We start from the raw sequence: 66,617 nt of genomic DNA, 5'->3' as shown, positions 1-66,617 counted from the left end.
GGGAGAGGATATATGGGTATTGAGTCCCCAAGCATATTTCTCTAGTTCTTTTTTTTTAATTAATTAATTAATTTATTTATTTATTTATTGTTTATTTATTTGACAGAGATCACAAGTAGGCAGAGAGGCAGGCAGAGAGAGAGAGGAAGGGAAGCAGGCTCCCCGCTGAGCAGAGAGCCCGATGTGGGGCTCAATCCCAGGACCCTGGGATCATTACCTGAGCCAAAAGCAGAGGCTTTAACCCACTGAGCCACCTTCTTTACAAAGATTCTGGAAGTTACCCCGAGTCTGTTCAGTGAAGTCCTTTTCTATTTCATTAGCTAGAGATTGTTTTTGTCACTTGCTGCTAAGAACAACCTGAGGGATAGGATACCTGAGAGGGCACGAAGGTTTGGGGAAGAGATCTGAAGATGGGCACTGAGGCAGCCACCCATGGTTACCTCATGAATGGATGGGGCGGGCAATGTGAGTGCACTTAATGCAATTGAAGAAGCAGATAAAGTGGTCAGCTCCAGAGTATGTGTGTTCTGGTGCCGTAAAGAGAGAGAGAGAGAGAGAATGTTGAGGGCGAGAGTCTGAAAGGGAAGGAGGAACCTAGGACCTAGCCTGAGGAACTTGAACATTTAAAGGCTAGGAGGACAGAAGATAGCCCTAGAAGAGAAAGAGAGGGAGATGCTTAATTGGAGTCTTTGCAGAGCAGCCGGCACTTGACAGTTTAGAACAAGGTTTGTTCAAATGGGAATGAATGAATGAATGAATGAATGAGCTTCACACCCAGCTTGAGAGCTGTGGAGGTTGCTGAGCCCTGATTGCTTATGCAAATACACATGGGTTATAAAAGTCGGTGCACAGCACGGTGGTGAAAAAGATTAGCAAATCGGTGTCGCAGCAACGAACAGCTCCTTTTATGACAGTGCAGAGTCCACAGGAACCCAAGGATGGGAGGAGATTCTCAGCCCCGTCCTGCTGACTCCGTGTGTCACAGAAGCCGGGCAGCACCTCTGAAATACTTTGGCTAACAGTCTTCCCTGAAAACACACACTCCCACTCAGTGTATTGTGTGTCCAGTAAGATTTATTCATGAATTTAGGTCATTATTAACAACCTTCATTACTACTGGACTACCACACCTTTATTTAATTAATAATGCCAGCTCCTTTATAGTGACCATAAAAATGATGTCCAAGTTAATTCTTATGTTTTCTTTTTCTCCTTAGCTGGATACATAGGGGGTGGCAGAAACAAGCATATTCAGATAAAGCGTAAGAAAGAGAGATGGTGGCATTTATGTTTGGACTTTCCGGTACCTTGAAATTTTTTTATTTGGAAGTATAACCAGTCATTTGAAGTGTCACCCGATCAAGGCACGGTCTGTTCCAGTACTGACTGTCTCCTACTGTGGTCAGAGAGAGGAGGTTCCCTGGCCTTTCGATCTTGTTCCACTCACTTCTCTGTATTTCAGTACCATTCTTATTGACTCTTTGGAGTTTGGAAATCTTTTAGTGCAAATCCTCAATATTTATTTTTTTTGAGAATTTTTGATGGTTCTAATTCATTTGCATTTCCCTAAACATATTGATATCAGCATGTTACTTTCTAAAAAGAAAAAACCTGCAAGTTGATGAACTGTTTATCAATTTGAGTCACATTAATATCCTGGCAATATTCATCTTTAGGCTTTAAGTTCTCTCAGCATCCTTTTTAAATTTATAATCTATCAGGGCACCTGGGTGGTTTAATTGGAGAAGCGTCTGCCCTCGGCTCAGGTCATGATCCTGGGGTCCTGGGATTGAGTCCCACATTGGGCTCCTTGCTCAGGGGGAGTCTGGTTCTCCTTCTGCCTGCTGCTCCCCCTGCTTGTGCTCTCTGACAAATAAATAAATAAGATCTTTAAAAAAAATTATTATTTATCTTCAAATAATACTTTCGTGTTTCTATCTCTTGCCTTTGTGCTATTTTTGTCATGTATTTTCCCTCTGTATAGCTTACACATTTTATAATTATTAGTCATCAGTTAATTATCTTCTTTCAGTGGCAAAAATCACTTAACAGAATTTATAATCTTAATCATTTTTAAGGGAGCAGTGAGTAGGGATAGGTACATATATCTTGTGCGTGGACTTCGAGAACATTTTTATCCTCCAGACCTGGAACTCTGTACCCAGTGAACAACTCTCCTCTTCCCCTCTCCCCAGCCCCTGACAATTGTCATTCTCCTTTTTGTTCCTATCAATTTGACTGCTTCAGATACCTCATACAAGCGGAAGCAGGCGTCTGATGTATTTCACTTTGTATAATGTCCTTGCAACTCCAGACAGACTTTCCTTCTATTTTGAAGCTGTGTTCCATTGTATGTGTATAACATATTGTCTTTATCCAGCCATCCGTCCTTGGCCATTCAGTTTCCACGATGTGGCTATCTTGAATAATGTTTCAGTGAACATAGGTGTGCAAATATCTCTTTGAGATTCCATTTCCCATCATACTGGGTATGTCTTGGAAGTGAGATTTGCTGGATCATATGGTACTTCGATTTTCAATTTTTTGAGGAACATTCATACTATTTTCCGTAGCAGCTACACTATTTTACATCCCCACCAGCAGAGCAGAAGGGAACCACTTTTCGCATATCGTTGCCAACACTTTATTTTCTGCTTTGTTTGTCATTATAGTGACCGTCCCAATATGTGTGAGGTGGTATCTCATTGTGGTTTTGATTTGTATATCCCTGATGATTAGCGATGTTGAAAATCTTTTTCACGTGCTCGTTAACCATCTGTGTATCTTCTTTGGAGAAATGTCTATTCAAGTGTTTTGCCCATTTCTAAGTCAGGTTATTTGGGGTTTGCTGCTGTTGTTGCTGAGTTGTTGTTCTTTATATACCCTGGATATTACTGCCTTATTGCATATGTAGTTTGCAGTATTTTCTCATTCACTAGGTTGCTTTTTCATTTTGCTGTTTCCTTGGCTGTGCATAAGTTTACAAGTTTGATGTAGTCCCCGTTGTCTATTTTTGCTTTTTATACCAGTTCCTTTGGTGCCCTGTCTAAGAAATCATTGTCAAATCCAACGTCACGAGATTTTTTTTCCCCAAATGCTTTCTTCTACAAGGGTATAATTTGAGGTCTTAAGTTTAGGTCTTTAGCCTATTTCGAGGTAGTTTTGTTTGTGGCGTTAATGTAAGGGTCCCACTTTATTCTGCTGCGTGTGGCTATCCCGTTTTCTAGGCACCATTTGTGGAAGAGAGACTCCTCTCTCCGTTGTTCAGCTCTGGCAGCTTTGTCCTTTGATCCCATACGTGGCCTTGCATTTATTTGTGTCTGTTCTCTTCTGTTGGTCTGCATATCTGTTTTCATACCAGAAACATGTTTTAATTACTGTGATTTTATATGATGTTTTAAAATTAAGAAGTGTGAAGGTTCTAGTTGTGTTTTGCTTTGTTTTTTTTCTGTTACGATTGTTAGGGCTATTTGGTGTCCTTTGAAATTCCATACAAATTTTACTACGATTCTTTCTATTTCTGCAAAGAATGCCACTGACATTTTGACAGGGATTGTGTTGAATCTGTAGTTCACTTTGAGCATATTATGGACATTTTAGCAATATTAAATCTTCCAATCCATGAACACAATATATTTCTATTTATCTGTGTCTTGTCTGATCACTTTCAGCAATGTTTTGTAGTTTTCAGTGTACAAGTCTTTTGCCTACTTGGTTAAGGTTATTACTGATTATTTTATTCTTTTTAAATGCTATTGTAGATGGGATTGTATTTGTGATTTCCTTCAGATTGTTCATTGTTATTATACAGATTTTCTGTTTATTTTTTATGTTACAACTTTGCTGAGTTTATTTATTTTTTAGTTCTAGTAGGTTTTTAATAAAATCTTATTGTTTTCTACATATAAGATCATGTCACCTATAAACAGAAACAGTTTTACCACTGCCTTTTCAGTTTGGACCATAAGAATTTAATTTTTAGTAAAATTATTGGAGCATGAGGACATTTCAGTATGGAGATGGTTGGAATAACAATTTAATTTGGTGTCAGTGTACAAACAATGAACTGCTTCATTTTTCAAGGTTAACAGGAACAAAATTTAAGTGGTTGATAAAGTCTTTAAATGGTTGTTAAGATCCTATGCCAACAAGGGTACAAGAAACTGTTGTTGCAGGATTATGAATTGTTACATTTTGGAGACCAAATTGCATCTATGTATTGAACATGAAGGTTTGTTTCATCACTTCTAGCCAGTGTGTTCACGTTGGAAGGTCTATCCCCAAAATATAATTAGATGAAGGCATGTGTAAAATTATATATTTTTTTAATGTAGCTTTTTTGGAGTAGCTAGAGAAAACAAGCAAGCAAACAACAACAACAACAAAAAAAACCCTACAAAACAGCTTGAAACTCCCTCAGTGGGAAATAACAAATTACAGAAAGAATTAACTTTTTTTTTTTGATCTGCAGAAATACTCATGATATATTTACTGAAGCAAATCCATTGCAGTGCGATGTGAATCATAAACATCTGTCAGGAACCCTGTAGATGTATAAAATCGGTGTGAATGCACACCGGCCCTTGGCCCAGGGACACACCAAACACACAGTGTTCTTGAGCTATATATGTTTTTCTCATTAAAGGTTCAAAACAAAAATACACACACAGAGGGGTTGGTATAGAATTTGTATGTGTTATCTGACTCATATGTAAATATACACAATAATACATTAAACTATTGATATTGATTACATGTAGAGAAAGCTTACTGTAGGTAGGAGAGAGAAGAAAGAGCATTAGTTGGTATAGAACTCAAAATTGTATTGACCTAAGGTATAAGTGGAATAATGTTTAATAAAAAAGATCTTTAGACAAAAATATGGGTTTTGTTTTACCTAACATTGAAAAGATAAAGCTGGGCGGTGGGGGGGTTGTGTGTGATTGCTTTAATAATTTTCCCCTCCCCTAGTTCATAGAAGTCTTTCTAGTAATATGGTGTTAAAAGTTGGGGTGTTGTGGCTGGTAAAATTGTCTGAAATAGAGAGGAGGTATTTTAAATATGTCAGTCATGAATTACCAAACAACAGTCATTATGTGTACACATATGTTTATGCAAACATACATCTCTATCTGTACCATATTCCGTATATCCCCTACCTCTCTATCTGCCTATTCACCCCCACTGACCTTTTCTTGGAGAAATGGTTGTATCTGTACATGATTTACTCCACTATGCGTTTGTCACTTAATATATTTAGGAATATTTTTAAAAATATAAGAGAAGCACTTTCATGTTGTTGAAATTTTAAGGATCTAAACATAATTGGAATATACAAAAGTTTATATTGAACTTCAAATTTTTTTTTAAGATTTTATTAATTTATTTATTTGACAGAAAGAGCACAAGTAGGAGGAACAGCAGAGGGAGAGGGAGAAACAGGCTCCCCGCTGAGCAGGGAGCCCAATGGAGGGCTCAATCCCAGGACCCTGTGATCATGACTGGAGCTGAAGGCAGAGGCTTAACCCACTGAGCCACCCAGGTGCCCCTGAACTTCAAATTTCAAGTCCCTTTAACAGAGTTTTGAAGTTTTTGTTAGCTCATCAGCTGTAGAGCACCATAGAGCTTCTATCTGTGAGTATCTATATTCTCTAGCTGTTAGAATCTGAAACCCATGAGCCCCGACCCCTTCACCTAGCAACCAGACAGGAGGTTAGATGAGAATGCCAGACTGAATTCTTCCAAGTGCACAGACTCCAATGATTAAGCAAGCTCGGCCACGTTGAATAGAGGAGTGAGGTGCCTTCCTCTGCCCTCTGGCACATCTAAAACCTCCACCAATGGGTCACTCTAGTGTTGTTTGATAATGTTTTTGAGACAGGATCAGCATGCTTTGTGGATCGGCAGCTCAGACAGCAGGATTTCCCTGGAAATGGGGAGATACAAGGTTAATAGGATCTATGCCTTCAGAGTATTATGATGCCTGGGCTGGTCGGCTTCTTATCCTTGTAGGTACAAAGGCAGTGTCTCCTGTCATTCCACAGGAGAAGGGTCACATATCTTGAAGCCCACTGGTTTTGCCAATTAAAGGTCATTTTTAAGAAGATCTTATTTATTTATCTGACAGAGCGAGCACAAGTAGATAGAGCAGCAGGCAGAGTCAGAGTGAGAAGCAGGCTCCCTGCTGAGTGGAGAGCCCAATGTGATGCTCGATCCCAGGACTCTGGGATCATGACCTGAGCCCAAGGCAGACGCTTGACCGACTGAGCCACCCAGGTGCCCACGTATCTGACAATCTTTATGTTTCTTACAAAACCTAAGATGTAACAAAGACAAGGACACTTTATATAATAACTAACCCGTCTTAATTCATTAAGTCTGTTTAACTGGTGTGCATCACAATTGGGTTGCTGAATTATAATAAATTACCAGTCGGGTTACCGGAAATCTAATACTGTCAATCTAAGGCATGGTGATAAGATTCTGATCTATAACTTTCCATAAATAGACAACTGTGCATTTAGATAAACCAGCCTAAGTTCTTGATGATATAGATATGGCCGTATGAAACACGTGTGGCCGCACAATGCAGACTGGCGATCGCATTTTTCTGTGAATGGAGCATCTGCGTACATCGGTCATTGTGCTAGATTTCGGTTCTGTAAAGGCAAGCAAAACAGGCAGCTCCTGCCTTCGTGGGGTTTGGGGAGGTAAACAGTTAGCAGGTAAATAAATAAATATATGCACACGCAGTACAAATACGCAGTAAGTGTTGCAATTGGAAAGCATAGTTTTCCCTGAAAAAGAATTGTCTCCCTTCCTCTTGGAGGCAGGGAACATTACATGTCCTTGTTTCTCTTTCTTTCTTCTTCTCTTTTTTAAGATTCTGTTTTTCGGTAATCTCGACCCCCAGCATGGGGCTCAAACCCACAACCACAGGTTCAAGAGTCACACGCTCTGTGGACTGAGCCAGCCAGGTGCTCCCTTGTTTACCTAAATCAGATTGACCTGCCTCAGGCCTCCCTGACCTGTAAAAATTGTCCATAGTTCTTGACTAATCGTGGAAATAGAAGTCAAAATGGCAGTGATCTATCACCGCACATCCGTTAGGATGGCCGCCACCAAGGAATAGAGAGTGGCAAGTGTTGGCAGGCCGTGGAGATGCTGGAACCACTTTGCCCTGTTGGTGGGAATGCAGACTGGGGCAGCCACGATGGGAAACAGGATGGAGGGTCCTCAAAAGACTAAAAATAGAACTACCCTCTGATTCAGCAATTCTGCTTCTGTGTATCTCTCCAAAAGGACTGAAAACGGGACATCCAGGAAGTAATTGCACAAGAACACTCTAGCAGCATTATCGACAATAGCTCAAATGTGGAAGCCATCCAAGCCGATCATCCTCCCTCCCCAATGGGTGAGTGGATAAACAAAATGTGGTATTGCATTGGCCAGGGTTCCCCAGAGACAAAGAAACAATGGAATATGCATACGTATGCACATATTCTAGTACAAATACGAAAGCTGAGAACCTGTAGAGCTGCTGCTGTAAGTTCCAATCTGAAAAGTAGCCAGCTCCAGACCCCAGAAGAGCCCATGTTCCAGTTCCAGTTTGAAGGCAGGAAAAGACCTGTGTCCCAGCTCAGCAGGGAGGCAGAAGGAGTTCCCTTTTCTTTGAGGGAAGGTCACACTCCGTTTTATTCGGGCCATCAACGGAGTGGGTAAGGGCCACCTACATTAGTTACAGACATACATACGATGGAATATTATCCAGCTTTGAAAAGGAAGGAAACTCCGATACAAGCCCTGACATGGATGAACCTTGAGGACATCACGCTCCGTGAAGTGAGCCAGTCACAGGAAGACAGATACCATATGACTCCAATTATCTGAGGATCTAGAGTGTCCACACCATAGAGACCGACCGTAGAATGATGGTTATCAGGGGCTGGGGCAGGATACTTGTTAGTTTGATGAGAAGAGAGGTTCAGTTGTGCACATTGAAACAGTGCTGGACACAGACGGTGGTGATGGTTGCCCACCACTGAGAGACGGTAAATTTTATGTTGTATGTTTTTCATCACCGTAAAAAAAAAAAAAAAATCTAGGGCCAGAGGCGGCCTTACAGGCAAAGGACAGTCCTGGGAATCAAAACACGTTTCTCTATAGTAAGTACAGTGGAGTGGACCACACACGTTGCCATCTTCTGGAGCCCGAGATGATGTAGAAATCCTCTTTGTGTTGCAAAATCCATGACATGTGGAGCTTTCCCAAAGTGAAGAAGGTTTCCTTGTCTGAGTGAGGGTGAAAATTATAAATTCAAAAGTCAGCTATGTTAAAGAGAAATTAAAGAGTACCTTTATAAAGGGTAAGGTGGTAAATTTTAGGTTGTTTGTATATTAATGCAATTTTATAACCTAGAGTTAATGATTGAACATCAGTGTTCTGAAATGGTGAAGGAGTTTTTAAAAACTTTTATTTATTAAGTAATCTCTACCCCCAATGGGGGACTTGAACTCATCACCTCAAGATCGAGTCACCTACTCTACTGGCTGGTCCTGCCAGGTGCCCTGAAATGGGAAAGGATTTTAACAGTCACCTGCAGATACGGTTTGTACTTTATTCGATGTCACTTGTCATCCTTGGTTAATTATCCTGAGTCCTGCTGGTTGATAAGTGACAATGAGAATTTCACCAGAATTTTGCACGGCATCATGATTGCCTGTCCTGACCAACATGGGTCTGGATTGTGTTTAATTTTTGAAACAATTAGAAGCCCATTATTCAGTTTAAAATATGTAAACAGCTGAAGCCATGAGATAACAGATTATGATTTTGGTTAAAATTCTGGAAATCACCTTTTTTTTTTCACTCTAGTGGTAGAACAAAGAGACCTATTTTTAAGAGGAGCAGAGGAAAAAAAGCAGCCCATTTTAAATGCAGAAAATTCAGAAGTAACCAACAATAAGATGAATTTTTACTAACGTCTTAGATAAGTTTTATGATTGCCCACAATTATCTAATGCAGCTTTTACAAATCTTCTTATAAATATGTTGGACACTCAGACTTGGTAATAAAATGGTTTGAGAAATGAAGAGTCTTTAGCTTTGTATTTTAAGGATCAGGAAAACACAAGAAAAGAAGTTTCCAATTGCCAATAAAGGATTCAACATAATGAGATTTAATTTTCCTTGAGACCCTGTCTATATGTCCTTTTCTACTGTTTCCTCCTCCTGTGGATAAGTTCTCAGCAGCAGAATTGCTGAGTCAAAGTGAGAATGTGTTTTCAGTGTTACTAGGTAATTCCAGAGTGGTTTCTAAAACAATTTATTTTGCACGTTTGAAAGAGTTCTTTTCTCACATTCTAACTAACAATACCTAATTAACAACTAACTGTCAGTGCTTGTTACCTTCATTAACTTTCACTTCCTGGGTTATTTTGACTTATTTTATTCCTTTCCTGATTTCTGCAGAATACTCTTGTATTTTGGTGATAGCTTTGTTTTCAGTGCTCCTTTTTCATTAGTGATCAATGCCTTGCTGTTTTCATAGAAATCGTTTCCCTTCTCGGTGCTTTCCAGGTAGTTTCTAACTTCAGTTTTGCACATCTCTTTGATTCAGATTTTATCTGTGATTGTAGTTTTTAACATTTCCTTTTTCATTTTTTAAAGGCTCTTTTTTTTCTTTAACATATTATTTATATACTTGAGGGGGTTGGGGAGAGAAAGTGAGAGAGCACAGAGGAGAGGAAAAAGCCAATTCCCTGCGGAGCAGGGAGCCCGATGTGGGATCCTGGGATCCTGACCTGAGCTGAAGGCAGATGCTTAACCAACTGAACCACCCAGGTGCCCCTATATTTTTTACATTTTCAAGTAACAACTCTTTGATCAGCTTTTTTAATGATTTCAATTTTTATTACACTAAGAACAGTGAATGTGGTATTTCAGTTATCTATTGCTAAGCGACAAACTACCCTAATTCAGTGGCGTATAAAGATGATGGTTTATTACTTTTGTGAATCCATGGCTTTCTGGCAGACGCATCTTCTGGTCCCACCTTAGCCCATTATCATGGCTGGTGAATTTGGGCTACTAGGCTCAAGCTGGCCTCCCTCACACATTTGACACTAATGCTGGCTCTTGGCTGGGGCACTTGGGTGCTTCTCCATCCCCCACTGGATACACTGACTCTCACACTGGGACACTGGGGTGCTTCTCTATGTGTCTGCCCATCCCCCAGTGGATACACTGGGATACTGAGTGCTTCTCCATGTGTGTGCCCATCTCCCAGTGGATACACGGTCTCTCACACTGGGACACTGGGGTGCTTCTCTATGTGTCTGCCCATCCCACAGTGGATACAATGGGTCTATGACACTGGGGTGCTTCCCTATTTGTCTTCCCATCTCCCTGTGGATATCCTGTCTTTCTTACATGGTAGTCTCAGGAAAGCAGCCCAAGAGAGGGTGAACTAGAACTGGGTTGCATCTGCCGTAGTCTCCTGATCACAAATCAACTCACAAGGTCAGCTCACATTCAGGCGGTGAGGAAATAGAGAAACCTTTAGGTAGGAAGAGCTACGGAGTCTCACAGCAAAGGGACTTTCACCAGAGGGTTTATTCTCACTCTTCCAAAACCACACATCACAACAGCTTATAAAAAACTCTACCTTTTTGAGAGTTGTGAATGTTGAGTAAGTTTTGTGTTTCTTGTATGTTTTGAAAAAAAAATCTCTTTTTCATCGATATGAGTCATTATCTTCCTCTTTTTGATTATCTTTTCACTAATTATATATATATATAATGTTAAATAATACAGTGTTAAATATTATAGCATCAGTTCTCATGAACCTAAACCATCGGAGGAACAACTGGAAATACACAAGTAAAACACTGGTTGTAGGAGACTTTAATCCATCTCAATTAGTCTGTTACAGATTATATAAACAAAGGATATTGTGAACTTTAATAAAAGTATGTGTGTCATAGTCACAAATGAAAATATTAATCTACAAAGAAAATTTCATTAATTTTTATAAATAGAAATAGGAAGAGAAAATGGCCATAATGCATTATAGTAAGTGAGAAATTAGTAACAAAAATGAAAAACAAATGCCTGGAAATTGAGACAATTTAGCAAATATCTCTCAAATGATTTTTGAGTCCAAGTAGAAATCCAAACCAAATGATGAGATTTTCTTGAAAATATTAATAATAAAAACACTGCGTATCAAATATGATTGAAGTTTGCTAAGCAATGCTCTTAGGAAACTTAATAGCCTGTTTGTTTATATCAAATAACAAAGGAAATGAATGATTTAAGCATTCAGCTGAAGAAGTTGGAACAACAAAACAAACTTAAGAAAAGTAGAAGGAAGAAAATCCCAAAGATAACAAGTAAAACCATTTGCTGATTACTTAGATAACAGTAACCAAATAACTTTTAGCTATCTTTTCACAAAATAAAGGGAGAAGTCATAAATAAACAATTTTTAAAAAAATAGTAAAAGACCACCACAGGTACAAAATAAGTTGAAAACCAGATAGAAACTATTTTCTTTTTTTTATTTTTTATTTTTTCAGTGTAACAGTATTCATTATTTTTGCACCACACCCAGTGCTCCATGCAATCCGTGCCCTCTACGATACCCACCACCTGGATCCCCCAACCTCCCACCCCCCGCCCCTTCAAAACCCTCAGATCGTTTTTCAGAGTCCATAGTCTCTCATGGTTCACCTCCCCTTCCAATTTCCCCCAACTCCCTTCTCCTCTCTAACTCCCCTTGTCCTCCATGCTATTTGTTATGCTCCACAAATAAGTGAAACCATATGATAATTGACTCTCTCTGCTTGACTTATTTCACTCAGCATAATCTCTTCCAGTCCCGTCCATGTTGCTACAAAAGTTGGGTATTCATCCTTTCTGATGGAGGCATAATACTCCATAGTGTATATGGACCACATCTTCCTTATCCATTCGTCCGTTGAAGGGCATCTTGGTTCTTTCCACAGTTTGGTGACCATGGCCATTGCTGCTATAAATGTTGGGGTACAGATGGCCCTTCTTTTCACTACATCTGTATCTTTGGGGTAAATACCCAGTAGTGCAATGGCGGGGTCATAGGGAAGCTCTATTTTTAATTTCTTGAGGAATCTCCACACTGTTCTCCAAAGTGGCTGCACCAACTTGCATTCCCACCAACAGTGTAAGAGGGTTCCCCTTTCTCTGCATCCTCTCCAACACGTGTTGTTTCCTGTCTTGCTAATTTTGGCCATTCTGACTGGTGTAAGGTGGTATTTCAATGTGGTTTTAATTTGAAACTCCCTGATGGCTAGTGATGATGAACATTTTTTCATGTGTCTGATAGCCATTTGTATGTCTTCATTGGAGAAGTGTCTGTTCATATCTTCTGCCCATTTTTTGATATGATTGTCTGTTTTGTGTGTGTTGAGTTTCAGGAGTTCTTTATAGATCCTGGATATCAACCTTTTGTCTGTACTGTCATTTGCAAATATCTTCTCCCATTCCGTGGGTTGCCTCTTTGTTTTCTTGACTGTTTCCTCTGCTGTGCAGAAGCTTTTGATTTTGATGAAGTCCCAAAAGTTTATTTTTGCTTTTGTTTCCTTTGCCTTTGGAGACATATCTTGAAAGAAGTTGCTGTGGCTGATATCGAAGAGTTTACTGCCTATGTTCTCCTCTAAGATTCTGATGGATTCCTGTCTCACGTTGAGATCTTTTATCCATTTTGAGTTTATCTTTGTGTACGGTGTAAGAGAATGGTCGAGTCTCATTCTTCTGCATATAGCTGTCCAGTTTTCCCAGCACCATTTATTGATGAGACTGTCTTTTTCCCACTGTATATTTTTTCCTATTTTGTCGAAGATTAATTGACCATAGAGTTGAGGGTCCATATCTGGGCTCTCTACTCTGTTCCCCTGGTCTATGTGTCTATTTTTAATGCCAGTACCATGCTGTCTTGGTGATCACAGCTTTGTAGTAAAGCTTGAAATCAGGTAATGTGATGCCCCCAGTTTTATTTTTGTTTTTCAACATTTCCTTAGTGATTTGGGGTCTCTTCTGATTCCATACAAATTTTTGGATTATTTGCTCCAGCTCTTTGAAAAATACCGGTGGAATTTTGATTGGAGTGGCATTAAAAGTATAGATTGCTCTAGGCAGTATAGACATTTTAACAATGTTTATTCTTCTGATCCAAGAGTGATGAATATGGATGCTAAGATTCTAAACAAGATCCTAGCAAACAGGTTCCAACAGCACATTAAAAAGATTATCCACCATGACCAGGTGGGATTCATCCGTGGGCTACAAGGATGGTTCAGCCTTGCAAATCAATCAATGTGATAGAACAAATCAGTAAGAGAAGAGAGAAGAACCACATGGTCCTCTCAATTGAAGCAGAAAAAGCATTTGACAAAATCCAGCATCCGATCCTGATTAAAACGCTTCAAAGTATAGGGATAGAGGGAACATTCCTGAACTTCATAAAATCTATCTATGAAAGACCCACAGCAAATATCATCCTCAATGGGAAAAAGCTCGCAGCCTTCCTGTTGAGATCAGGAACACGACAAGATTGCCCACTCTCACCACTCTTGTTCAACATAGTATTAGAAGTCCTAGCAACAGCAGTCAGACAACAAAGAGTAATAAAAAGTATCCAAATTGGCAATGAAGAAGTCAAAGTCTCTCTCTTCGCAGATGACATGATTCTTTATATGGAAAACCCAAAAGACTCCACCCCCAAACTACTAGAACTCATACAGCAATTCAGTAACGTGGCAGGATACAAAGTCAATGTACAGAAATCAGTGGCTTTCTTATACACTAACAATGAAAATACAGAAAGGGAAATTAGAGAATCGATTCCATTTACTCTATCACCAAGAACCATAAGATACCTGGGAATAAACCTAACCAAAGAGGGAAAGGATCTGTACTCGAGGAACTACAGAACACTCATGAAAGAAATTGAAGAAGACACAAAAAGATGGAAGACCATTCCATTCTCTTGGATCGGAAGAATAGAAACTATTTTCTATAAATATATTATAATTTGAAATTATTTAAAATAGATGACCTCACACAGCAGAATTTAACCTCCAGAAAGCAGGAGTTTTCAAACTTTCTTTTAAAGTTTCTTTCTTTTCTTTTTTCTATCTTCTCTTTCTTTCTTTCCTTCTCATCCCTGGCACCTGGAGCATTAATGATGGACCAAATGGTAGTTCAGCCACCATGCTTTCCCTGGTTTATTATTTCATTTTTCTTGTACAGAAAAAAAAATATATGTATATAAACTCCCATTTTCCCTTATTAGTACTGCAAAAATTTGTTCATCAAACCCTCCTACTATCTTTCTGGCATCTGTAGTCTCTCTAGAAATGTCCCATTTGTCATTTTTGTTAATGATAATTTGTACTTTCTTTTTTTTTTGTCTTCCTAAAATTTACTCATTTTTTGTTTCAAATAACCAGATTCCTTTATCCTCTCTATTGTGTGGTTGCTTGCTATCGTTTCATTCATTTTTTTAAAAGATTTTATGTATTTATTTGTGAGAGAGAGATTGAGAGTACAAGCAGGAGGGAGGAGCAGAGGGAGACGCAGGCTCCCCCCTGAGCAGGGAGCCCGATGTGGGGCTCCATCCCAGGACCCTGGGATCCTGACTTGAACCAAGGCAGATGCTTAACCAACTGAGCCACCCAGCTGCCCCTATTTTGTTCATATTTTATCTTCTTTTTATCTCCTATCTTTAAGCTTAATTTGGTGTTACCTTTTTAATTTTTTAGGACTTTGTGAATTGTATGCTTAGCTCATTATTTGTCGTTCTGCTTTGCTACAGTGCTCAAATGAAATACTCTGCTTCCTCTTCAGATCACATAAATCTTCCACCTTTTAGTAAAATACACAATCGAAGCTGTCACGTCCCCTGTAAGAAGAGTTTGAAGTGCACCCCCGGGGTTTGGCGTATTTCCTGCGGGGCCCCTAGACTTTGTGCAGGGATTTCATCAGGTTTCCTTGGATCCATTTTTCTCGGAGCTACCACTTGGTACCCACTTTCAAACTAGTTTTAGGGATTTGTTGGATTAAGGCAGTTTTTCCCCCCTGTGTGTTTTCAAATCACTGTGTCTTTAATCACCATGTTCCGTCCCATCTTTTGTGCTCTGTGTTCCAAGGCTTGATGTCCCCTCAGGCCTGCAGGCCATAAGTCGGAGCTCCGAAGTGACCATCCTTGCTTTGGATTCATCTCTTAAACTCTTTAACTGGAAAATTATTGGGAGTCTTTCTCAGTTCATAAAAAAATTATCTGCAACTGAATCTTCTATCAATTTAAAAAAATTGTGTCATCTGCCCCCAGCTTTGTGCATATGCAGGGAGATTTCTGTGTTCTTTCTTTCTGGGACCACTCACCTTTCCTGAACATGTCCTTGGCATCCTTTAAAGGCATGACATGGCTGCAATCTCTTCGGCCCTGCTAGTGGGAAGCCAGTTGGCTCTGTGCCTGCAGAGGAAAGGCAGTCTGCCCCCTGAGGCCCGAGGGCAGGCGCCCCTTTCCTCCCATCTGGTTCCATTCTCCCAGCCCTGGGCCAGGATTACTAAGTCTCCCCGTCTAGTTCCTTCGTGCATTCTGGGGGTCCAGGAAACGTGGCCTGCTCCTGTGGCACTGATGACAGCACCCCACTCCCCCTTCTAGCACCGAGCCACTGAGCCTCCCATCTCACATCCAGACTGGAAGCTGCCCCTTGCCGGAAAACCTCACACCGTCTTTCTGTCCCAGACCAGTTCGAGTGCTGCACACTCCTCCTGTCCAGCTGCCTCTGGGCCTCCGAAAGACAGGTCACTGGGGAGCTGGTAGGAAGGACAGTGGGATGGATTCACACTGCATTTCCCCAAGAGTGCCCTGGGGTCCCCTTGGTGTGTCTGAGGTGCTTCCCTCCCTACACAGAGACCTACAGTCCTGATTTCATATTTTCCCTTCAGGAAGAGGTGACTGAACGTCCTCTGGTTCCACACAGAAAGACAATCCGTTACCTACCTCTCCACAAGGTAACTACCAGTTGTAAAGTTGTTGGTTTCTTAAGTTTCCTAACACTATGAAATAACTGAAGTTATTGAAAAGTAACTTTAAGTAAAACTGGGGAGAAGACTCTTAACGAGCGCATCCAGTTTTTTTCCAGCCGCAGATGCTGGCCTTTTCTGTTTATATTGTAGTTTTTAAAATGGGGACATGTGGAAAAAATTCTGAAAGAACATTCAAAACTGTTCTGTACAAAAAGTCTTTAATTGCAGGACTATAAATATCCTCAAGCTAGCAGGATTAGTTAGGACGCCTCTGGGTGGCTTAGCACCTAATCATGTAGCAAGTTGGCTTAAAGAAGAAGGCAAATATGTTACTTAGTATAAGAAGTTCAGAATGTGGAGCAGGAAGGTTGATTACTTCAGCACTCAGTAGTGGGGTTAGAGACCCCATGTCTTCCATGACCCCGCTCTTCTACCCTCAGCCTGTCAGCCTGGGCATCCCAGCAACTGGCAGATGGCTGGCACCGCTCTCTGTTGTCCCGTGAGGTCATGTGACAGAGCAAGTATTTCTTGTGTTTCTCTTTAAAGATGATGAACTCTTTCCCATCAGCAATCCCCCATCTGCTTGTTAGAAACCTCACGAGTCGGTCCACACTTAGCAACCAAAGGCAGAGCCACATTTCCGTGATTAGGATTGAAGGATTCCGTGATTGCGATTGGTCCCAGTCTCACAAAGACAGACGTCTAAACAAAATCAGCTTCTTCCCTACCACCCAGCAATTGCACTCCTAGGTATTTATCCAAAGGATACAAAAATCCTGATTCAAAGGGGCACATGCACCCCAATGTTTAGAACAGCACTATCAACAACAGCCAGATTGTGCAGTAACCTCTATGACAACAGCCATAGCAACTTCTTGCAAGACACGTCTCTAAAGACAAGGGGAACGAAAGCAAAAATGAGCTATTGGGACTTCATCAAGATTAAAAGCTTCTGCACAGCAAGGGAAACAGTCAACAAAACTAAAAGGCAACCCACGGAATGGGAGGAGATACTTGCAAATGACATATCAGATAAAGGGCTGGTATCTAGGATCTATAAAGAATTTATCAAACTCAACAGCCAAAAAACAAATAATCCAGTCAAGAAATGGGCAGAAGACATGACCAGACACTTCTCCAAAGAAGACCTACAAATGGCTAACAGACACAAGAAAAACTGTTCATCGTCATTAGCCATCAGGGTGCTCGCTTAGGCAGCGCATATACTAAAATATCACTAACCATCAGGGAGATTCAAATCAAAACCACATTGAGATACCACCTTACACCAGTTAGAAAGGCCAAAATTAACAAGACAGTAAACATCAAGTGTTGGAGGGGATGTGGAGAAAGGGGAACCCTCTTACACTGTTGGTGGGAATGCAAGTTGGTGCAGCCACTTTGGAGAACAGTGCGGAGATTCCTCAAGAAATTAAAAATAGAGCTTCCCTATGACCCTGCCATTGCACTACTGGGTATTTACCCCAAAGATACAGGTGTAGTGAAAAGAAGGGCCATCTGTACCTCAATGTTCATAGCAGCAATGGCCACAGTCGCCAAACTGTGGAAAGAGCCAAGATGCACTTCCACAGACAAATGGATAAGGAAGATGTGGTCCATATATACAATGGAATATTACACAGGCATCAGAAAGGATGAATACCCAAGTTTTGTATCAACATGGATGGGACTGGAGGAGTTGATGCTGGGTGAAATAAGTCAAGTAGAGAAAGTCAATTGTCATATGGTTTCACTTACTTGTAGAGCATAAGGAATATAAAGGAGGGCATTAGGAGAAGGAAAGGAAAAGAGAATTGGGGGAATCAGAAGGGGACATGAAACATGAGAGACTGTGGACTCTGAGAAACAAACTGAGGGTTTTGGAAGGAAGGGGGTGGGGGGATGGGTGTGCCTGGTGGTGGGTATTAAGGAGGGCATGTGTTGCATGGAGTACTGGGCGTGGTGCATAAACAATGAGTCAGGAACACTGGAACACTGAAAAAATAAAATTAAGATGTTAAAAATAAACAAGCAAACAAATAAATAAATGAAATAAAATAAATGAAGTAGTGCAGAATTTAGAAAGAAATCAGGTTCTAGATTTTGGGCAGGAGACAGTCTATTAAGGTCGTGGAGCAGCCTTGGGCATGCAGACAAGTCTGACCTCAGTGTCCACTTCCATCATTTTACTTCTAACATTTACTCAGCAAAATTTCAAGTAAGTTATTTTAAATGTTCGCAAGTTCTGCCTTATTAATTTTTCGAGGCAGAGAGTAGTGTTTCTAGTGTGGGTGGAATCACGCGGTCATTTCTCCCAGTGTTTCTGAGGTGGGTTGAATCAAGCCAGGTTTTATTCAAGTGTCCGTGGGTGTCCGTGTGTTGTCTGTGTCTGTGTCTGTGACAGGGACAGAGTCATTCATGTGTGTGGAATAGCAGATGAGGCCCTGACTGCCCATACCCATCTTAATACTAATTAGAATCATATTCGTGTTGGTATTATAAAGGTAAAGAAGAGCAAACTAAGCTGCACGGGCCTTGGAAATAGTGTCGAAGCCTACAGAAGTGTCTTGAAAGCTCACCCTTAAGCACTGTTCCTTCAGAGCATTACATCCGGAAGCAGTCCCACAACAAACTAGGACATATTTACAAATGAAAATGAATACTTAACAAACGTGCATATGTTTCCCAACAGTGACGCTAATTAAGCTCCAGTAAATGCACGTCCTCCTATGTTTAATAAAACGATTGAGTATTAGGGATCAGTATGGCCGACATTAATTTTTGTATATGGATCTACCATGACTTCACAGTTAAGTTACCAGGTGATTAGCACTAAGCCTTACAAATCCATTTCCCTGGCTGCATACATATTTCCAACAGGAGACGACGTGATTGTTGCCCAAATGTAATGGTGCCTTGTATCCAGCTGTTTACCGTATTTTGAGCCCTTTAGGAGGCTGGTTCTACCGAGATCTATTGCTAGGTCCATCCACATGTCTGGGAGAGGCATGCACATGCCCGAGCGGTACGGATCCTCGGGAAAGACAACTCGCCCTCGAAGAAGTGGTGTAAGAGAGGTGTCCTAAAGGTGCTGACTCTTCAAAATACTATTAAGCCAGAAGTTTCCAGTTAAGCTTTTTGCATATTTTTGAGGTCCTCTATGTAAGTAGCGGGCAGCCAAAGATTGTATGTTGGTTTTACTCTCTGGTTCACATTCTTGGATAAACTCCTCACTTAAGTTATTTTCACATATACTCTCACGTGTTCCTATCTGCCCAGTCCTGAGTGGAGGGACAGGAACATATATTCCATGTGGGGTAGCTACAGCTGTACTATACAGGGATGTTTTCTATCCCAAGTGAGAAAGAGAAGTGGGTAAAAATAGCTCCATCCTGGCCAAGAGCACGGTGCAGCTCAGGCACCCTGGCTTCCTTCCCTGAACACACTTGCGGTGTGGAGAGTTAGTCAATGAGCGGCATGCTATGTGTGGAACAGAATTTCAGTTAAATTATCATCAAACCATGTCCTCGGCAGGAAACAGATCCTTGATGTATGGGGTAATAACTTCCTTAGGTTCCTCTAATAAGAAACTCAGGAGCACATGAATGGCACTTAGTTTCTACCTGTCTTTAGAGAAGTTCGGTGGTGTGATTGTTGTGGCGACACTCACATGGTCATGGCTGCGAGTCTCACACTGCGTCAGGGGAAGCCGCCGCCTGCCTTCTTCTGTGGAAGAAGCACCATCCCTCTGCATGCTTAGGCTTGCCCACGGCTTGGTCCAAGATGAGACACGTGTTGTAAGTTGACCCGCACGTAGACTGGTCAGTGGTTTTCTCTGGAGATCATGGGCCGTGAAGGTCTGTGCCCAAAAGAGCAAGGAAGGCAGAGCTAATTCTCCAATGCGATCAAATTATTCCCTGTCTCTGGAATTTTTACAGCGGAATATGGACAGCTGTGGCCCACCGGAAGTGGAGGAAGGTCAGCTCACAGAAAGCAGTAGTGGCTGCGAGTGTCCTGAGTGGGAAAGGAGAGCCATCGCTTTCCAGCTCGGCCCTGAGTTCTTTTATTTCTGCGTGTATGTAGATAATGCAGATCCACACCCGTAACCTGAGTGAGTTTCCCTTACTTTCAGTCAGAAGGCTTTAATACAGTCCCCTGAATAATTATTCTATTTTCTGGAACATTATCTAGTGTGTGTCACCCTGACGGGCCTGGAGACAAGGGCTGTGACCGAAGACGTGATCACATAATGTTCGGCACTGGCAGAAGGCATCCTTCCACCTCAGAGACAGGGGTCTCCGCTGGCTGGTGTGGGGACCCCGATCGTCTTTGAAAGAACTTTGCGAAGTTTTTTTTTTTTTTTAACCTTCTTTAAAAGTCACTTTAAAAGGTTTTAAAATTCACAGACCCAAAGAAAAAAATAACCGTCCTAAAATGAGTGTCGGATGGTGTCCCCTGGCGACTGGGGAGGCAACGGGAACTCCTTGGGGGGAGCTCCATGACCCTGGGCAAGGTGGACGTGTGCCTCCACTCCGGCAGATGTCTGCCCGGCAGCTGGGCGGACGTCGCAGGGAGACACGTGCGAGGACGTCTGCGGAGGTGCTGCTTGTAAGACAGCTCACGGGGTGAGTGGGTCGGGAAGGGGCAGCTTGCGGTGGGGCTGGACGGAGGCACTGGGAGCCGGGAGGAGGCCGGGTTTCCCAGACCCCTTCCGACCGACACCTGCAGCTGGGGAGGTGGACCTCCCGGCGTGGCTGTCCTGGGGGCGTTGAGGCCCAGAAGGAAAAGCAGACATGGGTTCCTCTTGGAAATGCAGCCCCCGCAGAGCAAGCAGCCCTCCGGTGGAGCTGAGACACGTCTCCAAGATCTCGCTGCATTCTCTGTGTGGCATTGCTAAGGATAAAGCGAGTGTAGCCCGGTGGCCTCCCGTGCCTCCTCTGAGGACCGCCTGTTTCCTTCCTCGAGACCGTTCGTGTATCGTTCTCCAGCTGGGACCGTTCGTGGCCAGCACTGAGCTTATCTGACCTACACATTCTTTGACTCTGGCAGAACCTGAACTTTCCTTCCCTCCGGCGGGTCGAGCCCCGCGCCCCGAGGGCAGCAGCTCCGGCCGTGCCACCCAGAGCTCGTCCTGCACCTGCACGGCTGCGGGGCTCTCCCCAGGGGGCCAGCCCGCACCCCGGGTCCCGTCACACCAGGGGCCTGTGTGTGTGTGTGTGTGTGTGTCTTGAGATGCCATTAAAATTCTTACAAAAACTGAAAGTGAAATGAGGAAATGATTGGGCAATCGGATTGAAGCGCCGGTGCCGGGAAGACCTATCCTGCAGCGGGGCCAGGACGAGGCCGGGCGGACAGAGGGGAGCGCAGGAGAGCTGTCCTGAGGGCGACCGCAGGGCCAGGCCCCCGAGTCAGTGTAGGACACCAGCAAGCACAGCTCACAGGAAATGAGCCATTCCCTGCGCTTGCTTACTCGAAAGGCCCAAACCTTCAAAGTTCCAGGAGTGCCATGGATGGCTGCGCAGGCCGGCAGTCACGCCTTTCTCCCTGCCTGCAGAGGGGAGAAGAAATGAAACTGAAGGAGTGTGTCTCCATCCTCCCCCTGAAGGAAAGCCCCTCTGTCCCAGTCTCCAAAGATGGAACGCTGCTGGCCGTGACCTTGCTGCTGGCCGTGGTGGCCAGCTGCCTCTCGGTGCTGGCGTTCTGCAGGGTGGCCGCCCTTCAGGCCGAGCTGGGGAGCCTCCAGGCGGAGCTGCGGGAACTCCACCGGGCTGAGCAGCTGCCAGGCGCCCCCCAGGCCGGAGCCGCAGCCCCCAGGGCAGCCGTGCGGGAGGCCGCAGCTGTCCCCTCGGCTCTCAAAGTGAGTTTGCAGCAGCTGCCTCCCTCCCACCCCTGGGCGTGGGTGGGCTCGCCCCGCACAGCTGCCTCCCGCACCTCAGCTGTCTTTGCAGTAACTTGGGGTTTTTCTCTTCTTAGGGGATCTTTGCACCACCCGCTGCAGGAGGGGGCAACTCCAGCCAAAGCAGCAGGAACAAGCGTGCCCTTCAGGGTCCAGAAGAAGCAGGTAGGTTTCCGGCACAGGAGCATCTGGGAGTCAGGGAGCCTGGCGTCCACAGGTGTGGAGGACGGTCTTTGCTCGGGGGCCCGAGAGCCGACCAGGGCACGGAGACCGTGAAATTTGCATCTAAACCAGGGGAGGCTTTTAGGCACAACCGGTGCATAGCACATCGGTCCTCCAATGAGCAGTGTGAGGGCTGAGCTGTCCCGTGAGCAGAGAGGAGGAGGAATGAGCCACAGAGTCTTCCTCGTAGATCACGCCTGTGTCAGAAACTGGGTCCAGCCCTGCGGGGAGAAAGCACCGCGTGTTAGTGCAGATTCTGTCTACCTGAGTCTAGAAAGCCAGGGCAAGGGGAACACTTCCTGATGGCGTGTGGCTGCGGCCCAGGGAAGCACCTATCGCAACAGGTGTGTGTTTGTGATTTCTTTTGTTTATTGCCTTCGTTTAAAAAAAAAAAAAGTTCATTTTACACACACGCACACGCACACACACACACGCAGAGATTTTAAAGCGTCTCTTTAAGGCTTTTCCAGGAAATCCACAAGTTTATAATCTTGTAAGAGTTCTCCAGTGATTCCTGCCTTTGTCATGTCCCACTTATTCCCAGAGTCCCAGAGTCCCAAACCTCGGGAGGCAGGGCCTCCCAAAATGCTCGATTCTAGTTCCTGCACCTCAGAGATGAAAAAGAGCATTTGCATTACATTCAGTAGCATCACAACTGAAGAAATCTGTGGAATCGTTTCTCTTGTTTTGGAGGACCGTGTCTGGAGCACACAGAGTGTGTCGGGCAGGCACGTGCTACAATAGCTGTTGTCACGGCTACTGTGTCCTTAAACACTCACCCTGACCGTGAGGCGGCAGGACAGGTGTAGCTGTGTAGGTACAGGTGTGTGTTTGGGGAGGGAAGGGCCTGACTTCCCAGCCAAGTGCTTTTCCGTCAGACTACACACACGCGCACACTCACACAAACTCACACACACTCACACACATACATACATTAGATGCTCTGGCTGGAAACTATTTTCACTACCTGCCTTGTTTATGGACAAAATTCTTAACCTATAAAACCATGATTTTTATGTATTATCAAAAGCAGATGGGTTGAAACATGTATAAACTAGGAAACACTAATATTTTTATTATACTTTAATAAATGAATTACTTTCACTTTGCATTTTACCTGTGTTTCCTACATAATTGAAAAAATACAACATAAACTGTGGTATATTTTTGTGTTCACTTATCATACAATAAGCCTTTTCCCTACTTCTAAGTAATTCCGTATCAGTTTGCTATATCATACAGTTATTTAATGTGACCACTTCCAAAATTTTGTGCAGGTCTCTTGTTTCTGAATTATATGTTTCACTTAAATTCTGTAGATAGACTATCAGAGCTAAAAGAGGATGAACGTCTTTACCACCCTCGCTGCCTCTCGCCATTTAGCTTTCAAAATGAGTTATAAATGTACACGGTCAGAAATGCCGTGGATGGGTTCTCCACATTCTTACAGCATCTTATCTGTTAAATTTTATTTTGGCTAATTTAGTGGTTATAAAACTATCTCAAATGTAATTTGTTGCTTGCTTACAAAGAAGAATTTCTTTCTGCATATTTGGATAATTTCTAATTTTCTGTCCTGCTAATTTTTATTCATAACTTCCCTCATTTGTCCTAATTTTTCTTTGTAATTTTGAAGAAACTATGTTAGACATACTGCTTATCAAAATTTTGCTGTAAATATTTTCACAATATTTTACTTCTTTTTTAAAATTGTATGGAGATTTTATGTCGGTGTATTTAATATGATAAACTTTTCCTTTTCATCTTCTCTAATACATTAAAGCTAAATACATTAAAGCTAAAAATGTATTTATTCATAATCTCTTAAATAGCCTATTCTATTCGCTGCTACTTTGACTTTTTTATAACTTGGTGTTTTAGTTTGGTTTTTAACTCCTTAATCCTCCTGGCATTCATTTGGTAGATCATGTCTACTAGCTTTAACTTCCCCTTTTTTTCTTTTATTTTCTCCTTCCAACTTACTGCTAAATATCTCAACTAAATTTATTGGATGATTTTTTAACTTGTTTGCATTGGGCAGCTTACTGTTTTGTATTAAGTTTCTCATATATAGTTGAATCTATTTTGGACGGTCTTTTCATTGATTTATTATTCTATTTATCTGTATTAAATAAAATATTTAAGTATTTTATAATATAATGAGCTTTATATCTAGTACCTCAGTCTTCTTCAACCTCTATGCTAGTATTCCCAGCCTCCGCACATTAGTTTTACAAATAAACCTTAACTTGACCATCTCAAAGAGGGTATGGGCTCTTTATAGCAGATTTAAGAAGAAAGGATATTGAGTAAGAAATTAATTAACTCCCAGAGTTCCACTTCACCCAAATACCCTCTGTTCTATTCTAAAATTTCCTCCCATGTGCAGATTTTTACAAATTTGTGATTTTATGGCATCCAAAAATTATATACTGATTGAAAATTTCCCTAAATAATTTGTAATTGTTAGAAAGTTTGGAAAGTTACACAAAATTCTATCAAGTGAATGAAAATTTACCCAGTTTCCCAAGTCCAGATGGAATTGCTATTGTCATTATCGTGGTTTGCTCGAGATGTTTTTTAGACCTTTCATATAATGCATATATCTGCATGGTATATGTGTGTACAGTATGTGTAAGAATTCATCATATATTTGTATGGTTAATGTAGCAGTAAATAGTACATCTCTCTCTCTACACACACACACACATACACACAGACACACACTCAACATTCATAGATCTGAGACAGAAGGCTTGAAGAGGAAAACCTCGGTGACCGTCATATTTACTTTTCCTCATTCGTGACACTGGGTTGAATGTTGCTTTAGACACTATCGTTTTGTTCAGGGAAAATAAATTTTGTTTAGCACGACCAAATTAATGTATCTATAACCAAGAGGTTTATCCAAAACTGCTTGATTTTTTTTCCCTCTGTTCATTATGGTCCTTTTTTGGAATTGAGGAAATTCTGAATCTATGCCGCTTGCTTTGTTTTTTGTTTGTTTGTTTGTTTCTATTCTAGTTCTAATTAATTTTTTAAAGACACTTGTTAATTTATTTATTTGAGAGAGAGAGAAAGAGAGAGAGACCATAAGCTGGAAGGGGCAGAGGGAGAGGGACAAGCAGACTCACTGCTGAGCTGGGAGCCCAGCTCGGACTCTGGGCTCAATCCCAGGACCCTGAGGTCACGACCTGAGCTGAAACCAAGAGTTGGATGCTTAGCCCTGAGCCACCGATGTGCCCCTAGTTCTGCTTTTTTTTTAAGTAAGACTCAAAAACTTTAGGTTGTCCCTGTTACTTTCAAAGTATCCATTCATGTGCTTATTTATTAATTTTCTATATACATTCTAGAACTATTGACATTTTTTGTTGGAACTTTATAAAAATTGTAACTCTGAAGAAGAAAATGAATTTTCACACTGTTTAATTGTTTAGTATCTCTTTATTAAATATCAAATTTTAAATTTCCTAATTAGATAGAATTTTCCTTGTATAGGTTTTATTATTCTTTCATAGTTAATTATAAAAAAGGTTTTGTTGTGATTTCGAAGTCCTGGGATTTTCAAATAGGTTGTTAAACTCTTTGAGAAGGTAAAGGATTTCCAAGAAATAATGCAGCATCCGATCTCATGGTTAGTTTTAAGCCACATCCGCACACTTATTGGATTTATACTTAATAGAATTACAATATTGTTTCAGATTTTGTTTTTAGGATCCTCTGTTTTCTATACTCCTTAGTATCCCTGTGCTGTCACTTTGTGTCAGAAAGGTTCAGAGCTAAGTACTGCTCAGTAATATGCCAGAGTGTTGTGCATTTTTACTTCTCTGTAAATTCAACCTTGATTTCAGCAGGCACTACGGTTTTATCACGTGTCTATCTAACTTGTAAGTAAACTCCAGCGTGTTGGGCTAGAAAGCCGCAGGTCCTCAGCACACAGCACGCCTGGTGTCACGTATCACCTGCGGGAGGTTTGTACGTGTCCTGTCTGTCCAGCTAGAGACCAGAGGCTTCTGTGCTCTGGGTCCTGTGTCTCTGGCACATTTTTCATGATACTTGCACACAGAGGTGTTCTGTGAATATTTGCTGATGGATTTTGGGCTCGTGAAGCAGTAAGATGCAATGATTTGGCGTCACTGGAAGGGGGAGATTTTCCCATATTTCTTCATTTCTCAGGTTTTGATCAGAGGCTGTGTTATGCAATTTTTTAACTTGACATTTGAAACAGCCAATTCACCGAAGAATGAGTTTGACAGCAAGGCTGGAGTTGCAGGGAGAACCTGGGGGCCCCTTGTCCCCAAGACCTTCTTGGTTCACCAGATAGAGGCACAATTAGGGCTTGCTGAAGAAGCTTTCCTATTCAACAACCTGTGTGACTAATTTTGTGGATTTCTGTCCTTATTTAATGCTTTGGCTCTAATTGAAATATTATTTATGTACGGAAAAGGGCACAGATCCTAAGGGTACGTCCTGAGGAGAGTTCCCAGAATAAACATTAGGTGGAGGGGCGGACATCACTGTCAGCCCCCATGCCCACTGGGTGCTCCTCCAGGCCTCCCGAGGGCGATTTCTGCTTCGGTCGTTGAACTGTTTGGGTGCTTGGCTCTGGTTTTGTTTTCCTTAATCGTGTTGTGTTTCAAATGGAGGTCTTACTAGGTTTCTGTGTTTCATAAGATAATTCCTGATTGTAATATAACAAACAGAAATGCGGGGAAATCCAGGATCAAAGAATTGCCAAATGGCTCATATTAGCCCAAAGTTCACTTTTCCACCCCTAAGTGTATTTGGAGATATTCCCGATTAAAACTGTTAACTAAAGTGATCTGGCTTTGAAATATTCCTGTTAAAGTTTCTTCACAAATGGAATCATCACGATACCTGTAGTCAGCTCTCATCTAACGGTCCCGTCCATTCAGAGGACATGCAGATGACCATACTAGGAGCCCATCAAGAGAACGGGTTCTTGCCAATGGATTGCTACTGAGCTAAAACAATGTTTTATTAATAAAATCAGGTAACCTTTATAGTCCCCCTTGTTATTCAGGAGGGAATTTAAAAGTTATTAGAATCGCATGTGTTTTAGATCACAGAAATGCAGAATGTATTTCTATTGATTGTGTGTATCATACTCCTCTCAGGTTATAAGACTGAAATGGTGTTGAAAACATGAACAAAATATAAAAACAAGAATCGGGAAAAATTATCCGTATTTCATCTTTTAAATATCTGTTGTAAGATTTTGGCCAATCTACTTTCAGTTATTTTTCTCCATTTTTAAGTAAACAGTTCTTGGTTTGGAAGTATTTTAGGATGAAGGAAAGTTGCAGATAATACCAAGAGTATTACAGAGAGTTGCCATATACCCCCATCAAGAATCTCCTTTTATTTATATTACCATACTTTGTCACAACTAAGAAACCAACACTGGTATTTAACAAGTAACTGAACTGCATATTTGAGCGTTTTTTTCTTTAACCATAGTCCATCTCCTTTGCAAGGAAAGATGGGAGGTCTGATGGGTCTATAACATCCAGTCTTTGTTTCATTGACATTTCTGGGTTGGCCGGATCTTACAAGACTGTAGAAAGAAATTTGAAAGCATATTCAATATAGAACTCAATCATCCAGGCCACCTGGGTGGCTCAGTCATTAAGTGTCTGCCTTTAGCTCAGGTCATGATCCCATCGGGCTCCCTGTTTGGTGGGAAGCCTGTTTCTCCCTCTCCCACTCCCCCTGCTTGTGTGCCCTCTCTCACTGTCTCTCTCTCTCTGTCAAATAAGTAAATAAAATCTTAAAAAAAAAAAAAGAACTCAATCACCCACTTTGTACCAGAATCAGGTTAACTGGTGCCTCTTCCCCAGTAAGGGTGTGTTCCTTCCTAGAGCAGAAACAGCTGGCTGCTGTCATGGTGATCTTTGACCAGAATCTTCCCTGAGTGCTATTTTCCACCCCCCCTGCTTCAATAGTGACTTCTTTTTCAGTGTTGCAAGAGCTGGCTTCTGTTCAGTTTCCAAAAAAGTAATAAAATAAAATAGTGACCTCATAACCAAATCTCTGAACCCTGTTCTTGTCAAGTTTAAAGTTTTGGGAAACAGAAGAGCCAGGAAATGAGTCAATCAAAGCAGCCTGAAGCGATGTCTCGTATCTTCCATGCATGCCATAGGCCCGTTAGTTCTCAAGCACTGTTCTAGGTGTGGGTGTTGATCAGAAAAAACAACAGATAAAAGTTTCCTGTCCGCTGGAGATTACGTTATAGCGAGGTGGAAAGACACAGAAAATAGTCAATAGACACAATTAACGAATAGATTACTAGATACCAGAAAATGGCACAGATCATGGGAAAGTACAGGATCTTGGGCAGGGGTTCATGGAACGGGCAGCATGAAGGGTGGGGAAGAGGACGAGTGTGCGTCAGGGAGGCCGGGGTAATTCTTTCTGTTTCTCCTCGAAGGCTCATTAATTCTTTATGCTTTCAACTTTAAAAAAGAATTGCAAAAATGGGTTGATATTTTAAAAATAAATTCATAATGTTGGGGAATAAGTTCTCGTTAATAATTCTGTAGGAAAGGATAATATTAATTTCGATGTTTATTATTTTTATGAGTCAAGTCCTATTTAAAAGAACGGTAAACAGCTGCACTTTTTGTTGTGGTTGGATTTTCTTTTCAAAGGGATTCTTGGGGCTCCTCAGTGGCCGTCACTTAACTTTTGGCTTCAGCTCAGATCATGATCTCAGGGTCTTGAGATCTAGTCCCACTTCAGGCTCCACGTTCAGTGTGGAGTCTGCTTGAGATAATGTCTCTCCCTCTCTTTCTGCTTCTCCCTCCACTTGCATGCACACACTCTCTTTTTCTCTCTCAAATAAATAAAATCTTTTTTAAAATTTTAAAAGAAAACAAAAGATATTCTCATTTCTTAGAGAAGAAACAGGTTTTGCTCAAAACTAGAGGAAACATCCACTGTGCCAAGGTCTGAGGTAGGCACTCCAGAATTACAGAAAGGGGAGGGAGAAACTAAGTTATTGGGCATGTTGCACTCACAAAGTCTGGGTTGGGCTCTGTGGGTCTATGACACCATTTACCATTTACCTCCTCAGTAACCCCTGTTAGGTTGGCATTACTGTCTTCATTGTAGGTGAGAGAATTGAAGCCACGACATCACCAGTCCCTTACCTTCACAAGCTAAATACTGAGCTGGAGAAATTAAAGAAAATTAACATAAATTTTAAAATAATACAGTAATCAATAAGCTCTTTACCTTTTACAAAGCACATGTAAAGTATGACTCCCGTTGGTTCTCACAGCAACGCAATGAAGTAGATATTTTTATTCTTATTACACAGAGAAGAAAAAATATTTTAACATTAAGTGTTAAGCTCATGATTAAGGTGGTTTGAGAACTAACATTTGAATCCATTATATACTGACTACTAAGTCTGAGGTTTCTTTTTCCATTGTGCAAGCGGTATGTGCTTAACGTTCAAGTAACACACCAGATTTGACAAAAAACTATTGGGTCCCCAAGAGGCCTAGACTGTTACTAACATGAGTACCAACAGGAGGCCATTAAGCTATGGTATCCTAGGATGTGAGTTCAGACCACAGACTGACAGATGATGGACACCATGATGGAGAAGAGCTGAGCTCAGTTTTGAAGTGTGAGTCGATTTGGGGAAGGGGAGACAGTATCCCAGGGAAAGGGATCAGGGATGGCTCAGGCAGAATATCGGCCAGCATCTTGACATTGCTCCTTTGCTTGGATTTTTGCAAAGGAACACTGGATGGAAGTGTTTTCCTCCTCCTATGGCTGGACCTTTTGGGGTATACGGGGAGACTATCGTAAGTAACTACCCAGTGACAGCTTCTGACACTGGCTGAGAAGTCACACTTCACAGCTCATTCTGTTTGTCTTCTGTCTGCCACACTAGAACTTCTGGGAAATAGAGAATGGGAAATTTTAGAGAAATACTACACAACCATTTGCTTCAAAAAATAATATAGTGTACTATGATTCTACAAATGAAAATTCAAAATCCTTATTATTGAGGATTATTTGTTATGGAAAATGGTTTTCATATAACCCTGGGATTATAACCAAGGATTTATTGTTAGATGGTCCAGATGTCAGTGGTTGTTTCTCTTTTATGAAACCTATTTTCCCTAAGCATTAATTTAGTTTGATATAACGTGTATTATAAAGTTGGATGTAAGGATGAGGTTTCAAAGAACCATTTGGAAAAGGTGGATATTATTATAATGTCTATTTTTGTTCTAAATGGTTGCATGATACCCTGGCTTCTCTTCAGATAGTATAAATTTTTCGCCTTTTACTAAATTGCTGCATGTTTTTTTTTTCTTTTTTTCTAGTCTGATGTAAGCCAGACCCCGTGCAGATTTGTAAATAGTGCTCCTTAACATCAAGAGTCAGCCTAGGGAGAGAGACAGTAATAGAAACAATTAGGATGTATAGTGAAATGTTATTTCAGTAAATATTTGCGCAAAGTGTAGTGGGATCCAATATTTAGCAGGAAGAATGAGGGAAAGAATGGATATTTGGTCTGAGCCCTGAAGAATGGATGGATTTCACCGGATGCCAAGGTGAGGAGTATGTAGCCAAGGGAATGGCAGACATGCAGTCGCAGTTGGAGCTCCCGCTCTGCAAGTGGTGGGGGTCCTGAGGTCCTGGGGTCATGAAGGTTCTTGGGTTTGCGTACAGGGGAAACCCACTGAAGGAGTTAGAAACGTTGGAAGGACAAGATAAAATTCAGGCTTAGGAAGGCCAATCTGGAAGAAACGCAAGAGATGGAGTGGAAATGGAAGAAAAGAGAAGAGGCCCAGCTCAGTGGGCAGGTGCTGTTGTCCAGAGCAGTGAGGGTGGAGATCTGCACATGCCTGCCATGCTCGTCCTGTCCTTGCTTATCATCCCCTCCCTGTCTCTGTCTCTCTGTCTCTCCCCACTTCAGCCATACTAGCTGTGTCCCTCCAACCTCAGCCTTTACGTATACTCATGACTATTAGTTTCGATTGGAATGTTCCTACCCCCTTCTTTCTTCTGACTTCCGTTTAAGCACCCCATTCTGAGAAACCTTCCTTATCTCTCTTGAAACTTCAATTCTGTATTTGTGATGCTGCTCATACCTGTTCTCCATGGACGTAGGGCTGCTCCATGGGGATAGGGATTGTGTCTCTGTTCCTTTCCTTTCCTCTTTTCTTTCTTTTTCTTTCCTTTTCTTTTTTTTTCTTTCCTTTCCTTTTCTTTCTTTCTTTCCTTTTTTTCTATCTGGAGCACAACATATGGCCTAAATTTAGTGTTCAGTAAAATTATTGAATGAGATAAATGACAGACAGAATCCAAACTGAGCAAAACTTGAAAACTCAAACCATTAGAACTAGGTTATTTTCTGGGTTTCAAGATGGCAAGGGAAGGAATCGGCATGTTTACAAAGTGTCTAGGTTGGGCAGCTCAGAGGATTGTCATAAGCACTAAGAGAAAACAGAAGAGTGAGAGGTGCGTGTGTGTGAGGAAGATAAAGAAATAGATTTGGGTCATGTTGAGTTTGAGTCGTCACTATGATATCCAGACAGAAGTGTCCAAGGGGGAGTCGAAGGTGTACGAGCCAATTGGGCAACTCTCCAGTATCTTTCTTCAAACCCTCAGGTATATTTCTATCTTGGTTTTGAACTTCCTTAACTTCAAGTATGTTTGCATGTTATGTCATGAAGTTAATTTTCTTCACTGGTAAGTTACCGATAATATCCAGTGCTTTATGCATATACACCATTAATAATGAGAAATATTCTAATAATTCAAAGAAGTCATGGCAAAAGAAAAAAAAAATCCTGCGGAGATGATGACTCAACTACAAAATTAGTAATTTTAAATTAAAATAGTTCATCAATTGTAAAATGAAATAACCTATGAAGATGGCATTTTGTTTTCCTGGGTTTTGTTTTGTTCTTTTTGTATTTTTACTCTTGGTGTTTATGAGGCAAGGCAGAGGGCTACCATTTTACATATCTTTAGATATAAAAAATGCTCACATTCTGAATGGTGTGTGACAATGTTAGTGCTTAGGACTCTGTACACACTCACACACACACACACCCCTTCCATTTAGATATCTTTCTTTACTCCTGTTGACTATTGCGATTTCTGTGTTATTTTATCCAGCTCTTTCCAAAACCCCCAAAGAACCAACCCCCCTTTGGTACTGCCTGAGGGCCACTGTAATGCTACCATCTTTCTGAATTATCCAGAATGGAAAACTTGTTTTCATTATTAGCTTTTAATTCTCCTTCAGACACACAATCGTTAGTCACAGACCTTTAATTCTTTTCCCCACAATCTATCTTGGACGTCATATTTACGGAACTGCTTCTGGGATCTGATCATCCGCATATTACAGTTACTACCACTCAACAACTGAACCTTCGCTTTCATTCTGTCTGCATGACAATTGATTCTACACGAGAACGCGTGTATGACCTTCCTAAAGTACAATGTGTATCAGATGGGCCCCCTCAAGTTTAAAAACTCCTGATTTTTTAAAAAAAATTTTCTGTAAGGCAAATACATGCTTCTCAATTTAGCTCCCTAGAAATACTTTTAAAACTCAGCCTACTTGTGTTGGCAAACTTTATCACTGGTCCACTAAAACTCTATAATCCAGGTTTTTTACCCCAAAATTCTTGTATTCCCATTCCAGTAGAAATGTTTATCCAAAAATCATGCTTTCTTCAATTTCTTCATGAATCTATGTCCCTCATTAGGTTATGTTTAGATCTTTACGGGATTTCTCCTGGTTAGAATTTTCTAGCTTCTGATTAATTATTCAAAACTAGTTCAAGAAAAATCACACTGCATTTCTCATGACTTCCACATACTGAATGATAAGGTATACAGAAATAGGAGAGAGGCACCTCCTTCAAAGTCTGGTGTGGTAAAGTAAGAAGACAGAAAGAAGAAGAAAGAGACCTCAGGAAAATTCAGGAAGGACATCTCCTCCGGCCCGAAGAGCTTGGGGAAAGTTTGAATGAGATGAGTAAGAAGGACTATGAAGGACAAGTAGGTGTGTGTCATATGGATGGGGCAGATGTGATGGGAACAGCTCGGTATTTCCCACTGGAGTTACACATAATCTGCAATAATTACATTATTTATGGTAGTTTGTATTAGGTTGAGCTTTGTTGAAATAATGTACAATAAACCCAACTGTAGTTTGAAAATGTAGCAGAAGACAATGCAGCAGATACTAGCAATCCCATAAACTTCCAAATCCCTTTTCCTAATTAAATGGTGTTTGGATGTGAGATAAGTGTCGTACTTCAACAGGTGGCTTTCAAACTCAAAATGTTTTCTGTATGGAAAGTATTTAAATTCTGTTCTGTGAGGGTGGTTGGATTTTGTTATATCAAATATTGAGCAATAGCAAATTATTTTTGTTCTAAAAACTCTTAATTTAGGAATTCTCTTGCCATCAATATAATACTTTTGTATTAGAAATATTTTACAGAAACCCCTGGGTGGCTCAATCACTTAAGCATCTGCCTTCAGCTCAGGTCATGATCCTGGGATTCCAGGACTGAGCCCCACATCAGGCTCCCTGCTTGCCGGGGAACCTGCCTTTCCCTCTCCCTCTGCCTGCTGCTCCCCTGTTTGTGAGCTCTCTCTTTCTCTTTCTAATAAATAAGTAAAATCTTTAAGAAAATAGAAACATTTTACACAAAGTTTAATGTTGTGAGTAAATTTTAAGCTGTAAATTTGTACTTACCAAGATTAATTATCCCTTTTCACACATTATTATAATATAAAATATATATATATATTTAGAAATATGTGTGTCCCCATCAAATACAGAAAGGTTTTAACACATGCTATCATGTTATTTAATTAAGAGGATAAATTATTCTCAGAGTCTCCAAATTCCCTTCTACTGTAGTAGAGGGAGGGATGTACACAAGATTTTTGAAAACCAGATACAGCTGATGAACATGACAATTGTTACCAGCACTATGTTTCTAACGTTAGATTGTGCATTCTCAGAACTCTTGTGGATGGCTCTCTGTGCTACTGGGAGATAGGAAACAGCAGTATTTCTATTTGGACTCACTTTTTGTGAGCAATAATCTGGACTTTAAGATCAGACCTGTGTTGAATCAGAAAGTCTTACAGGATTGTGCTAGAGATAAGATGATAATGAACATCGGATTTCCTAAAATGGAAGAACGTGGGAGTGGTAAGCAGCACTGACAAGGTTGATGGGACCTAAGCAGCATTTCATGAGACCAGAGTGGGAAGTCCTCAAGTTAATTTCCAGCAAAACTCCTTCAAAAGCCCAGTGACTTTCTCTGTAATAAGAAAAGCTAATGAATGGCGCTGGCTTCAGCAAATGTAATTCCAACACTGTTCTTGAACTTTTAACATTCCACTTTCCTTTCTGAAGAGTATTTCTTGAAATCACTTTTCTCCCCACAGTGTATTTTCTTCTAAAAGTTAGATTTCTGCTACTACATGAAGGAATAGGTCATTGTTTTTTAATGTGTAGGTTGTACCAACTTTAGTGGGGTTGCAGAGATTAAAATTCAGATGTCTTCTTATCAGTTTGGTAGGGTCAAGGCATCACTGTAGGTAACGCTCTTTCTCTAAATAGAATGTGTAAGTCTTCTATGGGGTATTGGGTAAATGGTCAAGGAAAGGGTTCATTGAAATCAGGAGTAAAGTCTTAAAGATTTTCTTGTTTCTCTTTATCAGGTGGTCTTTATTCATTTGGTCTTCATGGCCTCCTAGTACCCTTCCTTTATGTGCACAATTTATTGGGTTCAATACTGTGAACGAGAATAATGCTAGCACCGCTCCCATGATAATAGCCAAGATATATCTCGCAAATATTGTGGTCCAAGAATAGTACAAAATATGCCACATGCTTTATCTCATTTAATCTCCATATGCACGTGCACATACAGCCCAGGAAAGATGGGACATTTGGAAATCTGACCTCGACTTTTGTCAACATCTGTCCTCATAGAACCTATCATGGTGCCCTGTGAGGAGTGATTCCTTAAGAAGTGTTTGTGAGAAAGATAGGAACACGTTTAAGTAGGGCTGGGAGGGCTGCTCTAGACACTGTGCCCGTCCTTCAGACTTTCCTGCTATGGGTGTTTTGTTTCTCCCTTCTTTCACGCCGTCCTTATTCATGGCGTCCTTATTCTGCCTCTTAATGATGCTTTTATGTATTTTTTTGTGGCAGAAGTTCTGCCGTAGTGACAGCACCAATGAGTCACATTTTCCCTGTGGCACAGACATGGCCACTGCTGTTTTGCAGACCAACGAAAGAATTGCAGAGTCTCCAAAATGTTCTGCTCCTATTGAAATGATGAGATAAACATAAAAATATGTTAGAAAAGTTTCAGGGTTATAAAGGAATCGTAGCTTTTTTTTTTTTAAAGACTTTATTTATTTGAGACAGAGAGAGAGCACGCACAAGTGGGGGTTGGTGGGGGGAGAAAGGGGCAGAGGGAGAGGGAGAAGCAGACTCCCCGCTGAGGGGGGAATTTGACACAGGACTCAATCCCAGGACTCTGGGATCATGACCTGAGCCGAAGGCAGACACTTAACAACTGAGTCACCCAGGCGCCCCAAGAATTACAGCTTTTAACATTGTGTTTCCACTTTGAAATACCAAGGGTATTCTTCTTAGCAGGTTTTCTGATGTGATTACTCCCTGCACAGGTATCCTTTGAAGGCCTGTGTGCCTGTACAGCTTGGGGGTAGCTTACAACTGTTACATCTATGGGGTGTTGTGTTGTGAGCATTAACATGCAGAACGTTTTCAATTAATAAGTGAAGCAGGAATTCTCTGTGTCAAACTCTTAAAATGTGACCACAGAGAAGCCTGTTTTTAAAGGATTACTTCAACTCTGAATAAAATACTTGCGGTAAGAAAAACTCTACACTAATATTTTCCTAATTAAAAATAAGCACGCTTAAATTGCTGTTTCATATTTTTCACAGATATTTACTGCTCTGCTTCCTTTTCCCATAGGCAGTGTTCTTATTTTGCTTTCACCTGGTGGCATCTGTCTTTATTTGAGAGAATAGTTCTCTGTGTCCTTGAATGCCATCTGGAATATCATACACGTGATGTGTGATGCAAATTGATGCTTCCCAGAAGCTTGACTGATTCTGCAGTTTCAGGGAAATCTCCCATTTTATTTTTAAAGATGCTCTCTTTCTTCTCTTCTTGGTCCAAAAGATATTACCCAAAGCCTGACTTTGGCTCCAAAGCGAAGCAGGCAGGGCCTCTATCTGGCCCTGTCAGTTTCCACCACAGGCCCCAAAACAAGCTGTTTACACTTTCCGGGACTTAGTTTCCCATATGTAATTTTTAAGATTTTTGTGAGGTCGCTTGTATTTATATCTGCTCAGTAAATGTTAGAAATTGTTTTTATTTTCAGGAATGGTAATTGTATTAGCAGTAACAGTGAATTATTATTTAATGTTGACTTTTTGTTTGTTTCTGTTTTTGTTTTTTGTTTGGCTGGTTGTTTTTGTTTGTTTGTTTGTTTTTTGAGAGAGAGAGTCTGTGTGAGTTGGGATGACGGGAGGGAGAATCTCAAGCAGACTCCATGCCCAGTGCAGAACCTCGATCTCATGACCCTGAGATCATGATCTGAGTCAAAATCGAGAGTCAGATGCTTAATCGATTGAGCCACCCAGGCACTCCTTCATGTTAGGCTTTTCTGAAACAAAAAAAATCACTTTCACGTAGTCTCATAGTTTGGCTCATATGTATGATGGACGGGAAAGTCACGTGATGATTACTAAACCCGCTTTCTCTCCCCGCATCACACCTTCAGGCAAGTTAGATTGAACTCTCAGGATGATATACTTGCCGTGTTCCAACAGCACATAGAATTTTTCTAAACCACGAATTTCAAGAACATACTATATTTTAAGTAAAATTTATAATAAAAAATCTGGGTGCGGAAGTCATCAAGCAGTTTTAGAACAATGAGCAGGATCTGTAGGAAGCAGACTTGGTTTCGCGCTTCTGGAAGAGCACCTGTGTTCCTTGAGCACTCTTACCTCTCTTACTGTTCCTCATCAAGTAACTAAAAGGATGTATTTTTGCTTTTCAGTCACTCAGGACTGCTTGCAACTGATTGCAGACAATGACACACCTACCATACGGAAAGGTAATGAGAGCACCTCCCGTAACTTTTCTTAAATGTTAGTCACTTGTAAGACCGCATTCAGACTTCATCTCGAATCTGCTGTCTGCCTGCAAACATCTCAGAATCAGATGTAGAATAAGAGCCTTCAATCTCTTCAAAACGGTTGGGGAATACATATTTAGGCTACTGTAATAATCTAACAAACAGAATTACCTTAAAGACACAAATACTTAGAAATGTAAAATAATTAGCCTATGATAAAACCAATACTAAGCCACGGTTAGGTTTTTGTTTTAAATTTTTAGAAATCACTTTGGCTTCTCTGGTGACTCGGGATCATTTTCACAAATATTAACTGGTTTTTGTTTTATTTAGGTTTTAGAACTCATAATAGGATGAGGATGAAACTGAAAAAGTCATAAACCTTTTATATCAATTATTAGTGAATATGTAATTGTGCAAATGAATATGACACTGCTATGATAATCCAATGTGAAAAAATTGCTTTATATTTTGCATGTATCAGTTGAAGAGATACAATGTTCTACTCACCGTGTGGGCTGTGGGGCTTTGCGAAGAGTCAGATGTGTGTTGTTCTTCACCTTCATGGAATTTACCTTTTGAGGAGGGGAAATGGGGGGAAAAGCTAATGAACAAGTGAAATGTAAAATGATAAAATTAAGTGCAATGGGGAAAACTCCAGCAGGCGGGGGCCTGGGGAATGTCTGGGCTGTGAACCAGAACAGGGAGTTCACAAGTGTCAGAGGGCTAAGCTGGGAGCCGGGAATGGGGAAACGAGAAGGAGCCTAGAGAATGGATTTGGATGGGCCTTTGTAATGAGTGCCAGGAGGGCTGTCTTACATCTGTATTTTTCTAAGTGCCTGTAATTACCCAAAATGTAGCACAAGTACTAAACTATTTGAAATCCTGTTATCATTTATCGCTCTGCATTTTCCAAAGTCCTATGTTTGCAACTTTAATAGGCAGCAGACTGTTTGCTAAGAATTAAAATAAAGTCCGAAGAAGACCTTAAAGACCAAAGATAAAATTTTAAAAAATATAACTTAGGGAAAGTTTGGTTTACACCTTTGGCCAAAACAAAAATGCTGTCCGTCACACAGAAAGATGAAGCTGCTTTTTGATCCTGAGTGTGAGTCTCACAGAGGACTGTGTGTGATGTCCCCGGTTGGTGGCTGCTCTCCACTGACCTCAGGTCCTTATCCGCATGCTTCACTCCTTAGACATGTAGGTTAGCCCGGTGAGACCAGCAGGCCTTGAGCAGCATGGGACTGTTAGTGGGCACGGGCGTCGTTAGCACCACTGCTTGCCAGCACCTGGTAAGGTCTGCTATGTTGTGTTTCCATTTTCGCTTGTCTCATGATATTTTTTAACTTAACCTTTGGATTCCATCTGACCCATTAGTTGTTTGGGAGTGTGTTGTTTAATTTCCATGTAGTTTTGAGTTTTCCTATTTTTCTCCTGTTACTGATTTCTACTTTCATGTCATTGTGGTTGGAAAAGATACTTGATATGATTTCAGTCTTCTTAAATCTGTTCAAATTTGTTTGGTGCCCTAACATTTTATTTATCCTGGAGAATTTTCTTTGTGCGCTTAGGAAGAATGCATATTCTGCTACTATAGGATAGAATATTTGTATATCTGTTAAGTCTTTCTGGTCTGTAGTGTTGTTCAAGCACACTGTTTCTTACTTATTTTCTTTTGGATGACCTATCCTTTATTGAAAGTAGGGTATTGAATTCTCCTACTCTTACTGTGTTGCTGTCTATTTCTCATTTCAAATCTGTTAATATAAATTAGGGGCTTCAGTGTCTATATATATACTTATATATATATATAGAGAGAGAGATCTATATCTATAGATCTAGATCTGTATCTATATATAAAACAAGTATATATATGCTTGTTATACCCTCTTGATGAATCGATCCACTCGTCATCATATAATGACCTTCTTTGTCCCTTGTGATATGTTGTTACTTGAAGTCTATTTTGTCTAATATAAGAATAGCCACTTCTTGTCTTTTTTGTTTACCATTTGTATGAAATATCATTTTCCAGCCCTTCACTCTGCATGTCCTTAAAACTGAAGTGAGTTTTTTGTAGGCAGAATAAGGTTGGGTTTTCCCTTCAATTCATTCAGCCACTCTATGCCTTTTGATTGGGAAATTTAACCCATTTACATGTAAAGTAGCCATTGATAGTGAGGACTTATTAATTTCCTTTTGTTAATTATTTTATGGCTGTTTTTTAGTTCCTTTCTTCCTTTCTTCCTCTCTTGATGTCTTCCTTTGTGGCTTATTATTTTGTGTATTGATATGTCTTCATTCCTTTATCTTTGTATTTTGGGTGTCTACTACAGGTTTTTAAATTTGTGTTTACCATATCACTTACATAATGCCATTTAGTTACAGTAGTTTATTTTAAGCTGGTAAGAATTTAACTTTGATTTAGATCTTTTTATATTGTGTGTCTATTAACAAAGTACTATAGTTATAATTCTTTTAGTACTTTGTCTTTTAATTTTTATACTAGAGTTCAGAGTGATCTGTAATCATTATAGCCATTTCTGTCAGGTTTACTGGAGATTTGTTTTATCCTTTTGGTTGTGTTGGATTTTCTTGGTTCTTTACCTTCCTTGAAGTGTTGCTTTGTTGTCTATTCAGGTACCTCTTCTACTCCTCACCGACTGATTTTGACTGGGAGATACTTTTACTGATTAGCGGTGCTTGATATCAGCCACTTGTAAGTCTAGGAGCAAGGCCCACTTTGCTTCCTCCCTACCCTCCTGGAGGAAAAGAATCTGTTGTCTGTTTTTCCTCAGTCATACAAAACAAAACAAAGCAAAGCAAACTGCTGGGTATAAAAGAATGTCCTCCCCTTTTCTTTGTTTCTTACTGTTGCAGGGACCAAGCTCTTTGAATCATTCAACACAAAATATGGGGTGAGATGGAAACCAGCTCCAGAGAAGGCACTCTGAGAGGCTATGTGGCTAGGCATACACTCAGATCTCCCCATCACAGATGGAGGCTGTCTTCTTGGTGCTGACCAAGGCCTGTCTGGGGGAGGGACTGATGTGAATAAATTGAAATTGCTCCTCTTACCTATATAAATGTTAACTGCTTCTCAGTTTGTGCTTTACTACTTAGCTCCTACTTCTTAGCTGGATACTGAATTTCTTTTCAGAAATTTGGCATTTACAAGGTATTGTTACATCACTGTTTCTGTGAAGGGATGATGTGTAAGGCTTACTAGGCTGCACCTTGCTGACATAACCATTCAATCCACTGCCTTTTGCCCACATGATTTCAAGGGAGAGATCAACTGTTAATATTATTGAGCACCCCTTATACTGGAACAATTGCTTCTCTCCTGCTGCTTTCAAGATTTTCTCCTTGTCCTTTCTTTTAGCTGCTTAATTATGATGCACCTTGGTATGGATCTCTTGGAGTTTATCCTTTTTATTTATTTATTTTTTTATTTTTTAAATATTTCCTTTATTTGTTGGAGAGAGAATAAGCAGGGGGGAGCAGCAGGTAGAGGGAGAAGCAGGCTCCTTGCTGAACAAGGAGATGATGTGAGACTCAATCCCTGGACCCTATGATCATGACCTGAGCCAAAGGTAGATGCTTAACCAACAGAGCCACCCAGGCATCCCCCATGTTTACCCTTTTTAGATTCATTCTGCTTCTTGGATGTGTAATGTAATCTTTCTTCAAAGTTAAGAAGAACTCCTCTTATTTCTTCAAAAACTCTCTCTGCTCTTTTCTGTGCTCCTTCTGGGATTCCCATAATGCAAATGTCAGTCTGATTGAGAGTCCCCTGCTCAGTTCATCACTTCCATTTCTTTTCTTTCTGCTCCTCAGACCAGATAAGTTTAATTGTTCTATTTTCAGATTTGTGGATTCTGCCTTCTGCCTGCTTAATTTGCTCTGTAACCTCTCTACTGAATTCTTTATTTTAGCTATTTTACTTTTTAGCTCTCATGTTCTATTTGGTTCCTTTTTTAACAAAATATTTTTTATTTGTTTACTAATAGTGTCCATTTGTTTATACATAATTCTCCTAGTCTTCTTAAGCTTTTTGTCTATCATTTCCATTTGCTCTTTAAGCATATTAAAAGATGTAAATCTTTGTCTAGTAAGTTTAACATTTGGGTTTCCTCAAAATGGTTTTGCCAATTTCTTTTTTTCTCTGGGAATGGCCCATAATTTTCTGTTTGTTTTGTTTGCTTTTGTCAGTCTGCTGTCCCTTGTTCCAGAAGGCTATGTGTAGTAGACATCTTTAAAGTTTTTGATTGACACCAGGCTGTGGATTTGCTCCTATCTGAAAGAAATCTCCAAGCAGGGGCACCAGGGGTGGGAGGGAGCAGTCAGTAAGACATTTGACTCTTGGTTTCTGCTTGGGTTGTGATCTCGGGGTCATGTAATCAAGTCACACATCAGGCTCTATGCTCAGCACGAAGTCTGCTTAAGACTCCCTCTCAGTCTCCCTCTCCCCCTCCCTGTTCTCTCTCTAAAATAAATAAATCTTGAAAAAAAAAAAGAAAATAAAAAAGAAAGAAAGAAAGGAAGGAAGGAAATCTCCAGACAGGGCAAAATGCATAGCCACAATGATTTGAGAACAAAGTAAGTATTATACTCAATAGTTCCAGCAAGATGCCCCCTAGAACTCAGGGCTTCATCTCCCTAGCTTCTGCTCTATTGGAGAATGGGAGATGGCAAGTGTGTAAGCAAAAATACAATACTTCCTTACTGAAATTTAACAGCCTTTTTCTTTTTTTCATTAAGTACTGTCTTGGTTGCTGTAAGTTTTTTTAAATTAGATTTCATATATCCAAAGATGTTGATTCTGTAAGTTTTGCCAGCTTAATTGCTATTCCGGTGGAGGGACTGATTATTTGAGCTTTCTACTCTGCCATTTTCTATGACATTACTCTGACATCTATAATTACATCTTTAGGGAATATCTATTGACCACTCTGGTCTAGAATAAAATTAATATGATTCCTCTTAATTCTATATATTCCTCCTCTCCCCTACCATACATTTTTGGGGTACCAATGTTATATTTCTAAATGTTATGTATGTACTATTAAAATATCTATGTTTCTATCCATTGAGGTCAACTTTAATACACAGCCTTGGAGCCCCAGGTATTACAAATGAGGCAGTTGAATGAATTTACTACCAATATTTTTCCTCCTCAACTTCTTTGTATTTGTAAATTTTATAATTTCTACATTGTCATGACATAAAACTGTTTCCTTCTTTTCTTTCAAATCATTCTCTTTATGTACTTTTGTGTTCAAACCATTCTCTTTATGTGCTTTTTGCTTGGTTTTACAGATAAATGTAGTCAATACCTATTCCAAGTGCTTTTATTGTGCTTTCCTCATTCATGTCTTAGTTTCTTGAATTTCACTCTTGTCTAGTTTACTCAAAATGGGCTCAGGAGAAAAATGTTCACTAAGCTTCTGCATCGATAAAGCTCTATCTTTGTAGTTTATATATGTTAAGGACAGATGGCTAGATACAAAATCCCAAGTTTCCCCTTTATTTATTTGAGTTGTAGGAATTTCTCCACTCTCTTTTGGCATTAAATGCACTTTGAAGAGAACAAAGGTAAGAGAATTTTTTCTTCTTATAAGTGGCTTGACTTTTTTGCCTGATTTTACAAAGAATTATTTATTTACCTTTAAATGTCAGTACTTGTTTTACTCTGTATCTCAGGGCTGACTGCTGAGTAGGTAGCATAACAGCTCCCAAAGACATCTACAGCCTCATCCCTGAGACTTTTGAGTATTGTAGGTCACATGGGAAAGGGCACTTTGCAGGTGTGATGAAGATAAGAGATTTGGGGGAACTACCCTGGCCTATCTGGGTGAGCCCAGGGTAATGACAAGTGTCCTCACAGAGCAACTTGGTCTGGTCAGAGTCAGACAGGTGATATGAGGTTGAAATTCAAGATGGGAATGATGGGTTTGGTGCCTGGGAAGACAGAGGAGGCCAGGAGCCAAGGAAAGCAGGCAGACTGTGGGAGCTGGAAAAGGAAAGGGTTGGGCTCTGCAGCTTCCAGGAAGAACACAGACTTGCCAACACCTTGATTTTTGCCCAGTGAGACTTCTAATGTTTTGAACTGTGAGATACTAAATGTCTGTTTTTTAAGCCACTGAGTACTTGATGGTTTGTTACAGCAGCAACCCACAACTAATGAAGCTATCTTGAATCTACTTTCCTGGCCCGGGGGGCACCCCTCCATCTGTGGTGGCTCTGCTTGACTTCTGTTGTGGCTTGTTTTGTCTGTCAGGGTTCCAATTACTTGTATGTGGTTGTTCTTGACCTGTCTTATAGCTCCTATTTACTTTATAGTTCTAGATGTATTTTTCAAATTCTAAACTCTTTATTTCTATCTTTGTTTTTGCAATACCTGTTTCCCATTCTGAAACTTTTATTTTCATTTCAATGATTTTTTTTTTTTTTTTGCCTCCTCACCTCTCACGTTCTTCTAGCCAACATGGAAATTTCCTGAACTGTGAGTTTGCCGGTGACTTCTGTCTGCATACGAGGGCTTCTTCACCATTAGGGAGTTGATTCTTGCTGGTTCTTTGTAAGTTGACCAATGCCAGGACCTGTCACTGTTTTCTGGCTGCCCCCTCCCCTTCCACACCCAGCCCCAGTGTGATCCCCTGACTTTTGGCAACCTGTACAGCTACTCGGGAGAACATGCATCTGTCTGCTGCTTTCACATGACCCAATAGGAGGTAAAAAAAGAACAGATGTTATTTCCACAATCGTGTTGATAGCAGAAGTCTCTTGTTTGTTTCTGCCTTGCCATCTAATTATTTCATATAGGCAATGATGAACTTTACTTTCAATGTCCCAGTAGAATTTTAACACTTGATGACTCCCTTCTTGAAATACATACTGCCCTTGGTTTATTTCTCTAATCATTTCCTTACCCTTTGAGACATTCATTTTTAAATTTCTTTGCAAACTACTCTTAAATGTATTTCCTCAATATAGATGTCCTTCAGTCCTCCAATACAATCTTATTCTCTTTTCATTCTTCTTTTTCCTTTGGTGTTTTTTCAGTGCTCCTATGTCGTCACTTAGCATGTATGTGCTGATGGCTTAAATGTAGATCTTTAGCCCAAACCACTTAGCTCCAAGCCCATATATACTCTGTCTTTTTAACATCTCTTCCTTCAACTTGGTGACATCTCAGCCTGGACTGTAGGACTTGTTCCCACATTTCCTCCTCTAGCAATCCTATTCCAGTGAGTGTGACAACTGTGTCCTCAGTTGTTTCAGGCAGAATTTTGGGTGTCATTCTTGTCTGTTCCCTCTGACTCAGTACATTAATCTCAAAACTCTGTTAGTTATTCCCCATGAACATAACCTGAATTAATCTATTCCCCTAAATTTCCATCTTCCCATCCTGGTACAGACCTCCATCATCTCTCCCCTTGGATGGTTTCCTTGGCCCCCATTTTGTACCTTTTCTTGTCTGGTAACCACAGAGTGATTATAGCCCAACTGGGGCCTCCAATGGCCCTTCATATAAGTCAGCCTCCATGGCCCTGCCTGGCTGCTTGTGCTCTCTCCTGATTCCCCTGCTCTGTCCCAGCTACAGAATCACACCTGTCATAACTGTGGGTTTCCATGCCAAAAATCACTCTTTTATATTAAAAAAATTACTACTTCTTGAATTGGTTGACATAATCTGCCTTCTAAGAAAGTATTATCATTATCTTATCCCCTAAAACTATTTTCAGCAGCTGTATGATACTAAGATTAAAAAATCAGAAAAGTAGCCAAATAGGATAGCTGTGATTGACAGCTGCTCTCTGTAGTATTTTTTCAGTTACTGTGGGAGGTAACACCAGAAGTGTGGATGTTTGCAAGGAAATCTGTTCATAAAGTAAAAGAAAAAAAAAACACAAGTATTCATGAAATACATCTGATTTTTCCTTTTTTTTTGGTTCAAGATTTAATTGGGCATTTTTTTTTATTTCTTAAAATTTATATTCAATTAGCTAACATATAGTACTTCATTTGTTTTGATGTAGTATTCAATGATTCATTGGTTGCACATAACACCCAGTGCTCATCATATTTCTATAAAATGTTATCAATCTAAAATTTATGTTTTCATGTAAGTCAGATCATGAAAGACGTACTCTTCTTAAGAGCAGATGCTTTTAAATATGGTGTAAATTATTTTCACATGTTAATACTGGCATTCTGTTGATTTCATTTCAGTATTATTGTACACATCAATTTTAAGTTTTCAGAGACATTTAAATACCCCAACTATTTACAGCTCTGTGGAGCTGGGAGGTTCAGGCTTTATACACCACAGCACATCTATGTTTAGCTGTGGACTAACGGAGATAAAGAGAAGCAGTAACTCTTGGAGTTTACTTACAAATTCTCAAATATTTATTGGTGGTGATGCATTCTGGTTTAGAAAAGCATCCTCTGGAATGGGTTCTTCATGCATATTTTTTCATCAGCCTTTATCCGTAGTCTAGTTAGTGTGCTAAAAGTCTTGGTAAATTTTAAGATGTAGAAATGTTATAATATTTATGCTTAAGTTATAATCACTTTAGCTCTTAATGTATTGTTTCATCTGTTTTCTTAAAGGATCTGAGACTCACTCCGCATGTATTCCCCAGGTGCAGACCCCGGTCAGGGCTGTGTTCTTGGCATTTGGTTTCACGCAGTGTAGTCCACGGGTGTGCGTGCGGGTGTATGTGTGTGTGCACTGTGTGTGTGCAAGGAACAGAAATACAGACAGTACATAAAAACCAGAGACCACGGACTGTCTCTTGTAAGAATATTTCCAGCAAGGTAGGATGAAATCCCAAAAGAAAATGTTAAGAGAACATAAGAATATACCTAATAACTACTTCTTTTGCTTTCTATTCTGACAATGCGGTAGTGAAAGTTGGCACGAACTGGCTTACTGATTTTCTAGATGTAAAGAAAAGCCTTTCCTAAAGAAACAGGAACCCTTTCAGAAATAAATGAGTACATAATATGATGCTTTTAAAATGCAACGGGATGCTTGTGGGCAACTGTATAGCACACCACCATTTTGAGTTAGTTTATGTCTAAAGTTGTCATTAATTCAGTGACTCTTGGCTGCCTGTCCCCTAGAGGCATCATCTCAGGCCCCAGAAGGCAGCAGGGGAGCTGACTTACATGGCCCCGAAGTCAGAGAGTAACCAGTCTCAGGCATGTGCTGTTTCAGAGGGAGAAAATGTGCTCGCTGGTCAGAGCACCCGACAGGTGTCCTCAGGACCACGGGAGGCCCCTTTCGTCATCTGCTGCATCTCACAGCAGTAACAACATGAGAATCCATTTTTCCCATGTTTTGGGCAGTCTGTGTTTAAAAATGCCGTGAGCACAGGATCTCACTTACACCAACGGAAAACGATGGTATTGTCATCTTCCCAGTGCCTTGCTGTTGTGTCAAAACGGGATGACAAGTTTGCCTCTGCGACATGTCACTGAGAAGACCTTTCCTCCAGAGTCTGCCCCCTTCCAGTGGGGCACCGGAGGGCTTCCATCCAAGTCCAGTTTCCTCACGGGCCTTCCTGGGAACAGCAGAGCTGGGTGACCAGGCCCGCCAAGCACTGGGGGCCCTCCTCGCTCCCCATGGGAAACAGAGGTGCATCCTGTGGGCACACAAGAGGAGGGACGAGACCACCTGTGTCCACAGGCGTCTGTGGCTCCTTTCGTGGTCTCCCTCACAGCCGCCTGTCTTCCACCTGTGGGCCATGCCAACGTGGAGGGCTGTGGGAGGGAACGGATCTCAGATTCGCAGTGTCCTTTGCTTTGTGTGATCACCTCGGGCTCTTTACTTCTCTGAAGTGTTGAGGAAATATGGGTTTTTGTTTTATTCTCTTCCCTCCTGAATCCTATTTGGAAAAAGCTCAGACACGATGGGTTTGGGGGAGCTAGCTGGGGCAGGGATGCTCACTCAGCAGTTCCTACCATGCCACCCCCTGACAAAAATCCACAGGAAAGTTGTTCTTGAAACTCAACCTAGGACAAGTTGTTCTTCTCAGAGCTTCTGGCATATCGTCTTGTGGACCCTGAGTTTTATTATTTCCCTTTTTGCTGTGGCCGAGGTGAAGCCTGGCGACATGCGTTGTCCAGCATTACCTATTATAAGGAACATTTTTAGATTATTTTAGACCACAGTTTCATTTCACTGTGTTCTCTCCTTATATTACCACTTCCCTAATCTTCTTTTCACTTGTTTTATACCATTTTGTTTATGCCCCCGCATTCTTAACCTAGCCTCAGTTTTACCCTTTACTCTGGTATTTTTACACAATGGTGAGAAATCCAGGAAATATTTAATGCTGTGAATTCACAGGAGAGGGTGTTTGTCCCTGAGCATGGTATTCCCACGCCAGAGTGGGGTCCCCTCCTGTCCACCCGTTTCTGTAGCCACTGCTGGCTCTGTGCCCCCTTCCTTGGGCTCTTGTCCTTGCGGATCCCCCCCACCCCGTGAAATCTGAGGGCTCACAGAGGAGAACGTGTGTGCTGACCTGGAAGCACTTCAACTTGGATATCGCAGAGGACTATCGCCGAGTTCCTTGACCATGTCCTCGTAGAGGCTGTGACTTGGTCCCTTCCATCGCTGCCCCTAAGCCCAGTTCGGTGTCTGGTGGGAGGGGGCCTCTTTTCCTTCTTCCCCCATGGCCCTCGCTAAAGTTTCCCATCCTAACTCCGTCCTCTCCGGGAACCAAAGGAAAACCAGAAAACCTCTGTGAGTGTGTCATTCAGAGACATTTGGCCCATTTGGTCCCGTCCAGACCAGGCTTTCTGGTGAACGTTGCTGAAATACACAAGATTTGAAGAAAACGCAGACTTTGCTTAAGATGTGCTGGCCCTCGGGTCCCCACATACCGAGGTGCGGGAGGTCGTGTGCCCAAAACCACTGGTGAAACACCAGGGGGAATGTCCTGATGGTCTCCTTTGTCTCTTTTTTAAAAGACAAATTTCTCCTCTAAGTTTCAGACTCAGGTTTAGCGGCCGAGCAGACGTGAAAAACTGTTCTTCTCACCCGTGTTCTGTCTTCATCACAGGCGCTTACACGTTCGTTCCGTGGCTGCTGAGCTTTAAAAGAGGAAGAGCCCTGGAGGAGAAGGAAAACAAAATCCTGGTGAAGGAAACCGGTTACTTCTTTATATATGGTCAGGTGGGTTCCCTGCCCCCTGCTGCCTGCGCCCGTGTCTCCTGCTGTGCTCGCTTCTGACCCGTGTCTCTGGTTTATTCCTCAGGTTTTGTACACTGATAGCACCTTTGCCATGGGACACCTAATACAGAGGAAGAAAGTCCATGTCTTTGGGGATGAACTGAGTCTGGTGACTTTGTTCCGATGTATTCAAAATATGCCTGAAACACTACCCAATAACTCCTGTTATTCGGCTGGTAAATAACAATTCTGTGTAAATAGAAGGACGGTTCTCGCTATGTCATGTGGCCTTTGTTCTCTGGAAGGAGGAGCTAGCTCCTGTGAGTCAAAACGGATACAATCATTAGTAACCGTTTTATCGTTCTTCTGTACGTGGAGGAGGGGCTGCAACGTGCTGGCGATCAGCACGGGGAGCAGCTCCAAACTGCATTTCCTTCGGTAGATAGCGCTGCGTCAGAACCCAGGGAATGATTACCAGGTGCCAGGCATCCTTGTCTTGCAAGGACCTGGGCTCCTTCGTCCGACCACCGCCCCCCACCACCCCCGTTTAAGGGAGGCGGCATCTGAGACACGGAGAGGTAGCTGATGCTGTCCCAGAGGGCACAGCTTCCAGGTTCCAGAACCTGGATGAAACCAACAGGTCTGACCCCAGAGTAGGAGCCCCCAAAGCTTTTTGTGTGTGTGTTTTTGTTTTATGTGCTGCTGAAGACATGTCCTTGACTGAATCAAGGGTCCGGTCAGGTTGCCCGGTTGCTTTCTCTCCCTCTCCCTCTCCTTCAGGTGACATGTGCTGCACACGGACCAGACAGGTGACTTTGGGATGGGAGCTTGCAGGAGTGAGGCTCCTTCGGCTGGGGGCAGTGACGATGTGGAGAGAAAGGAAAGGGAAAGGGAGGACTTTGTTCCCATCTGGTCTTCAGGCTATTCTTGCGACAGAGTCTCCATTTTATTTTGGGGGTAAATTCATCAAAGCTGGTATGAGGGGAGAAAAAAACCATACTAGCCTCGAACACATTTATTCCTCTCTGGTGATTTGACACATCCACTGATGTGTAACTGGTTTAGCAGTCCGCTGGTGTCATTTAACCCTGAGGCATGTCTTCAGTTCCATACAGTTCCCTGAAACATGGGCCCGAGGCCTGGCCGCCTCCTCTGAAGCCCTAAGTTTCAGAGGCGTTGGCTACCAAGTGCACGGTCACTCGTCAGGAAGGAAGGGAAACTGGAGGGGAGTCCTTGTGGACCCGCAGCCATGAACAGCTGTAAGGGGATGATGAGGAAGTGTGTTGAATTCAAACTCCCTAGTTTTCATAAAGAGATGTTCCCCTGCGCCCAGCGATGACCAGCATCCTGGCGTTGCAGAAAACCACAGAAAGGCGCGGCCGCCCCGTCTGGACTGATTCCAGGCACAGCAGTGCTCAACACGGGCTGTGTCTGGTCATTGCCCTTCCGTGCTCCCGCCCTCTGCCACGCTTCCCCGGGGCCTCACCCTTGAAGACTATTCTACTGGACCTTTGGGCTGTGCCCCAGTGCCAGAGCTTAGGTTAGGCATGAGAACTGTTCTCCAGGACATTCCGGGCTGCAGTTCTCCTCTGTTCTAGGACCAATCTGCTTCAAACCACTTAGTATGTAAGAGCCTGCCATGCTCCCATACGTCATAACCTGGGAAAAAAATGCAAATGGTCCCTTTGAAGAGCCCAGCTAACACCAAACACGGGTCTTACGCACGGCTGGATCTCGCTGTTTCCCTCTCAAATCGAGTGTCTGTTGTAGAAGTTACAGCTCGGCTGCTGCGATCTGGAAGGACTGAAAGAGCCAATAACTCAGAGTTAGAGTTTCAAACAGAACCTTCTTGAAAACTGTCAGTTCACGCGGCCTTTATTTTGAGTTAGTATTACTTAATGCTCCGTGATCGATAGCCTTTGTCAAAATACTAGATTCTCTTCAGTCTCTATGATAACAACTGATCTATTCAACAAATAAATTCCAGCTTTTTTTTTACTGTTTCATGTAGTCATCAAATGCTTTGCTAATCCTAAAAAGTGTGCATATTACCCTTCACAATACCTGAAACTATGTTCTTTTGTTTGTTGTCTGTCATAGTCCATGACAAAAAAAAACAAGATCCTTGGAGACAGAATCTTTTGTCATTCTGATCACAGCCCTGTGCATGTCTAGAAAGCTGTCTGGTACATCGTAAGTTTCGATAAGTAAACACTGACTGGCTGTTGCCTGAGGAGATCTGGGTGCTTTAGGCCTGATGGATGTTCACATACATAACGTCGTTCGTGTAAACACATTTTCAGGGCATCTTCATGAAAATACAACTGCTTTTTTAAATTGTTGGCTGAAAATAAGAACAACTTCAATAGTAATTTGTTTGTTACTTTCTTTGTTTCTTCTCCCCGGATCATCCTTTCTTCTCCGTCATCTTTGTCTTTTAAAACGGGTCCCCACGGATATACTGAGGGTAGTTCCTGAATTGTATTCCGTGTTCCTGAATCACAGAACACATCCTTGTAAAATAGGCACATACAGATTTATTAGTTAGTTTTGAGAAGCTAAGTTATTTTATTGCTTTTGATTATGAGGACAAATATGGTCATTTAAGGGAACGTGGAAACATAGAAGACTGTCAAAAATAATTCAAATGTCTCCTAACCCCATGGTCTGGACTCCAGAGAAAATCTATGTTAATGGCTGGGCTTTGCTGATAAGTGGTGTTTTGGTTTTTTTTCTTCCTAGTAATATACACATTTTATATGCACATTCAGTGTATATTTATGTGATATCTATGCAGTTTATACATCTGCATAGTGTGTGTGTACTTTGTGTATTCTATTTTGTATTTTTATTTAACATCATTATTTTTTGTATTTCTATTTTGTTTTTATTTAACATCATTTTTTTAACACTGTTATAAACATTTCCGTCAATAAAATGAAGCAAAACCACTTTTAACCACACAATATCCCAATGAGGGATGTGCTATGATTTAACTTGTTTTCTTCTTCAAATAAAACATCGGTTTCTGTTCAGAGTCTCCATCTTATAGACAGTAGGTGAGAAATACATTTATTTATATCTGCTGTCTTCCTGCTCATTTGCTTTAGTTTTTTGTTTGTTTGTTTTTTAATTTGGTCTTAGGCTGGTAGAATTGTAACTGGTTTAGCAGTCCGCTGGTGTCCCTTCAAGTGTGAATGCCTATGTTAACATTTTCCCAAAATAACATCGTTTTATTTAGCGCACCCCCCACCCTGCCTCCCACGCTGTACAACCACTCAAAGTCCCTGTAAATCACTGTTTTCCAGGCATCGCGAAGCTGGAAGAGGGAGACGAGCTCCAGCTTGCAATACCACGGGAGGACGCGAAGATATCGCGAGATGGGGATGGCACGTTTTTTGGTGCATTGAAGCTTCTGTGACCTACTTACACCTGCGCTGTGGCTGGATTCCTTCCTTCCTCTGTACCTCTAAGGAGAAGACACTTAACTGGAAATACCCAAAGGAAGAAAAACAGTAGTTAACTCGCCTTTTCTGGGAGCTCCTTATTTTGATTCACTGAAACTAGACCAAAACAGGAAATTTAACAGACAACCACAGCCAAAGGGTGTCATGTGAATTACAAGAAACAGGGCCCCTTTAGGGAAAGATAGAAAGTAGGCTTCTCGCTGCAATGCCATGTTGAATGACGTTGTCATGGCTTCTTGACCTGGAGGGAGCACAGGTTGCCAGGGGGCAATCGTCATTTCTTCCAAAACGACATTCCATCGTGTCTGCGGGACATTAGGACATTCTTGGGAAATCTTAGCATCCAGCAAGAATCTTTACGTTAAATAGGCCCCTCTCCTTTTGCAGTTAACATGGTGAGAAGTATTTTTTTTTAAAAGAAAGAAAGAAAGAAAGAAAAGAAAAAGAAATCTTGCATTTGACACATGAAAAAGTAATTAAAAGCTTACACTGAAATATATTAAGCACTTGGACTTAAAATGCAGGTACTATTTAAATTCTTCCAGTTTACTTCAAGTCTGCCATTTTTAGCTGTAATATTATATCACCCGATGGACCACCAGACATTTTTCACAGGAGGGAAGTCATTCTCTCCGGTGTCTACACTTAACATGTATTTTTTTTTTTTCCCCTAGCTAATTTCAGTCACTTCAGAAACTTTTTACTGTGGGGTAATTCCAGTTCTTACATATGCGAGCATAGAGTGAAAAAATAGCTATAATTGTTCTTATGTAAAAATCAAATCTCCAATGGAAGTTAATGAATACCTTTATAATAATGGAATCTATTTGCCCTTTATTTCCTAATCTTCTGTTTTAAACTGCTGCTATTATCCCAGCCTTTAAAACACACTCATGTTATTAGCCTTACGGAAGTTGAGCTGTCGTTAAAGTTCTTGGCGTCTGGAAAGGTGTTCGGTGCCATGTGCTTGTTACACAGCTCTGGATACACCAGAAACATCACCCTTCTTTCCACCTAATAGAGAATCGTATTCACAAACGCTGTCACAACTGTCTTTATGACATCAATCTCCCTTGTTCTGCTTGTCTTTTTACAAAAAAAGAATTTACTTCATTAAACAATTTCCTTCTCTAGTTTAAAGAGTAGGTGGAAAAAATAGACCCCGGTCTAGACTTATTTTCTCCAGTCCACATTAGAATGTGTTTAAGAATATGCTCTTCCAAACAAAACAAAAGACGATTTGTACTTTGTGTCTAAGATGTCTAAGATGAAACGTTGTTTAAAACTCTGATTACCACAATTGTGGATTTTTTGTTAAAATCAAATATATTTTCAAACTTGCTGTGTTACAATATTATAGTTAAAAAGTACAGGGAGAGCAGAAGCCCTGATCTAGGAGGTGAGTCATTGTTGCTGCTAACTTGAATTGCAGAAGAGAAAATCTCAGTGCCTTCTGCCTGGCTTTTTGATGGAGTTTGCTTAACACCACTCATCTTTTCGTTTCTCTCCATGTAACTAAATGACATTTTAAAAATTCAGTGCTGAGGTGTCTGGGTAGCACAGCGGTTGAGCCTCCGATTCTTTGTTTCAACTCAGGTCACGATCTCAGGGTCATGGGATCGAGCCCCACATCAGGCTCCACGCTCAGCGGGCAGTGTGCTTAAGTTTCTCCCTCTGCCCCTGCCCTTCCCCCTTCCCCTGCTGCGTGCACCTACACACTCTCTCTCTCAAATAAACAAATAAATCTTTAAAAATAAATAAATAAATAAATAAATAAATAAAATGCAGTGCATACCATAAAACATTATTAAGTAATATGCGTTAGGGTAGGAAACAAAGCATTTGAGATCATGCATAGCTTATATATTTCAAAAAGGATTTGTTCACATCAGTACTATAGATAGATATAAAAGAAGCAATTCTTGGAGCATCTGGGTAAAGAAGGTAGTGCTCTGTTTCAGCAGGCTTTCCCGTCAAGCCACTGTGCTCTACCTGGGTCTCCCGTGTTCCTCTTCAATGATTTAGCGCAGTCTATGGGCAGATGCTGCCTTCTGCCTCATAAAGTATCCTTAACTTTTAATTTGCTTTGAGTTTAAACCAGCATTGAAATGCAAACCCTGTTTTCCTCATGTGTGAGGGAAGTCAGAGTGTAAGAGTTTATTTAGCAATGAGGAAACAGGACAAAGAGGAGGTAGTGCCATAGTGGGGAGAGTGGGAGGCGGAGTCTGCCCAGCAGCACTGGGTCCAGCGTTTCCCTTTCCCTAGCTTTCTCCCAATTTGCTTTAGGAAAAATGATGTCATATGAGATTTCCTATAACAGAATGTTTCTAAGGTTCACTGTATGGACCCAGACCCCAGACGGTTGTCTTATAAGCAAACTCAGAAAGGATGCTGGGAACTAAGTACTTGAGTGTTGACTTGCTCACCTATGTGGGAGAGAGGGACAAGCCAGCAAGCCCCCATGAAGTGACGGGCAGCCCCACCTGGGCCCTGGAGAGACTGACGCTCCTCTCGGCTGGGGTGCAGAGAAGGGATTGGTTTGGGGGACAGCAGCAGACTGTCAAAACTTACGGGATCCTATTGTAACTTGAGCTATGAATCAGGCTTGCTGTCCTGGGACTGAGGTTGTAACCCGTGAACCACGCACCAACACAGGCAGCTGATGCGTTTGCTTTGGCTTCCGATTTGCTAATATAAAAACCTAGACTTGTTTCATGAAAACAGGACATTTAAACTTTCTATGAATATTCTCCAAAAATATTTGGGGAAACCTATGTACACATTTGTGTTGGACTGACACCTAGAAGTCGAATTGTTGTGACAGAGGATGTGCCTACATTCAGCTTCAGTAAATACTACCAGAGAGATCTCTGAATGATAAACAGTTAACGGAAAATTGCACCAAACCAAGCTGTTGGAGGCAACAACCCACTGGGCTAGTTTCTGGCAGCCCGGGGCAGCCACGTAGGCGAGCACTGGACTGCAGACCCCACAGGACTCTCTTTGTCCACCTGTTCTGTGCCTGGCCCCACACCAGGATGCTGGCAATTATCAAATAAATACACTTTACTGCTGATTACCTTTGGGCATATTTGCTTTCACAAATCAGTTCTGTAACTTTGTATGCATTGGGCTAAATTTTACAAACTAATCGTTGGTTAAAAGGAAGTGGCCCAAGGTCCCCAGTCTTGCTGATATCAGGGCAGCTGCTCCTTTGGGGTTCCTCATCTTCCATGGGTGAAGCACGGGAGTGAGGGGCCCCGTAGGGGGGGTCAGCGATGACACACTTGGGGGCTGTCCCTGCTCAGCTGTGGCCAGACCAACTTTTTAGGTTTGGTTTGAGGTCCTCACCATCACCACTGTCCTTATTCAAGTAAACTAAGTCTTCGGTTATTTTAAAATTAATGCAATGAAATTATGTTTTAGATCATTATTAAGATTATTAAAAATAAAGACAATCAAATAAAATCATATATGCTTATTAATAATGTAGCACGAGTATGGATTTCTTGCTTATACAGACTTATTTTACAATCTTATGTTGGTATGATCCTTACCAATACTTAGGGGGATATATTTAGAAGGTAGGTTACCTTCTCTGCTCATGTAATTTCATGCATGTGGAAAGATGTGGGACAATTGTTCTTTTTTTTGTTATTTTATCTTTTTTTTTAATGTCTTGCTGCAGTCACACACTGTATTTAAAACTAATCACAAAGATGGGAACTAATGGGCTTTCAGGAAGGAGAGGGGAGCTGTGTCTGATGCAGAAATGGTTGATATGATGTTGTGATATTGAACTGTTCATTGAGACCACCCAAGGGCTAGTTAACTTGTTATTTTAGAGGAATAAAGAAAGGAGAACTACAATGCAAAGACAGTGATACACCTGGTATGCAAGAATAATTTCAGTGCCACTTTATCGCTCTACATAAAACCAGCAATAATTTTTTTCACAAATGCACATACGCACACACACACCATCGCACACACTGCAACACAGGCATGTGTGTGCGCACACACACACACACGCACACACACACACTAGAAAGCAGCTCTTCCAGAGCACCCTGGAGGATCCTAATCTTGGTTTAATCCTCTGCTGCTCCGTCTTGAAATTTGTAATAACTTTTGAGCAAAGGGTCTTACATTTTTGTTTTGCCCTGGGCTCTGCAAATTAGGGAGTGGTCCCGCTTGAAGCTCTTGGAGAGAAGGACAGGACGGCAAGTAAGGGCATGTCTCTAAGGCTGTGCCCTGGAGTTCAAGGCCCTGGCAGGCTGTTTGTTCACTGGTTGTATCCTTTAGGATCTGGGGATAGCAGTACTGCTGAACTCCCCCAGCTGCCGGGAGAAACAGATGAACATGTGAAAACACCTAGAAGGGTACCTGGCACATTACACATGCTAAATGTTGTTGCTTGAAAGATACACACACACACACACACACACACACACACACACAAAGGAAGGGATTGCAAATGGAATTCGAAATAAGTAAAGAGACGTGCACTGTTTGGCTTTATTTTAGCAAAAGATCCAAAAGCTAAATCTGGTTTTGTTGTTTGGTTTTAAGAGATCTTGAATAGACCAAAAATAAAAAGAGAAGAAAGAAAGGAGAACCAGAAAGCACCTACCCCCCCCCCCCCACCTCGGGCTGGGGAATACCACTGTCTATCCTCCTTCAGTCCCAGGACACCTGCCTCTACTTTACAGAGCCCTGAGACAGAAAGCAGCTCTGACTACATCCTGCCCTGGAGGCTAAGTATTTCCAGGATTTACAGGACGGGTGGGGCAAGAGTGTCAGTGTGGGAGCCAAGGCTTTCCTAAATTTAACCCCATTGGAGTCAAAGAACCAGGATCCCGGGATCAGGTGGGAGTGGCTAGAAAACGTCGTGGGGGAGGGGGTGTTGAGGAGAAAGAAAACGCCCGCAGGAAAGAGACTGCTGGGCTCTGGGGATGCCCATCCCAGTCCCACTTACAGGTGTGAGCAGGGACAAGGGACTCTGGGACTCAAGGGACAACGGACTCTGCCCGTACCCCCCAGCCTCGCCCCACAAAGGGTTCCCTCCAAATGCTGGGAAACAGCTGATCCTCCTAGCTGGTCTCGCCAGGGAGGGCGCGACCTGTGGGGCCCGCGGGCACCCGCTGGGGCAGGCGAACACTCAGTGCGAGCGGGAGTTATGCGGACATGAAAATAGCCGCATTGGATCTGCCTTTCAGACACGTCAGCTGCTTCCTACATGGCGCTCTGACTCCCTTGGAAGTTAAGACGAACTGATTACTTGTCAAGTAACCTCCGAGCCGGCAGGGCTGTAACCTCCCAGCGGGTAGGGCTGTAACCTCCGAGCCCGAAGGGCTGTAACCACCCAGCGGGTGGGGCTGTAACCTCCCAGCGGGTGGGGCTGTAAGCTCCGAGCCCGAAGGGCTGTAACCTCCGAGCCCGCAGGGCTGTAACCTCCCAGCGGGTAGGGCTGTAACCTCCCAGCGGGTAGGGCTGTAACCTCCGAGCCCGCAGGGCTGCCCGACGGGAGTCCAAAAACCGCAGCGAGAGCGCACAAGAGGTTTGCAAAACAGCATGGCCTGCCCAGGACTCCTGTCCGCCACCTCGGAAGGCGGTCCTCTGGCCTCGGAGCAAACGCCCGCAGGGAAGGCAATCCGCTTCCGCGTGGCCCTCCGCGTGGCCCTCCGCGTGGCCCTCCGCGTGGCCCTCCATGTGTCCCTGCGACCTGCGCTCCGGAAACTGGCCTCACCACGTGTCCCGGGAGAGAGATGGGCGCGCATGCGCCTCCCGGGCGAGAGGGGCGGGGCCGGCATGCGCTGGAAGGGGGCGCATGCGCAGCCCGACGCCTCGCCAGGCGCTCACCTACTGCTGCTGGTGCAGGCTGGGAAGCTGCGGGTGTCTTCGTTGCGGAAACTTCAGACTAATTGGGGTCCTGGCTGCTGCCCCGTGGGGTCCTGGGGAGTGTGTTCCACTGCCCCCGGGTCCGCATAGGCGGTGAGAGAGCCCCGCACTTCCCCACTTCGCACCCCGGGGAAAATAGGGACGCTCTCCGGTGACGAAGCCTGAAGAAAGTGGAAAATCGTGCGCGAGAAGGACGCCCCCAAACACACGCACGGGATCGGGAAAACTGAGGAGGAGGGAGGGAGGGAGGGAAAAAAGAAGGAAGAAACATTTCCGACACGTAGGGACCTACAGGATCAAATCAGAATCAGTGGGTAGAACTTACAGAATTTCGTTCTTTTTAAAAAAAAAGTTTATTAAGGTACAAATTACATAGTATAAAAGTTACTCGTATGAAGTGCGAAATTCAATTTTTGTTTTTAAAGGAATTTGGAGAGCTGTATAGAAAGGTGCAGAATTTGGTTAAAAATATTAGGAACTTGAGATTATAGTGCCAGGAAGGAAGGGGAGGGGCTCCGGGGAAGGTTAAAATAACAACAACAACCTTTTATTTAATTTTTAAAAAGATTTTATTTATTTGACAGAGAGCACAAGTAGGCAGAGAGGCCGGTGGGGGAGGGGGGTGGAAGCAGGCTCCCCGCTGAGCAGGGACCCCGATGCGGGGCTCGATCCCAGGACTCTGGGACCATGACCCCAGCGGAAGGCAGAGGCTTTAACCCACTGAGCCACCCAGGGGCCCCCGACAACAACCCTTTAAAGAAAACGTGTGAAGCACCTTTTTAAATGTTAGGAGAGACTTGGGCTTCTGAGATGACAAAGGGAGCACACAAGTGTCTAGAAGTGACCCCCCCCAGGTGCCCCCACGGTTCGTGTCCCGGTTTCTCACATCCTCACAACCGAGGAGGGACCCCCCCCCCACCCCCGCTGTGTTCCCATGAACCGAGCTCACCCGGGTCTAGGATTTCATTAGGTTTCCGCGGCTGTTCCTTTGCTTTCCAGAACCCGGTCCAGGCCGTGCCTGCCGCCTCCCGCGCTCAGTCTCCTCACCGGCCTGTCTGGGCTGAGCTCCTCAGACTTTCCTTGCTTTCGTGGTCCCGCAGTTTGAGGAGTGTCGGCCAGCTGTGCTGTTCTGCGGGACGTCCCTCCGTCTGGGTTTGCCTCGGGGTTTTCTCATGTTGGAACAGTCGCTGTGCCTTTGCGGGAAGAATCCCCCCTTCACATCCTATCAAATCAGATGCACCACCACCTGGCCGAGTAGTGTCCGCCAAGATGCCAAGGGACCACTTTTAAATTCACATATTTCCTGTAATCGTGAAACTGTTAACTATGCATGCTACATTTATTTGGAAACGAACCCACAAAATGTTCATTTTAGGCAAGAACCGTCCCGCCTTTGCCTGGTTAGATGTTATACCCCCGTGTAACCACTAGAGGGAAGCACTAGAACAGTGAGCGGACAGGTGCGCCTTACACTCCGGTGAAATTGGTGTTGTTAGTCACCATAAAATACATTATTAGTTTTTGATGCATAACACAATAAATAAGTTGATTCTGAGTTTAAAAAATCAGTGAATTAAAATTAAAGTAGGTGAATTTTAAGTTTGTGTTATATTTTTTTAAAAATTGGTCAAGGAATAAAATGTCCTTAATAAATTAACTCTGAAAATTACCTTCTCAAATAAAATTTTCACGTTTTGGACAAAAAAATAAAAATAAAAGTAAAGAGAGAAATATTAAGAGCGATAAAACCGGAAACTGGAAGAACGTTCAAAGACAAGCCAAACCCTGCTAAACCCTGTTACTGTTTCCTCAAATCATATTCAATTTCAACAAAAAGGTGCAGTATCACAATTTCTACTCTGTTCTTGCGTGATGAGCATTGACTCCTGTTGAACTGTAGGAAATGGTTTGCAAACCTGGGAACTTTGGCGAAGGTAGAGTCCCGGGGAGTCAGGGCAGAGGGAGAGAATAATGACAAGGAGAGAGGACGGAAGGAAGCTGTAGGTCAGGCTCTCTCTCCCAGGCTGGGTTGAACAAATCTCTTCCTATCTCTGACTTCTTAATTAGGAGATGGTTAATGATATATTCTGATGCCAGCACATAGCAGACTACCTCCGTTAAATTTTTAAACTGCTTATACATGCACTGTACTGGACCAGTTTGCATGCATTTTCTAATTTTGATTAAAAAATCAACAGAGTATTTTTAGAGCAGTTTTAAGTTTGCAGAAAATTCAGCAGAAAACGCAGGGTTCCCGTACACCGAGTCACCACCTCCCTAATCCCCCTGTGTTTAACTGACTGGGTTAATGTGGCGAATCAGAGACAACAGATGAACACACACTGACACACGATTATTAACTAAAGAGCATGGTTTACATTAGGGTTCAGCCTTGGTGTTGTAATCCACGGGTTTGGACAAATGGGCGATGTCATGCAGTATGGGTGTCTGCAGTATGACATGGAATCTTTCACGGCCCTGAAGGTCCCCTGTGCTCCCCCTGCTCACCCCTGCACACCCCAAACCCCTGACAGACTGCTGATCTTTTTGTCTGCGTAGTTTTGTTTTCCAGAATGTCAGAGAGTTTGGATCACACCCTCCGTAGCCTCCTGAGACCAGCTTCTTTCACTTAGTAATGTGCCCTTCAGGTTCACCAGAACTTTTTGTAGTTTGACGGCTCGTTCCTTTTTGCTTCCGAGTAATATCCCACTGTCTGAGTGATCCCGTTCATCTGTTTACCTCTTGAGGATCATCTGAGTTGCTTCCAGATTTTAGCAATTGCGAACAAAGTGGCTGTAAACATTTTTGTGCAGATCTCTGTGTGGAGATACATTTTCAGCTCATTTGGGCCTGTGGCAAGGAGCACGGTTTCTGGAACATACTGGTAGGAGTACGCTTAGCTTCGTAAGAAACCACCAAGCTGTCTTCCAAAATGGCGGCACCATTTGCCTTCCCAGGGGCCATCAAGGAAGGTTCCTGTTACTGACATCCTCGTCCAGTATTTCTTGTCAGGTTTTCGCCATTTAGTGGGTGAGGAGAGTTATCTCCCCTGCAATTAGTTTGCAGTTCCCTCAGGACATGGGACGTGGAGCACCTTTCATACAGCCGTTTGCCATCCGTTATCCTCTTCGGCGAGGTGTCTGCTGAAATCTTTTGTCCACTGGCCAACTGGTACATTCTTTTGCTAATAGTTGAATCTTAAAAGCTCTGTATATCTTTTAAAAATATTTTATTTATTTATTTGACAGAGAGAGACACAGTGAGAGAGGGGAACACAAGCAGGGGGAGTGGGAGAGGGAGAAGCAGGTTCCCTGGTGAGCAGAAAGCCCAATGCAGGGCTTGATCCTAGGACCCTGGGGTCATGACCTGAGCCGAAGGTGAGGCTTAACAACTGAGCCACCCAGGCACCCCAGCTCGGTGTGTATTTTTAATATAAGTCCTTTATCAGTTATGTGTTTTGCTAAGATTTCCTTCTGGGCCGTGATTTCTCTTCTTATCCTCTTATCTATTTTACTTTTTGCAACAACTCTGTGATGAAGGGGTTATGGTCATTAACTGGGGAAACTGGGTCCTGGAGAATTTCTGTATCTCATCCAAGCTCTCAAACCCTACAGTGCAGCGGATCTGGAATGTGAGCCCAGATAGGGCAGAGCCTACTGAACTGACCACTTCTTTGCTCCCATACTCAGTGCCTATCAGCTTTGCACACAGGCCATTGGTGCTTGGCTGAGGTCACTTAAGACGCGGAGACCCCGACACTTGTCCATCTGCCTTCCACAGTACACAGGCTTCTGATGCTTCCTTAGAAATGTGGTGAGTTAGTGCTACTAGGTGCTTAAAAGTAGACTTTTAAATACTGTAAAATCAAATCCAGCCTAGAAAGAGTTGCTTTTAGACCAACAGTGGGGATTTTTCAATATCAGAGAAGAGAATGGTTTCCGGAAAGCTTGCATGAAATTCCACTAAAAGTTAAACAAGGGGATTTTAGTGGTTTTCTTGAAGGAAATGAAAGTGAATCTTCAGGAGAGGAGGCCTGGGGCTAACCGGCCTTATTTTAGATCACTGTGGTCTGGAAATTTCCAGGGAGAGAGCTATAACATCCATTTAATCAAACACAGAAGAAAATGTGGATGAGCAGCAGTGTGAATGCATTATCAACTAGGCCAACTTTTCTAAAAACGAAACAAACAGAGAGAGAGGGAGAGAGAAGAGGACCTGGAAAGTGAGTTGGGGGTGAAGGGACATGGTGCCCTCAAATATTGGAAATGTTTCCTTGAAGAAAGAGCACCTGTTCCTTCATCCTGCAGAACTCCGGAGTGCACGGTGAGGCTCCATGGGAGACAAATTTTTCTTTCCACAGAAGGAAAAACAAATTTTTTGTCTGGAGATACAGCTGCCCCTGTGTGGAATCAGCTACCCTGCCATCAGTCAGAGTCCGACGGATGAGCGTTTCCCGCACTCCCTGTGGAGCTGAGCCCCCCCAACCCCCGTCTAATCTGCAGCCCTCGGCCCTCCGGTCTGGGCCAGCGGCAGAGGGCAGAGACCCAGGGGAGGAGGCCGGGCTTCCACCGGGCTTCCACCGGGCTTCCACCGGGGCCCACGGCTGAGCTGGGGCCTGTGAGCGTGGAGCCCAGAGCCCCCAGGCAGCAGGTAGAGTCACTGTGGGAGTTGGGAGAAACAGAGAAGGCATATTATTGCTAGCAGTTCTGATGACAAAGAGAATCCTTTGTGTGCAGTCTGCTGAGGAGAGGGAAGGAGGGAGGGAGCATCCAGCAAGCGCCCAGCCCAAGTCCTGGATCCCGAGAGGGGCAGGTGTAAAGATGGAGAGGAGGGAGGGAGGTAAGGACCAGGCTGGGGACGGTGGGATCCTGCGTCACAGGAGAGAGATAGCTTTAGATTTGCTTTACCTGAGGCCTCGGGTATAACCTAAGGACAGAGCAGGCAGGAGGCAGAGAGAGAAGGAAGAGCAGCGCTGTGCCCCTGAGAGAGGGGTGGGGCCAGGGAGGCCTTGCTCTTCTTGTCAGGTAGGAGATGACTGCAGACTGCGGGGAGCCTGCTCTCAGGGAATGTGCTCAGGTGTCACTCTCTGGGGAACAGCCGCCCACACTCCACCTGCTGGTGGCTACCTGCCGGAGAAGGGGAGGGGGGCTCCTGTCTCCCTGCCCTCCACGCTCCTCCCCACCCTTCCTCCAGCAGCAAGGCCAAGCCCTGGAAGGATTTGGGCTCCTTTGCCTCCCCTGTCCTTTAAATCAGTGGGAAGATGCTGAGGGCCTGTGACTGTCTTTGCTTTCTGAAGAACCCAGTGGTCCTATTTTCAAACAGTTAAATAAAAGCAAAGGCAAGATCACTCAGAGCAAATGTTTTCATGACCAGGGTCATGACATGTCCACAGTGAGATGTAGGAACTGGGGGAGGCCGGTGGGTCCTTCCTCCTCCAGGCCCAGCCCCCGTCCCTGCTTCTTTTCACTTCTAATTAGCTTTTCAGTTTCATAATGAATTAAATTTAATAGACCCTGAGCCTAGAGACAGCCTCGTTGCCTTTCACTCGCTTTAGTCTGAACTGAACTAGCCATGCGTCCCCAGGAGTCAACGGGTTTATCTGTTTTGTGAATCGTATGAGTCATATACTATCAAAGATGAGAATTTAATGGTTGTGTTATTAAATCTGAATATTATAATTTTAATGATTGTGTTATTCATATTAATCTCGGAGTTCCAAATCATCGATTTTCTTTTAAATTAACACACCAGACCAAAACAATGAGACAATACGGGGCATAATTGATATTTCAAGGACCATACCCATCCTGTGCTTTAATTAAAGGAAACCTTCTGTAAATCTGCACCCACACGCTCTTCTCTCAGCTTACCAGCTGTGAATTAATAACGCTGACACGGCGTGGGGATGGAGTCCCTTCTATTTTGCTGTGTTTCATTCAACTTCGAGTACTAGTGCATCTGGTTGACTCTGAAGTCGCTTTTTGCCATGAAGATTTCCCATCTCTCTCCATTTGGGATTGCTTATGCCTTCCTCTGAAATGAGACGGAATTTCCTTTCCACATTTTTGATGTATTTTCTGACATTAACTTAAAGATCAGCATGGAGCCATGGCAGGAGCATAGGGTGTCGAGCCCCACGGAACTGGTTTGATTTCTACCCGTGTGACTGGTGGAGGGCATCTCGCAGCAAGGCTTGAAGTTCTGTGATGCTCTGTTTCTTGATCTGCGCAGAGCTGGTGTGGGTATCAGGGATCTGCTTACACGACACGCCTCTCTGTCCTGCCCACCGTGGCTGTGGCATCATCTGCACCCTCGGGTCCTCTGTCACTAGGCTGGTGCTGATCAGGGAGGGCAAAGGCAATCACTACTTACCTTTCTACCACCATCACTTAGCTTGGTGTTTTGCTTATAAAAGTTGCCAGTTTACGTTTCTTGATTGAGGAAACTAATTGTTGAAGAAATGAAGTGTCTTGTAGACCCTTACTTAGGGGAAACCAGGAAAATCATGTTCTTTTCTTGTGCCTATTCCTTTCTGTATGTTAATGTCAGTTTGTAAAGAGAAGGCACGTTCACTGTGCATCATCTAAGGTCTTATTGGGAGGATTAACATACTTTTTACACTTCTAGTAAATAGAGGGAATTAAGAGTGCGTGCACTGTGACCTCCTGTACCCACAAGTCTCCTGGGGTCAACACAGCAGGTTGACAGCACTTGACAGGAAGCTCATAACAAAAATGACTCCAGCTGAGTCACCGTTTAGATAACAAAGATTTGCTGTAAAGATTTGATGATACTGTCTTTGTCCCTAATGGATAAGCTTTATGAGAGGTTGTGACGATCATTTCTCTCATCTCTGTTCTTGGATTTAAATGTCCTAGAAAAGGCCAGCTGGTGAAGATCTGTAACTATTGAATTGAATTAGGTTGAATTAGGAATTAGGTTGAATTAGGAAGCTTAGAGGGTGTGTACTGGGCTTACTTTCCCCTCTTCTCTGTGCATACCCTGTCCCTCCACAGTTTCTGGTAAGGATGGGAATGACGGTCAGAAGTAGTCATAGTCAGGGGGCTTCTGTTACAGGATCTCTTATGATGTCTCCACTAAAGGACTAAGTCTCTGCTAGACAAAACCCCAGAAGAAAACAACTATAGAATCTGGACATGCACACAGCCATTTCCTGGAGGCTGGTGGTGGGAGAGGAGGAGATGACAGATGCCCGCGGGGGTGAGGGGGGTTTGCGCTTGCTTGGACAAGGGGAGATGGAACTATATCAGGAACTTTCTCTGGGAGGTGTGGGGCACATGTAGAAAAAGCCAGTCTTATTCTCTAGGAAGTTAGAAAAGAGCTGATAAAATGCAGCTGCTGAGGAGAGCCAGGAATGTTGAAAGGAGAAGTCTGGGCATGATGTGTGTAGCTGACCTGCCCACATCTCTCTCGGACCCTGACCGTCGCATGCGAAGAACAGACTCAAAGCACAGTGCTGAAAAGAAAATACCTGAACGGAGACCAGACCTCTGTCCAAGACACAGTTTTGTGGTTCAAACTCAGCAAACACCATTTTGTACCACTCCTGAAATCCCTCAATCCACTCACCAAAAGATTTGAATGCCGTTGCATGGGAGTATTTCTTGATAGAAAAGAAACATGGCGGTACACGAGCATCAGAAAGGCCTGATTTGACAATAACTGAGAATTTCGTCTGTTTTGTAGGTTCATCTATTTTCAATTCACTTGATCTTTTTTTTTTTTTTCCAGTAAGCAGCTTCAAAAGAAAAGTGCCACATTAAATTAGTTTTTAAGATTTTCGTGGCAGGTTGTTGGTGGATTCAAAAGTTGTAGAATTATTTTTATTCCCTCTACATAATTATTTTTTCATGTATTTATTTTTATTATTTTATTTTATTTTTTAAATTTATTTTCAGCATAACAGTATTCATTGTTTTTGCACCACACCCAGTGCTCCATGCAATCCGTGCCCTCTCTAATACCCACCACCTGGTTCCCCCAACCTCCCACCCCCCGCCCCTTCAAAACCCTCAGATTGTTTTTCAGAATCCATAGTCTCTCATGGTTCACCTCCCCTTCCAATTTCCCTCAACTCCATTCTCCTCTCTAACTCCCCTTGTCCTCCATGCTATTTGCTATGCTCCACAAATAAGTGAAACCATATGATAATTGACTCTCTCTGCTTGACTTATTTCACTCAGCATCATCTCTTCCAGTCCCGTCCATGTTGCTACAAAAGTTGGGTATTCATCCTTTCTGATGGAGGCAAAATACTCCATAGTGTATATGGACCACATCTTCCTTATCCATTCGTCCGTTGAAGGTCATCTTGGTTCTTTCCATAGTTTGGAGATCGTGGCCATTGCTGCTATAAACATTGGGGGTACAGATGGCCCTTCTTTTCACTACATCTGTATCTTTGGGGGTAAATACCCAGTAGTGCAATTCCAGGGTCATAGGGAACCTCTATTTTTATTTTCTTGAGGAATCTCCACACTGTTCTCCAAAGTGGCTGCACCAATTTGCATTCCCACCAACAGTATAAAAGGGTTCCCCTTTCTCCACATCCCCTCCAACACATGTTGTTTCCTGTCTTGTTAATTTTGGCCATTCTAACTGGTGTAAAGTGATATCTCAATGTGGTT

General features: G+C 42.4%; 1 protein-coding gene across 1 annotated transcript; it reads left to right on the top strand.

Moving 5' to 3' along the window:
• Window positions 1-21,213: 21,213 nt before the first annotated feature.
• On the top strand, window positions 21,214-52,475 carry TNFSF13B (TNF superfamily member 13b). Its single transcript, XM_032881054.1, has 6 exons — window positions 21,214-21,931; window positions 22,048-22,135; window positions 37,330-37,386; window positions 48,492-48,604; window positions 48,687-48,837; window positions 51,910-52,475. The coding sequence occupies exons 1-6, from the start codon at window positions 21,581-21,583 to the stop codon at window positions 52,020-52,022; spliced, it is 873 nt and encodes a 290-aa protein (XP_032736945.1). The 5' UTR covers window positions 21,214-21,580; the 3' UTR covers window positions 52,023-52,475.
• Window positions 52,476-66,617: the final 14,142 nt, after the last annotated feature.

The sequence above is a fragment of the Lontra canadensis genome, unplaced genomic scaffold (assembly GCF_010015895.1).
Source record: "Lontra canadensis isolate GAN:19392208 unplaced genomic scaffold, GSC_riverotter_1.0 scaffold73, whole genome shotgun sequence".
Taxonomy (NCBI): domain Eukaryota; kingdom Metazoa; phylum Chordata; class Mammalia; order Carnivora; family Mustelidae; genus Lontra; species Lontra canadensis.
This window is presented reverse-complemented; position numbering and strand designations above follow the sequence as displayed.

Bases quoted from the DNA above. Each gene is read 5' to 3' on its own strand.
- TNFSF13B (XM_032881054.1), top strand. From the start codon at position 21,581: ATGGATGGCTGCGCAGGCCGGCAGTCACGCCTTTCTCCCTGCCTGCAG. The intron at 21,932-22,047 runs GTGAGTTTGCAG...TTCTCTTCTTAG, and splicing joins CTGTCCCCTCGGCTCTCAAA to GGGATCTTTGCACCACCCGC. The intron at 48,838-51,909 runs GTAAATAACAAT...ACTGTTTTCCAG, and splicing joins TAACTCCTGTTATTCGGCTG to GCATCGCGAAGCTGGAAGAG.